General features: G+C 37.2%; 1 protein-coding gene across 1 annotated transcript; it reads right to left on the reverse strand.

Moving 5' to 3' along the window:
- Nucleotides 1-10,689: 10,689 nt before the first annotated feature.
- Nucleotides 10,690-50,494, reverse strand: LOC139123051 (QRFP-like peptide receptor). The gene is made up of 6 exons (XM_070689019.1): nt 50,392-50,494; nt 49,412-49,969; nt 22,577-22,978; nt 14,073-14,288; nt 12,971-13,212; nt 10,690-12,625 (listed from the first exon to the last, which is right to left on the reverse strand). Exons 2-5 carry the CDS (start codon nt 49,832-49,834, stop codon nt 13,006-13,008), a joined length of 1,248 nt encoding a protein of 415 aa, XP_070545120.1. The 5' UTR covers nt 49,835-49,969; nt 50,392-50,494; the 3' UTR covers nt 10,690-12,625; nt 12,971-13,005.
- Nucleotides 50,495-72,089: the final 21,595 nt, after the last annotated feature.

A 72,089-nucleotide genomic window follows, 5' to 3' on the forward strand; every position in this document is an offset into this window, starting at 1 on the left:
CTACTGAACAAAAATGACCAAAAGTATCACAGAAAGAAACCTTGCAAAAACAAAACCGTTAAGGAATGTCACCTTCGATAGTACCAAGGCCGTCCATTTATTCTGCTGAAATTTCGTCGCCATTAGGTCGAACCCTAATAAAGGCTTACAAGATTTCTTCGTGTTTGTTTAAAAGCCACGTTGGGCACTTAAATAACGGATTGGGATGTGATTTGATTAGGTGACTTGTTGCAATAGGTATCTAATCGGAGAAAACAGTATTGAGATCCACTGAAGTGTCGATCGATAGATATACACAGTGAATTTCTCTCACTACCTTTGCTCTGCACTGCTGGCTCTTCACCGTAGGAAATACAATAACGAGGAAAAACGCTACTAATAGCGGTTTATTTACGACTTTGAAAGCAAATAACCGAGAACGGAGACAACCACACATGTATAGCAATTTAATACCTCATTCTATTTTTCCCTTCAGAGACGGATTTCATTCAGGTTGCAATTTATCGATTCTAAATTAATAATACATCGTCATAAAGGCCGGAATCAATATTGAAATTCTAAAGGATTTAAACTCTTACTGCTTTCAGAAAGAAGTAATTATAACGTGTTTCATGAACACACTGTATTCTGCTTTCCATGGGTGTCATTACCCACTCTAATCACCATATAACATGGACGGGGTATGAAGAGTTAAACAGTGTGATGGTGAACGGGACGCTGTAATAGCAGGTGTAGGAGTGATTTCGATAACGAGGTACATACAATCTAGGAAAGATCGCTTTAGGTCATCTTTCCCACCATACAAGAATTTCAAAGGAAGCATTTCAGAGACCTGGTGATACGCCTGTTCGCGCTTATGATATACAATTTTAATACTTCCACAATGAATTGTAAGAAATTTCTATATCATGTCATCTCATTTTTCAAAAAATGTGACTATTAGGCCTACCACAAGACGTGTTACTTGGACTGCAACATTGATTTGCTGTGTTTCAAATTGTAAAGCTCCGTAAATTACCTGTATTCGACAAATTAGACAAGTCAGTGAATTTTATGAGAGCTTATGTCCTAATCACATATGTTCTCTGTACAAGTCAACATTTAGTAGGTCGTATCTACCATTCCAGTGCCCCCATGAATCGTCAGAGGCAATCAACTTTGATTCCGCTGATTCGATCACGCTGAGCACGACACACTTATCTGAATAAAAGTCTTCGGGCCGCGTAATTCTAGAATGCCGCCGCCTCTGAGTTGTAATGCTTTGATTTCCTTCGAGAGAAGTCTTCAAGTAGGCTCATTCTGGGCCACAAAGCACAAGGAAAAGCTCAAATCCTTGTGGGAAATTTGTAAGCGGTACATTAGCTTTGAATATAATATCTCCATCTGCATTGCCTTCGGCTGCTCAATAGCGTGTCCCAATTGTCGTGATTGCCAACCGTAGCTCATGCAAATCTTCCATGACCACCAACAAGGTTTGTATGTTATACCATAAAGCTCTTCGGGCTATTCTTAATCTTCAAAGACTTTCTATTTTCATCAAATACGCTAAGCCTTCCTTCCTCCAATTTTTCATTCTCATATGATGTTTTTTTTATATCATCTACTGACGCGATACTTCCATCAATAGACTATAAATCATGTTTGTTTGTTTGCTTGTTTTTGTTTATTTTGAAACCGAAGCACACATGCAAATTGAGGCAAATCCGTCACAAAATGAAACCTAAACAGTTGTGACATCAAGCTACATGGACTCACTAGTATAACCATCATGACTATATTCTTTGTAGACTGTCGAGGGTACTGTTCACAGTTTTAGAAAACGATTTCCATATCGTGCACATTTTCTTCAGTGGACTTTTTTACATGACTTTTCGTGATACAACATTGATTGTTGACTGAGTTTGAGAGAGAGTTTGAGAATTTGAGGAGAGAGAGAGAGAGAGAGAGAGAGAGAGAGAGAGAGAGAGAGAGAGAGAGAGAGATTTATGCTGCCAACGACGATAAAATATTTTATTGAATTGTACTTTGCTCGTAAATTTACACATCAATATCGCTTACGTAGAACTTTATATTTTAATACCATACAATGTTAAGCAAAGGAAATGGAAATTTCCAAAATAGAATGGGATATGTTCATGAGCTGTCTTTGTGAAGGATATCCATATGATAACAAACCGAAGGGACAATTATTTATATTACATGGGAAGTAGGAAGGTCTATAATTAAACCTCAATTTAACGATCGCATGCACAGATTCATACGCTTCTTCGGCAAATCAGATAAAGCTGCATTGCGTGTATGATGGATCTCGATATTAAGTATTTCAGTTTACGGTTACTGATCTCGTGTTATAGCCCGATGCAAGTAGACAGAGGGGATTAACTAGAGTGTGAAAGACAGGCGGATCTGATGATGAGAGCCTGGGGTGATTGAACGGCCACCACTCACTGAGCTACTTTCAGTTTAAACACGTGGAGACGTTTATATAGTTCTTGTCATCGCCAGGATGGAACTCAGAACATTAATATTATCATTCAACTTTTGAATCAATCGGTTAAAAATGACAGTGAAAACCTGCAATTAGAATTCATTCTTGTCAAGCAGCAAGGTGCCTAAGTGTTAAAAGATAGCTGTCAAATGTTTAGAAACTATATTTCCTAAATTCCTAGGAAAGAGGGTACCAGACTCGAATAGATGTGATATACCAGTTGCTATGCCTATCATTAGAAGGACTTTAATGTTCTAGTACTTACAACTAGCGCGTTTGGCGTCGGTTTTTTTGAGATCAAAGCGAGATTAGGCTGGAAGTTTCAAGGAAATTGCTTTCATTTCTACATGCCTGTATCATCTTATCACAAAGGGCGCCTAGCCTAAACCGAACGTTTTTACTGTTTGGCGAATTAGAACAATCGACTCAAGGACTTCTAGTACTGGTAAAGTTTGCCGTATTGTAATCTTTTAAATAAAAAAACACCAAAAATTCTATAATTTCACATTCGAAAGCATCACAATGGCATTTGAATCGTGCAGATGTCAGGCACACAGGCTTTGTAACTTTGACTTGAAGCAGTGAATTTCTGGAACATACAACGCTGAACGATAATGAAGCAAACGGTACAATTTCCTACATCCTTTGAATGAACTGATGCTAACATTATTTTGTCAATAATTTAGTGCTTTGGTATGAAATATCTAGGGTGTAAACTTTTTACCGCTCTTCCATAGCATTTGATGAATATTACTTTGTACGGAATGTCATAGAGTTCAGAATATTATCTGAAGCTTTATCGACAACTGTCTATTGTTGAAGATTTGTATAAGTTCCAAAAATTGAAACCTTTTCAAATCACCGTGTTTAGTTTGGCGAGAGAAATTGGTTGCACTATAGTCAGCGTTTCCCTTAGACTAATCGCATTATTTAGTTCGTCTCACCTAAATCAACTCACAGAGAGTGTATACGTCAGGTCGACAAGTCCATTAATACGAGAGATGGAATATTGAGGACTGGCGGCTGAGCGCATTGAGTGCATAATAAACATTTTATCAACCTGGCGCCATCGTCAACATGCAAGCTTGTTCTTCCTGCGAAACACCTGTCTCAACTACACGATCAAATGAGAACTATCTATATTTCAATAGACTGTAATAGTGCCACAGACTTACAGGTATTAAAACATGATGTATGATCGTAAAATTACGGCAGGTGCCTGCAATGGTACACTTTTGAACTTATGGTCTATATATTTATTTCACAAATATCCAAGGACGTCTTTAAAAGTGAGAAGTTGTCAAAATAAATATGAATAAGAGTAGAGTAAAGCTCCTGCGTAAAATAGTGTGGATAACATAAAGTATGTTTTTTATGTTATCAATATATAACATTGCAGCATACTTTGCGGTATTCTCATTACAGCATATGGAGTAGTATCCATGTTGTTACCATATGATATGCTGTAACATAGATAGCGTACAGAATACTCTAGTATGTATACCATAGAATATGTTAACATGGATGCAATATAGTATGCTGTTATATAGATACCCTAGTATCACATACATAAACCCTGGGCCAGTTATCCCTATAGCATGACGTCACACTATCGGTATATGACTACGATGAATCCATATTCCACATCCGATGTATATGGGGTCCTGACTACCTTTAAACAGCTCAGAACTGATTTTCAAATTCCTGAAATGCAAAAGTGGGATTCCTCGTGTAGAGGGATAGTGTAGCGGACGAGTGATTCCCCGTGTAGTGGTTGTCTACAGGTATAGACATCGCTAACGCCAAAGTGAAGTGACATTCTTTACAATTTTAAAGTTTGGTTCCTTTTAAAAACAATCGATGACTAAAATAACGTCAATCAGCTACAACTATTCTGCCGTTTTCCAATAAAGACCTGCTAATCTATTTTGAGTTTCGCTCATTTATATGCTGCTTTATCACCGTCAAATTCCGATCATATAAATTGGGCAAAATAAATATACCGCTATTACGCTTATATCGACCAATAAAAATACCATTGGAACGCTATTAAACACAAATTTTTCTTTAATCAAACCTTGAAGATCAACTTTTCAGTAAAGTTAAATGAGCAAAACCCGAAATAGATTAGCGTTTCTTAATACTGTGTTCTGTTTTGACAATACATGTTTGGTTAACGCTCCGGTTAAGGATCTGTTGCAAGATTATCATAAGATAAGAAAAGTTTTGGCCTTCTTTCACACTGCATTTGAATATCCCATATTTTAATCAGTTATAGACATTGCCTTTGGCACAGGGTATTGCAAGCGACATTCGTCTAAGTTTTATCATCTACATACGTCAGACATGTATTAAACTGTTTTTGTATCATACAAGCCTTACCTGTATCGAGGTAAGGATTTTACCAGTGGAGCTAAAAGATAGACCTTATGAGCTGCTAATGAATTGTTCAGTCAGGCAGATAATCCTCAGTATTGGTGATCAGTAGAAAAAACTAATGAAGAGGATTAGGACAGCAAATCAACAAGGACCAGACTATTTTCTTTGAAATACTATACAGAGATAGCGGGGGTAAAGAAATAGACACACGCGACTCAGGTAGCCTAAGGCGTGTATAATAAAACAATGGCATTTCTTGATCATTAGGTTATTGCTTGCAATACACTTTGATCAAGGCATACTGGGCTAAGGGCCGATGTAAACCGTTTACGAACAATATTAAGTCAGTCTTAAATTTATCTTTTCTCTGTATCTACTCTCATACCGGTCCATAAAGTCGGCTGGCCAAGGGCGAACCAGTCCAATGGCCGACAAAGTGCATTCACGGGTTTTAACCAGCGTCCACTCGGATGTGACCTAAATCCTTGAGTGTGAACATATAAACAGTTACTGAGGATTATAAAGCAGCCAAAGCGTGTATCGAATTCATTCAATCGACAGAAGCTTATGAACCCAGGTGTTCTGCTCATACACACTATTGTATCATCAATCATGTTTATTATCAGTAATTTTGACTTACCCATCATCCTATCAAAGCTGTAGACTGAAACTAAATATCACCCTGTACGTTCATGAAGGAAGCAAATCCTATGCACGTTTGGTAAAACAAAGTTTAGCGACAAGACCGTAGGAAACGCTTCATTCATCCTTTTAGCAAAGCCCCGGCCCGAGGACCGCAGAGCACTATCCACTACAAAAATCAGCGTACTATCGTCTCTTGAAACTTGCTTTTTCTGCAAAAATGGTAGATTGGCCAGTGCTAATGATGAAGAATAATCTCTTAATATTCACTATTCATGTGAATCTATTGATAAATCGAGTTCCCTCTTACCTATCGAACCATGGCCTAAGGCAATTGTGGCAGATATCATTTATCCATGTATCTGTGTGAAGCATGTTGTGTCCTTCTTTGAAATACCATATGTCACATTCGATTTAGACAAGGTGAATAGACACTAACAGAACCGTTCAAAACAAGGCTCGTGATTGTCAACCACTATAGGGAAAAAGTGCGTGACTAGAACGAGAAACTGACGCTTTCTCGCAATCGGTGAGAATCTGTTCTTATTCTCAACGCTGTCGGTGAGAAAATTTTAATCTCCACTGGAGATTGGTGAGAAATGCACTCCTTGGCGAGAATCAAGTGTGAGAACAAATTCTCACTGGTGAGCGAATGGAAATTCTCACTAAGTACAGCGAGAATTGAAATTCACTGGCGAGAATCATCAAGACTCTCCGTTCATTGGCGAGAATCATAAAGACTCCGAAAGGCGAGTCTTGATGATTCTTGCCAGTGAATTTCAATTCTCACTATACTTAGTGAGAATTTCCATTCTCACCGGTGAGAATTTGTTCTCACACTTGATTCTCGCCACGGAGTGCATTTCTCACCAATCTCCAGTGGAGATTAAAGTTTTCTCACCAACAGCGGTGTGAATAAGAACAGATTCTCACCGATTGCGAGAAAGCGTCAGTTTCTCGTTCTAGTCACGCACTTTTTCCCTATAGTGAACCTTAGTCTTAGCTCAGGATATCAGAACGCGTAGGTAATATGGCTTAGAATCTTTTGAGTATAATCTTTTGTGTGAGGGACTTTGTTTTGGATATCAATAATTTGCCATTCTCCGTTATTTAGATTTCCATAAGCTATCTAATCTTTAAATTTGGGTCAGTGCTTTGTCTATCTTGGTCGTGATTAATTACAAAATGTAGTTCAGACGCAGTTTTAATACACGACATTTAAAATGTAATGTCTGAGAAGGGGATCCCTTCCTTTACTCAACTGAGTAATGGGGGTCACTTTGTCACTTATGTCACATTAGTGTATGTAATTCTCTCTCTCTCTCTCTCTCTCTCTCTCTCTCTCTCTCTCTCTCTCTCTCTGGGAAACTTTCTTGGCATTTCCAGCACTAATGTCCATATTTTACAGGAGCTATTTTGTAAGAAAAGTTGGGCCTGGAACGACAGGTTACGTGGCAGCCTACGAAGCTAACAAGACACCTTCACGCTGACTTCAAACAGAATTCGATCGATGGTTTAAAGGCACATAAATAAATTGTCTTGGGAAACGATAATGGACAGATTAGCGAGTTGGGCGCTACTACCATTCAATTTGATGTTACGCCAAGAAATGCTGATTTCTGAAGTCTGGTAAATCATGGTTGTGTAATATTCAAATATGCATTCCTTGGAAGGTGAATTTAATAGCCAATTTATTACAATTGGAAATTTTCAATGAACAGGGATATTTGTGTCGGTGGATTGGATTGGATGGGATAGCAATGCTTGAAGCGTATAAGAGTTTACAGTCTTACGTGCTATCCTGAACTAAATAGAGAAACAATTACACATGTTTGCCCGAATGTTCATACTTTATTTTGAATGAATGTTAAAAAGGGATATTACATGCTACCTTTTCATGAGCTTAAAGAATCATCCAAGATAGTCAAACGTTGCTTCAAAAATGTGCAATATACATAATAACTGAAAATTCTCAATATCAAAGGAAAGATTAATGCTTGAAATTTAGGTTTTGGCAATCTACTTTTGTGAACATCGTCCAAAGTGGCTAAATTTACATTTAAGTGTGATTTAATTGTGCATGAGAAGCAATGTCCACTGGTATAAAAACTAAGACACGTATGGGTACTCTATAGTTACATCCTGTCTTTAGTGTAGTAACTCGTTATTTTCTTTTGGTATGTTATAAGTGCTTATAAAAAGCGATCGCGCAAATATGCGCCCACTATCGCGTCAAGTCTGTGATACCTTCGATTAAGCGACACTGGCGATTTCATGACTGGACAAAGTTGAAGGCCGCCCTCTCAGTCAACAGCATCGATGCTCAACACCAACATCAATCTTGCAAAATTCGTTCCTTAAGTAATAGTGTCTCTTAGAGAAGTTATTATCCTGACAGTAAATAGCCTTACCTCTTCCCGAAAATCGAGATATATTGGAACGCAAGTGATCTGCAGTTATCTTGAATGTACATTTCAAAATAGTAGATCAATTTGAGTGTATTGGTCTAGTGTTGGGCATGCTACGTCATCGGTCAATACACCATGAAAGTTGTTTTGAACATACATCGAATGAAAGTTTGGCCACGCCAATGAACAGGGCTTTCGTGAATCGCAAATGGAAGGAGTTTTTCTCTGTGGTTGCTTGATATCCCTGACAATCCACAGCCTGCACAGCATAAATGGTCATTTTCCCGAGCACAGCGCTGCCAGCGGTATAAGAGGGACACAGTAAGTGAGGCTACCCACAATTCTCCATGATCTGTACACACGGAGATCACTCACTGAACTGAAGCAAATTTCTTCTGTACATAGAACAACTCGTCCATATTTCAAAATTCTGGCAACATAGCTCTGATAATCAAAATTTTCTGATGTCTCATTGTGAATAATGAGAAGATCAACCCCCTTTTCCGCGGAGGAGATAGCAATTTTGTAATTTTGTCGACATAGATTTTTGACAGCCATACACAATATTTCCAAGGAAACTAAGGGAATAAGTTGCATTTGTGTTGGCAAAAGAAAGGGTATTGATTTGTTTAAATGTTTGTAATAAAGGAAATTTGCATGTCTAACAGGTGGCATTATGAGACCATCTTAGTTGCTGATAACTTTATCTTGACAAGTGTGCAATTTTTAGCACCTCCTAACATCGACTTCTCATTCAATTTACTTTTGAATTGTAAACATAATTAATAATTTTTGAACATAGTTTTAACAAATAATCCTGAACTTAAATTGTAAGTTAAAAATTGTTACGAAACTGATATAATTTAAAAGCTGTAGCAAAAAATGTCTGAGTGAACAAATCAAGGGGAATCGCGGGTAGCCTCACTTAATGTGTGCGATATGTAACCATCCTTAGATGCGATGTACACAGTCATGAACGCGGTTCTGTAAAATCTGGTACAGCTAGGAAAACAATACACTCGGTCGACAAAAAGCCATTTTTTTAATCTATGTCAGCAATAATACATCGATTCGTAAAGTCACAAATTCGAAATCGGACGTTAAGAAAACAACACATATTGAATCATCAAGATATTTAGCGTCGTTGCCACAAGAATGGTGCAAAGATTTTCTATAGAATATATATATATATATATATATATTATATATATATATATATAATATATATATATATGTATTGTAGACTTTTTGACTTTACGTTGGTGTTATCCGTTGTTTTTTATCATCTGATGAAATCATTATATATATATATATATATATATATATATATATATATATATATATATATATATAATGATTTCATACGATGATAAAAAACAACAGATAACACCAACGTAAAGTCAAAAAGTCTACAATATATATATATATATATATATATATATATATATATATATATATATATATATATATATATATATATATATATATATATATATATATATATATATATATATATATATATATATATATATATATATATGCATTTAAGGTCAAATCAGTCGACATGGTCCTCACTGTACTCAATCAGTTTTCACCCGGCAAGCCTTGAAGACAGCTTATTTCCTGGTAATCCTTCCCTGTGCTCTTTTACATGACCTCTTTGATTTTTTTCTAAACAGGTTTTGTACTTCAATCTAAGTTACTTTTCTGTGACTTACAGGTGCCTTTGAGAAAAAAAGTTTAATCAGTCGGCGTTTCAAAAAACATGTTGTGATGAATAATTTAGAAGTAATTACCCAGCTTTGAAACATTGCTCTCATTGCTGTAATTCCAAACTTTGTTGTTTTACATGCATGAAATATTAACAATTAGCTTCTTCCCCAAGGCGAATCTTAAACACATATATACCAATTGCCTAAAGTGACCCCATTAAAATAGCATAATGCTAGATTGTTGCTAACATACCTTTAAGGAGACACTCTCGAACTTTAATCTTTCATATTAGTAAACGAAATGAGTTAGTTCCCCTTGGTGGTTACTTGTTGTCGACAATGCACAAATGGTTGAACTTTTATTTTCATTTCCTTCACTATCAACTATGTCAAGCGTTTTTTCAACAAAATATTTCTAGTTGGCTCAGGAGACATAATACTGATGTTGCGATTAAATTACAAAAGACATCTCCAATTGTACTGGAAATAGTGACGTGTTTCGCAACCTGATCACAATACTTATGCATGTGATGTTTTCGTAAACGTGAGACACATAATATCTGTTACGTAATTTCCTCAAAAGGCAATTACATTAGATTGTTGAAGCTAACGATTACATATCAAACGTTCAAATACGATAAAATAGATTTTTTACAGCATGGAATGGATTCTCAATGTAACTCTGTTGATTCATTTTAAAATGAGATTAATTGGTTTCTTGTCGTCTTCTTACATGCTATTAAACTCTTTAAACTATGCTGATGAGCTCTGGGAATATCTTCGAAATGAATAGTTTCCCAGTAGTGTACGATATACAGTAGAGTTTAAATGAAAATAAATACGGTCACATGAGAAGCGGAATTTGCTTGAATTTCGCAGTCACGTACAATATCACATTAATATGATAAATACTTTGTTCAATACTTTTACAACTATATCAAACCATGTTTCAAGAAATGTTCTTTCTCTTCGCTGAATTTCATGACATATACTTAATGTATGAGCCTGACAACTGAAACATTGTCTGATATCATAAGTAATATATCACATGATAAAGACAAAAATACACAATCATTTATTTGGCTGAAATCACAATCTCTTACGACGGTTTGCTTAATGGGCAGGGTGCCCCTATTAAATGTTGTCTCCTGAATTCTGTTTCTAGCAAAAATGTTTACTTTACAGAAGAATGAATGGATAAAAAAGAACCGATGTCATTAAATAATGCTAATCAATTACAGACAGACGTTGTGTTTGTGTGAGAAATATCCCAAAGAAAGATTTGACAAGTTAACAATAAACTTCATCGTCAACATTTAAGTAAAGTCAAGGAAACTGATTTTCGAGTAACTATGCTGAAGCAAATAAAAGGAAAATATAATTTTATACATTGACAAAGGGGAGTAGAATCCTAAAAACTTACTTTAATTCACAGTCGCCATATTACGTGTAAATTGCTTGCGTGTTTAGTATTGCAGTTAATAATACTTGGAGGGTTTCATACTGGAAAGGATTACAAACCGTATCAAAAGGCAGTTGTCCGCATTTGACGGACTACGGTGATTGCTTATAATACGGAATTCAGAAGACACGTCCGCAGTAACGTGCCACATACAAACGTTTCATTTACAAGCAGCGACAAAGCTCGCTGGGAAGGGGACTTAACATGGCGATCGGTGATATTGACTGTTGTGTTCAGAGCATGATAACATGGTTGCCATGATATGACAGATACTTTAAAAAACGCCCCTTGACTTAAAGATAGAATGCGCCTCGGAGACAGATACCGGACTCTGAAACCTTTACAATTATTTTCTGATCTTTCACTTGTGTGCTCATTTTAAAGCTTGTAGAGTAAGAACCATTTCCACGGTCTAAGTTTTCTACTTTCCCTTGAGAGTTAACACAAGGATGGCGGCCATTTTGAATGTCAAATATTGGTATATATTACTTATTCAGTTCCGCAAGTGCAAGACTTTCCATGGTGATTTCTGTTTTTAATTGTTGATTTGTGAGATTATAAGTTTCATTGAAGAGAGTCTGAGAAAACGTTTAGGTAGTTCACTTTCAATACGCATAATGCTTTATCTGAAGTTTCATGCATTGCGGGGATTTCAGTCTGACGATCGCCATAACGTGAAAAACTTGGAATTCAAAGACTTTATCAGGAAGCTGTCTCAAAGCAATGTCGGTATACAAATGCCCTTGTCCCTGGAAAATACCTATTCGACTTAGGCTGCCCGTAAACACTCGCAGAATGTAAGAAAACATGAAACGTTATCATTAAGATTACTCTTAGCTTGGTATTAGTTATGTGGTTTAGCGTACCCTGATCTCTATACCAGCATTTACTATATATTATCGTTTAAAGAGAATTTGCTTCGAACAAACTTTTGCTTCAGGTCAGTATATTTTCCTCTGTTTTGCCTTATCCCTATCTTTATCAATGCCCTATAGTGATATTAGGCGTGCTTGAGGACAAATTTTACAAAGTTGCGAGCGTGTACAGTGATTCGATGTTGAAGGTTCAGTACTTAAACTTCCAAACGTGTAATTGTGGTTTGAAATCTATGGGAAAACGACCGCATATCTGAATATCATAAGTGAGCAATTTAAAATACGGATGTTCTAAATGTTATCTTAATCGTTACGTTAACAAAAGTATTAATATACTGAAAGGATAATGGTCATTCCGTTGACTGACGTTGACCGTTACAAAAATGTTCTAACTGAATTTGATAAATATAATGATCAAAGATCGTCTTGACACTGTTAATTTGGTGGTGCAAGGTAAATCGAGGCAAGCGGTGACATGATGTGTAGCCTGAGGTCGCGTTTCATCGATGCCATCGAACAGCTTACAGAGACCATCATGTCTGGTCGTCCGATTGAAAGGTTACACGAACTTTTCGAATCGTTCTGATTTTCATCCGTCACATTATCCTGGGATTTCCGTCAGTGACCTCTCCATAACATTGCTGATGCCTGTGATGTTTCTGAAAAGTTAAGTATTCCAGGTTTAGTTAACATTTTTTTAACCCTAGAGTGAAATATCTCCGTAGGAGTTCTTGTAAACAGCACAAAAATGTGGGTTTTTTTTGTATCAGAAATCCAAACGATTTATCTAGCTTCTCAAACAAAGAGCGATTTTAAATCTGATGAGCTTCTGATATTTAGCGTACGAAAAGTAGAAGCAATTAGAACGGGTAAGTGTTCAATGCATTCCTCACCGCTGTGTAGTTGACATTGAATGTCGTGTGCTTCAAATGAAAGAAAAATGTTCATGACAAACTCAACAGTAGCCGAGCAAGTATGAAAGAGGAAGGCATTCTCAAACTTACTGAATACCTCCATCGCTGATGACTTTTCCTATAGTCTACGTGGCGATAATCTTTGCACCTGGGTTATCCACTTGGTTGCGCGGGCGTGACAAATGTAACAAATAGTGTGTAGATTTGCCATTTGAATTGGAGTTTGACGTTGCTGTTAATAACGACCGTTTCCTTGACACCAAAGAGACACTTCCATGTTTCGGCAACCGTCTACAGACGACACAGCGAAGAAACAGTGCCTTCATATCAGCCTGAAGTAAATGTACAAATAAAGGAAATTGTTGTTGACGTTTGAGCGTTAGAGCAAAATATAGTTGACAGACAAAATAGCCTTTTCCGACAAAACGAGGTGTGTTATTTATAGAACTGTATGCACCCAACACCATCCTGTTACATTGTCATTTAAATGTATACACGTACTACCATGTTGTTTTCAACGTAAAACTGATAAATGTACTAGAAAAGTGAGCTTTGAAATCCTGGCTCGAACAATATCATTATCAGATTAAGCGTTTACGCGACACAAATTTTTATCATCTGGCGTTACTATATCACATATGACAGGGCGATACATCATACAAGATATATTATAGCAACACTTAACACCGAAATCGCACGAAAGTAAGTATACGAATAGCATAGTAGTGAAATCCGTGTTGCTTTACGTCCCTTTTAATCAAACTGTGTAAGAAAAGTCTAGAAATGTCAACATTTTGGGATATATAATATTAATGAATATATATATATATATATATATATATATATATATATATATATATATATATATATATATATATATATTCATTATCATGTAATCTCAATGTAACCACATGCAGACTTTTACAATAACAAATATCGATTTCACTGTCATTTTTACTTTGCTAAAAACAAGCACACTCGTTCGGGAGGGGACCTTCCCTCAAAACAAACCCAAGGTTGGAAAGGTAAATTACATTTAGATGCTCGATAGGCTGGCCTTGGATGTAATCGCGCATACTGTATAATTTCCATGTTCTCGTTGCAGGCGGTATCAGCAACGTTCAGTTACCTTGTGATGTTTAAGTTTATCTTTAAATTCAATGTTACAATGGTCCATTAATGTATTACTTGCCCTAAAGCCATCGTTTAGGAAACTGTAGATAATTGGATTCACAAAACTGTTGGACATCGCCAGCCACAAGACACAGGCATTGACTTTTCTAATCATATCCTGACGATCTGGGTGGTCGGATTGATACGATGAAAACTTGATAAACAAGTTGAAAACCTGGAGAGGTAACCAGCACAGGGTGAACATCAAAACAACCACCATTAACATCTTGATTACCTACAAGAGAATTCAAAGATAGAACCGATGTAACTGTAATTCAGTCTGCGCAGTGCAAGATTTGAATTTGTTATTTCGAAAAACCAATTGGTTCTGCATGTACTGATTAATTTAAGTCGGCGAACATATCCTAAAACTCAACCAATTTCACGGTAATGTTTGCCTTCACCCATCAAGGCAATTCTTTTCAAACAACTTCTACGCTTCCGTCCAATTCGGTTAATATTCCCATCGTGATTTGCATTTACTTCTACAATGTCCTTGGTTGGTTTAACTTATCACGTTTTATTCTGTTCCAAGAAATTCTGTTGGCATGTGAAGATCCACAAATCGCAATAGCTTAATGCTTCTTTTGCAACGTGACTTGTATTCTAGTGACACGAGAATAAAGGTATGGGCATATTAGCTAGTATTAAATGTTGATTGACAGCATGCAGTAAAGAAAATAAGTCTAATGCTTGCTACTAATTATACCCCAAAGAATGATTTCATTAAAGTAAGGATTCTGGAATTGACGTTTGCACCAATCTCAGACAGTAATATGAGTTTGCTGATCACCAAAGCAATACCAAAGATTTTCCTTACCAATTACTAACCCGATGAAAAATACTCAATCAAGAAAAAGATAACATAACTGTATAATTCACTCCTCAGTTATGTAAAAATTGACAATATCACTCGATGCTTGATCAATTAAAAGGCATACTCCATCAAAGCTCGACGAGAAAAACATGAGAGTACAGTCTTTCCCGAACATGGTCAGCATAATGTTCGTTCGTGATTCATTATTCCTTTAACTACTTGGTCAGAGACAACACTTTTCGGGATCAAATATATGATCTACATTCGATCATAAACAGCTGTACGTAATATTTTTGCTGTTAACTTGTATATATTACGTATCTTTAGAAACAAATAAAATACTTCAATTTATTATATTGTCAGTGACAAAAAGCCAGGCCACGAAATTTACCCTCCCGTGGCATGGGATGACAGCGTTCATCACAAGCACGTTCTCCTTTGGGTCCACTGGGAGTATTTTTCTAAATTCAAGTATCCGACTTTGGAATTCAGCATAAAGGAAGTGCCTATGAATCAATTAAAAATGATTATTTTACCGTATCTTCATTCCCTTAATGCTCAAACCATGACGTTCAAAATTTGGTTGATGACCAAAGAAAAAGCTTCGAGTAATAAATTGATTGACATTGAAGGCTTTTTACGAGCTCTTACAGCAGTTTGAGTTTACGGGTATCAGTATTTACACACTCGGCATTAACAGTGACTTACAAGAACGTATCTCCATGCAAAGATATGTACTTCGTAAACATTTACGATCAAGAAAGAAAATACGCATATCGGAAATAAATAGAAGAGATTGTTAACAAGTGGCGATTCCGATTCCCTGAATTTAATATTGAACAATTCCAATATTCAATTCTGATTTGCCATGTAAATAAAATCACTCATTTTCCTTCTGTGCGAAGATGTCGTGAACAGTATTGAAGTCAAGAAAGTCATTATTGTACATAATTGTCATTGACAATACGGCTGAGTCAGTTATCAATTGTAATGGAGAGGCAGGTGATGTATCTTAAGCTAGCGCTGGTCCTGAGATGTGGCTAATATCTTTCTGGAGATTCTTTATTGTTATATTGCACACTCATAATGATCTTCGTTTCATCGGAAGCATAGGAACCTCGACTTCTTACATTTATTTAGGCTAGTGGTTTTAATATTAAACGCGTATGTGAATTAAACATATAAATATTATATTAATATTTGTACAGAATGGGTTTAATGGCTTGTATGAGCTAACAACAGAAATGGGTCAAGTTCTATTCCGTGTTCTATCATGTCTGTAAAACATTGTGCAAACACTAAGATGGCTACTGGGCATTATCTCCCAATAATGCTAAAAGCCTCTGAAAGGCCATGGACGCTTAACGCCTCATCGATATTCTATGACAAAATGGCTGAACCGATCACCATTAGTACACGGTAAAGGCTTAAAAGATTTATTCACAGGCGTGTATCCTCTTTCGGTTCCCACCATTTAAGCATCATTCGGTTTCCAAGGCTTTTGAGGCAGCATTATCAGTCTATCGGCAGTGTAACAGCTTGAGCTTTTGATTGCAAAATGACATAATTTATATTTTTATACATATAAATAAAAGAAAACATACAGTCTAGGTAACGTCGTCCTCAAAGCCACTTTTCTCATTTGTGCATCTGATAGGTTAAGACTGACTGATATTTGAATAGATTTTAAGAAAACTTCTATAAACATACTCGGTGGAGATTATGTGAGCTTAAATTTGCGAATATTACGCTGATTATTTCTCAGTTGTCGTTTGTTGTTTTGACGCAGATGTACAAAAGCTCCGTTATCCGTGAGGATGTTAGGGAGATAAAACCTGGAAAACTATGGCAGAATTTACAAAAGATAATGGGTTTAACGCATAGTCTCAAAATGTGGAGAGAGTATTTTTGCGCAAAGCTCAAGAATACTCACTATTCAACTGCCCTTGTGGAGCAAAACTAATAAATGTCAAAAAAAAGAATGTATCCTCAAGACAACTCACATTCTATTAAAATTATGTCTATTGCGATCCATAGGCTTACTGTGATATCAGTCTAGGTACTTATTTCAAAGTGCGTATTATCTTGCCCCAAGCAATGTTTTCTGATTTAGAAGTTAGATAATTCTGAAGTTAAATTTCCTCCTGCGGGGAAAATGAAATCAGAACATTCCGTTTGATCATAGTCCTTGGATATGCAAGCGTGGGAATTGGATATTAATCAACTATTGTCATAAGCAACGACAGTACGATCCAAACATAATTTATTTCAATGTTCGTCTTTTTAAACTTCGGATTTGTTTTGTAAAACTCCACCAGGGGGCACAGAAGCGATGTTTATGTGAGAAGCTAGGACCAATTAGCGTCTCGTCCATGGTCAATGACCCAGAGTATACATTTGCAATAGTTTGGGGAATGGACCTTAATTTATGATCATCCAAAGCAGATGAACTGGATAGTACATTGGATGTCTTCCTTTCTCGCAAATCTTGAACAAATTTAGCTGCGCTGACATGTTCAAAACGTTTAACATTTGGGAATTAATTTCACTGTAATTGTATGTCACTGAATGTGCATTTTTTTTATTGTGAATACTGAACTATGTAAAATATCTAAGGTTTATATTTCAATCTTGACTAAGTTGTCACTCTTTGTATAGGAAGGAATACATCACATTTGATCAGATAATTGGCCAGCCAACACTACCTTGCTTAGGTCTTGGGTTTTGTGTAAAGCAAATGTGGAAAGAGTAAATGCAAATGTTAAATTGTCGTTTAATCTTGTTGTTTTAGCCTATGTTAACACCGTGTAAAGGAATAAAATACTCTTTGTCAGCTGACTAGCCATGCAAAAGCAAGCGCAGGTCAGGGAGTGCCAAGCACGGACATGACTGACAAAAGTGAAGGATTGTGTTTCAGTTTTGCTTTCCCTACTTCTCATGTTTGACAAAACGACAGAAAATGAAGTAATGCAATTTAATGACTATCGTACCACGTGTGTGCATTTGAATAAAAAATTATGTACAACCAAGAAATTAGTATCAAAGTATACGATGCTCAAAATATTATGGGCATAAATCCATATTTATGTAAATTGATGTTGAAATAACTAAAAGCAATTTCTAAATCAGGAAATTAATATCAAATTACACAAGATCAGCTTTTTTAAGTGAATTATACAAAAATAATGTATAGAACATAATGCATATAGCCAAAAATAATATAAAAACATGATCGTGTTCTCTTTTAAATGGCGCCATTAATGTACTAATGGTAGTTTACATTATAAATCTCAGAGTCTAGAATTGGTAATTATGGGGATATATACTAGTAAGAGGTTTTCCCCAAGAACATGTTATTGTTTTTAGCGTTAAAACTTCAAGATTTGTTATATACTAAGTATTATTGTGCCATTTTGTATGTCACCATAATGTAGGCCTACGTATGAATGTAGATGAATGAGAGTTCTGCACGTTAGGCCTAATGATCAAGAACGCCCTGCAAAATTTGTCAATGCGCTAATTTGTAAAGTTTAGAAACTATAATTAGAATGAACACGATTAGAACTAATTTGGGATAACTAGATGGTGAAGTAATGTCGATTACATCTACAAATGTTAACTAATATGTTTTTAGCTCACGTGTGTAAACACGTGGGCTAATGTCATAGCGATGTCTGTCTGTCTGTCCGTGTGTGTGTGTGTGTGTGTGTGTGTCTGTCTGTCTGTCTGTCTGTCTGTCTGTCTGTTTACACAATAACTCAAAAACGCCTGAACGGATTCAAGTCAGATTCGGTACACAGGTACCATATGCTACTTGCAAGAGCTGATTAGATTTTGGTTAGTGTGGCTTGCATATTAATGAAGTTATGCAATATCGTTTTTTTCCGTACAATGGTTTCCCTATGGAGACGGTAATGACAGTGTAGACATATATCAAGAAATACTGCACCAAATTTCATGAAACTTTTCACAGATGACAATCTAAGAACATTATGATGATACTGTGAGTGTCATGTCATATTATCTTCTCATTTGCATTTTCAATGAACATTTGTTATTAGTGAGATAACTCTGAACTTCCTGCACCAAACTATATATCTAATTATACATAGAAGCATTAGACAGTTTCAAGTTAATAAATAGCTCATTTGCATATTTTATGAAGGTTTGTAATTAGTCATATAACTCAGATATAACTTCACCAAATGTGATGAAATCTGCTGCAGATACTGATCCGACTGATATCTAACTGTAGTGTAAAGCATTATGTAGTGTGAAATTAATTAAGGGTTCATTTGCATATTTAATGAACTTTGTAATTAGGTATATAACTCTGAAATTACGGCACCCAAGTCAGTGAAATTAGGTACAGATATTGTTTTGATAAATATCTAATTGTACTGAGAAGCATTTGGCAGTGTCAAGTAAAAAAATAGGTCATTTGCATATTTTATGAAGTTTTGTAATTAGTGATATAACTCCAAAATAATTGCACCAAATATGATGAAATCTGCTGCAGATACTGATCCGACAGATATCTAATTGTGGTGTAGAGCACTTAGTTGTGTGAAGTTAATTAAGGGTTCATTTGCACATTTAATGAACTTTGTAATTAGTGATATTACTCCAAAATTACAGCGTTAAATTTGATGAAACTTGCTAGAGATGTTGATCTGATAAATATCCAATTGTACTGAGAAGCATTGAGCAGTGTCAAGTTAATAATCAGCTCATTTGCATATTTCATGAAGTCTTATAATTAGTCATATAACTCCGAAATAACTGCATCAAATGTGATGAAAACTGCTGCACATACTGATACGACAGATATCTAACTATTTTGTAAAGCATTTAGTAGTGTAAAGTTAATTAAGGGTTAATTTGCATATTTAATAAACTTTGTAATTAGGTATATAACTCTGAAATTTCGGCACCAAAATTTTGTGAAACGTTCTACAGATATTGATTTGATAAATATTTAATTGTGCTATGAATCATTGAACAGTATCAAGTTAATTTAGAGTTTATTTGCATATTTAATGAACTTTGTAATTAGTGACATTACTCTAAAATTACAGCATTAAATTAAATAAAAAGTGCTACAAATGTTGATCTGATGGATATCTAATTGTCCCATAAAGCATTGAGCAGTGTCCAGTTAATGAACAGCTCATTGCCATATTAAATAAAGTTTTGTAATTAGTGATTGAACTCTGAGAGTACTGTGCGAAGTTGAAAAAAACCTGCTACATATAGTGATAACATATATCTCATTGTTCTGTGAAGCGCACTACTATTAATGAACCTGTTGTAAAACACGTGAGCATATTCAGAACATATCTGGTTCTTTTTAAGTTACACACTTGTTTTATGAGTAATTTGCGATATCGCAACATTCAGCTATATTGTACCTAACATTTTTTAGAAATTCGCAGAATATGAAAATCCAATAATCCCAAATTAGTTCCAATCGTGTTAATGTCAACATATTGCACATATTCAACATTTCTGCTCAAGAACACCCATCCATTGGCAGAAAATGGGACAGGCTGTTCTTACACTCGGACGCTTCATACCCTCTCCACCACCGCCATTGGCTGATCTAGGCCTATAGTTTGCAAACATTGTTAGTGTGTCGCACGTTTGCAGCTACAGCAGCTACAACTCCAAAGATGGTTGAAACAGGTGTATCAACGATTACAAATAATGATAAAATAAAAAAACCCTAAACAGTACATTCTCATAGTCTACACAGATCAGCTGACAGCTGCTTATCGTGAAAACATTCAATTTGGCATTTTGAATCTTCCAATTTTGCCTTGAGGCAGCCCTATTGTCAATAAAATTCGGGTAAAATAAAATCATAAAATAATAAAAAATGCAAATAGTAATCTAGATAGGCATTTAGTATGGTAATGCATCCACTATTCACAGCAGAATCATCCGTAGAGCAGCAACTGCGGGATTTTACAGTGATTTATGGTCGCTATGTTTAAATATGGCCGAAACACCAGAACGAGGCTCTACCTGTGAGGGCTCTGTATCCAAATTGATATTAAAACAATAAAAAAATGCAAAATAGTTATCTTAATAGGCATTTATGGTGAAAATACGTTCACATTTCTCAACAGAATCATCCGTAGAGCAGCAACTATTGCATTTTATAGTGACTGATGGTCGCCATTTTTAAAATGGCCGCCACATCAGAACGAGGCTCAACCTGAGGTGGCTCTGTATTCAAATTGATTTATATTATGATAATCTACATTCATAGAAAATTTCATGCTTTTATCACGAAATGCACAATTGTTATGAAAATTTTGGTTATGCCGCGCCACTATTAGAAATGATACTTATTCCTGTAGCTTCTGAAAAAGGAAGACAATGTGCTTCTCAATCACGGGATGAGACATCACGGTTACGATTCAAATGAATCAGACAGGACGAACGAGACACAAACGTCGTGTCAGATGATTCACTATCACCCTTGTTATTTGGCAAGTGAGTAAAACGCTTGTCCAATTGCATGTGTGTCACGATGAGTGGAATACATGTACACCTTCTGCAAAATTAGCTTTCCGAAGGGCAGAATTACAACCAATCATCGAGGTCCATTTTACTCTGATATGAGAGGTTCGTTCACATTTTGTCCAATCCCCTCTAAAGTAATTGAATTTGTCTTGTATTTCGTTCTTCTACCCAGAGTCACGTTCATATTTCAATTTGAACGAGATGAGTATTTGGATTTTACTTAGCAATAAGATACTGCCGGCTGAAAATGTTGCCATGTTCAAAAGTTGTTAGAATCATAAGAAATATTATTAAGTTACTTAAAATAGATTTAAAACATATCTGGTAAGAAGAGTTTATAAAAGGAATTTTTTTTAGGAGTTAGGCTAAGGATTTAATTCTTTAGCGTGCTCAATTCAAAAAAATGTGGTAATTTTGTCAGAGAGAGAGAGAGAGAGAGAGAGAGAGAGAGTCGTCAGGGACAGTAATGCATTAAAATGATGTGCATTTGCTGGTATCCAACTGGATGGCAGTAGATTACTTGTAGGGTCTCATTTATGTCGGGTAGGAGACTTAATGGACTGAAAATGCGACACGAGTGGCCTCCCTGTCTCATACTACGTCATCGCGTAAAGAAAGAAATTATCACGGCTTGATTATAGCCTTGCTCATTCAACCCCTGGGCCAACTTCGCTGATAACGCTTGTTGACTTTTGCTGCCAAATAATTATACCGTGGCGTCATGTTAGCGAGCATGTGCTACGATCGATCGATCGAGAGTAGTGATTGCACACAACTGATACATTTCCCGTGCACTTAATGAAAATGCAGGTTGTATATAAATTCTGCCATGGCGTCATGTTAGCGAGCTTATGCAATGTTTTGAGAGAGAGAGAGAGAGAGAGAGAGAGAGAGACAGAGAGACAGAGAGAGAGCCATGAAGGAACAGTGATCACATAGGAATGATACATTTGTTATGCACTTGCAGGTAATATAGTGTAAATCAAAGTGTACATCTAACATACCGTCATATATGATAAAGCCTCAAGCATGTAGCATATCTTATTCTATGTAATAATTTCGCCCATGAAGTGCAGACAAATAATTAGTGGGAGGATTATAAATTTTGTCAGAAATATCCCTCCTACACCAAAGTAAAACATATAAATTCTTCAATAATTGTGAGCAAAACTTACTTTTTTCTTTGAGTTTGCACACGATTTGTCCCGTTGTTCGTCTGCGTTTCCAGGAAGTTTCCTACCCCAAAGTCTTCTGCCGATCCTAAGGTATGTGAAGAGCAAAGCCGTCAGTGGCAGAAAATAGGAAATGACGATCACGAACATTTCATGGACAGTGGCCGCTGTCTCGGACGGCCACCACTCACTGCAGAAGTAGATAGTTCCCTCTTTGTAATCGAACGGTTTCGTTCGTGCCACCATAGCCTGCACGATGGATAGCGACACTGACACAAACCATATCAATGCAATCAGTATTTTTCCTTTGGTCTTCGTTATTCGTATCTTCAAGGGATGCATGACGGCGAAATAACGGTCAACGCCGATAGCAGTCAGTGTGTATATGCTGACGAAGACCGACACCTGGTTGGTAAAACAAAAAAAAAGTTTGATTGTAAGAATATAACTGTTAACTGTACCTTAGACAATCTCTCATCATTCATTGACTCGCAAATAGTAATCATAATTGGGCACACATTGCATGATTGAGAATGAGTAACTAATTAGTCATGGCCTGAGGTAATAATGAGCTTCAAATGAGATTTGCTTTCCATCGCCCCCATAGCTCCAACTTCTATTAACGACTGTGATAAACACTTGGGAATACGGCGCCGGAGCCACTTTCCAGAGGCACAGCAATTACAATTATCCCGTTTTTTAATAAGTAAGAGCAGTTCCCTAAATGGTTTTGCTGACGACGAGCTCGGTATGAACACTAATTTCATTCAGGTTCTTCAATCTGCTGCAATTTATTTTTCATTGCTGATACGCTGCCCTCTTGTATGAACTTCTACTAAAATGTGAACATTCTGTCGAGTCAGTCCCTTTTATGATACCCTATCCCTATAAACAATCGCTTTCCCTCTCTAAACACGTTTTTCTAGTGTCAAGAAAATTTTCACGATTTCTTTCGCCGGCATACAGCTGACAGTATGAGCCCCCGTAGCCCCTAATATAACATAGAACGATGGTTAGATCAAGGGAAGTTCGGTGAGATGAATTTCAGGTATAGTGTCTATGGCCACGGAGTTGCACTCGTTTTTTTTGAGAGACAGGTCACGGTACTTGTAATTGCTTGTCCATATGGGAAAAATCACTTGGAAAAAACCACTAGAGATTCTTCGAGTGCTCGCTGCAAAAGTAAAGAGCGATGTAATACACATCATGTCGATAAATTGGTAGTGTCCGTGTAATGGTATACCTTCGGATGATTGTGTCCATGCATAAAACACGAAATATTTACACGAGATATAAACACCTTATGCAAACTATTTTGAATCTTAGTGTACGACTATTTTTATGTTAGATTCGTACTCGCAACTTCAATGTCATCAAGCATTGAAGTCGATAATCAAGTCCCTTGTTCCCCGTTTGATTTCATGGCCAAAGATGTCTGATATTTTGCTGTTAGTAAATCATCAAAATGCGACAAATTATGATTGGTTTCTAATATTGCTACTCTGACAATGGGCAGTCCAGTAAAGAGTATAGCCTGTGAGTCAATTCTCGCTGAATGCCAATTTTATATATAACAAGTAGGTATACCTGCTGAGTTGTCTTCTGAATGAGGAATGTCAGAGGCCTTATCCCTGATGAGCGTGACCTTTGGCAACATAATAGCATTAATGCCGGCAAATCTCCCCTTGTACCACTACGAGACTAGGTTATGCTATTGCAATTGAGGTTACCGTGTTGCAGTACTCCACTGCTATTACTTTTCTGTAATATTAGAGTATAATATTCCTTTGGGATCTCCTTTCCTTCAATACCCTTCCCTACCAGTTAATTTGGGTTACTGTCTATGAATAAAATTTATTCTCTCAACTTACAGCGATTCCGACTGTCGAAATGGATCGAAGAATGATTCAGCCATTACAAAGAGTTTGCGTCTTACTAGTATATAGTGCAGACTTATCTTTAAACTCGCGCATTCTGACCGTAGCAGTAATGATAAAATACCTTTCGAGCTTTCAGATCACAATTCGCAGTAGACATCATTTTGATCGCAAGTAGCAACTACTCCATTTTCCTTTATCCAAAAAAAAACGGTTTAGAATTCGTGATAGCCCTCAAACCTTCCCAAAGGAAAACGTTTTAAGAAAAGGAGCCTAGGCTTGCAAAACACAATTATGTTCACTCCATCGGTCTGTTGGTGATTTGAGAAATTCCGATATATATTAGATGTTATGAAACTCGGAAGCCACGCTCGCCTCTAGCGTTACGTTGCACCCTTACAAACAAATTGTATTACAATCTAAGTCGAAAAAGTATAAATTTATAATAGGAGGCATCTTAAATTTCGAAATACTCCTATGATCCATTGTGCAATCTGAAATATTAAAGCAGTAATTCATGCCGGTAAAACTCGCGATATAAATTGTCAAAATGGCTCCCTCTGTGTGCATTGTGCTCTCAATCGCTGAAACATTAATAATTCTTGTAAAATGGTTCACTGTATTAATTTTTGAGTGGTTTCAAAAGTATTCATTTAATGCCGTATTTCCATAAGTCATTTTTGATTTGTTAAAATTAATTTTACGATGTCAATTTTGGTTATTTATTGAGCCAGTTAATGTGTATTCATTAATTTGATTTAAATGTGACTTCGACCTGAAAAAAATAAACTTGGAATAAGTGAATGATATCGAAGTGCATATTACCATTATTTATGTGATCGCTGTTTGTTTTCTCTATGCATGTATGTGAACGGAATTGTGATTTTTACGACAGTACAATCAATTGCCCGTTTCGAAGCAACAATTCGTTTCTTTATTACATGCATTTCACGGCCTGACGTATGATCAGATGAATGCGACTATGCTGTGCAAACAGTTGGTAAAATGTATCTAGCCGGTGACTACTTTCCTCTTTTAATCTAAATTTGGACTCACTTCTATTGCTTAACTTCTACAAGTGTTTCGATTTTGTGGCAAATGTGGAGTTTGCCGTTTTAGGCATGTATCACTCAAAATTCAATGCCTCTTCTTTGTTTGTTTGTTTTTTTTTTAATCAGCTTACTTGGCGTCAGGTCTGTCGAAGCTCTCTATAAATATCAGTCACTGTAGGTTTATTGATACAGTAAAATAATCCATCTTTAATGACAAACCATACTTTTCTGAAGGTGAATAGGATTACAAAAAAGGCGACAAGGTAGTATGGAAGGCTTATTAAGTCACACAAATTGATGCCAATACGTTTGTCCAATTGCTGAACATAATAAAATCACTGTATGTAAATAGGTACGATATCGTTGATCGAAGTCCTGTTTCTTTCTACAGTACGTGCCAACTTTGAAGTACCAATAACTGGAAATTATCGTTTTTTGAAATAAGATTTCTTGCTCGTCAACTTTTTCAAACCATTTCATTGGTGAATCAGCGTCATGTGACTAACCATCAATAGTTGACGTTGTCGTATTCAAGCCCTTGAATGTGTTTCATTAGCACAACATGTATTCACTAGTATTTGTTGGTATGGAATACATCTGAACCAAGCTGAGCATAATTTTAGTCGTGTTTTCCTAATAAACGTTACAGATTTACCTCATTTTCACACACGCCCAAATAAGTCGCATACGGCTCATAGCAGAATGAAACTGTTTCACTTAGCTGCGCATAGTGGCTGCGTACACGGAGCGATACGTTAAAAGAGCTTAATGCAAGTTTAACAGTGGGGATATTGAGCGACAGGATAATAGCAGATAACCTGCGGTTGAAAACGGTAAAGACGATCCACGATTTTGCATCCGTACAGAAGAGGATACTATAAGAAGCAGACAACACTAGAAGCAACGAACTACACAAGCAAATCCGTCCACTTTGGTCTATGTATGTCACATTTCTTGTTCGTGTTCAAGGGCAAACCAGTCTTTTGCATACAATATATACATGGACAAATACAGTTTTCTTTGGTTTGATAATGTTATTATAGCGAAAACTTAACCTCTGGCTTCCGTAACACCTTTGCCCTTAAAATCACGTTAATGGTCTCTCTTTTCCTTTATTAAATATTTCTTTTATTAGTAGCGCGGCATAACCAAAATTTTCATAACAATTGTGCATTTAAAAGCATAATAGCATGAAATTTGCTATGAATGTAGATTATCAATTTGATTACCGAGCCTACTCAGGTTGAGCCTCGTTCTGATGTGGTGGCCATTTTAAAAATGGCGACCATTAATTAGTCACTGTAAAATCCAATAGTTGCTGCTCTACGGATGATTATGTGGAGAAATGTGGACGTATTTCCACCGTAAATGTCTATTAAGATTACTATTTGCATTTTTTATTGTTTTAATATCAATTTGGATACAGAGTCCTCACAGGTAGAGCCTCGTTCTGGTGTGGTGGCCATTTTTAAACATAGCGACCATAAATCACTGTAAAATCCCATAGTTCCTGCTCTACGGATGATTCTACGTTGAATAGTGGATGCATTACCATAATAAATGCCTATCTAGATTACTATTTGCATTTTTTATTTTACCAGAATATTATTGACAATAGGGCTGCCTCAAGGTAAGATTGGCAGATACAAAATTGCCAATTTGAATGTTTTTACGATAAGCAGCTGTCAGCTGATCTGTGTAGACTATGAGAATGTACTGTTTAGATTTTTTTATTTCATTATTATTTTGTAATCGTTGATACACCAGTTTAAACCATCTTTAGAGTTGTAACTGCTGTAGCTGCAAACGTGCGACACACTACCAATGTTTGCAAACTCTAGGCCTACATCGGCCCATGGCGGTGGTGGAGGTGGTGGTGGTACTATGAAGAACAGCCTGTCCCATGTTCTGCCAATCGATGGGTGTTCTTGAGTATAAATGTTTAATATGTGCGATGTTTTGACATTCTAATTATAGTTTCTAAACTTTACAAATTAGCGCATTGATAAGTTTTGCAGGGCATTCTTGATCATTAGGCCTACCGTGCAAAACTGTTCATTGACTTTAACCCAATCCTTCACTCTCATTCATCTACATTCATAGGTAGGCCTACATACAAAATAGCACAATAATACTTAGTGTATCACAAATGTTGAAGGTTTAATGCTAAAAACAATAACATTTTCTTTGGGAAAACCTCCTACTAGTATATATCCCCATAATTGTCAATTCTAGACTCTGAGATTTATCATGTAAACTACCATTAGTACATTAATGGCGCCATTTAAAAGAGAACACGATCATGTTTTTATATTATTTTTGGCTCTGTGCATTATGTTCTATACATTACTTTCTATAATTCGATAAACATGAAGCTGATCTTGTGTAATTTGATATTAATTTCCTGATTTAGAAATTGCTTTTAGTTATTTCAACATCAATTTACATAAATATGGATTTATGCCATACATTACTTTTTATAATCCATTTAATATAAAGCTGATCTTGTGTAATATGACATTAATTTCCCGATTTAGAAATCGGTTTTAGTTATTTCAACATCAATTTACATAAATATGGATTTATGCCCATAATATTTTGAACGTTGTATATTTTGATACTAATTTTCTTGGTTGTACATAATTTGTTATTCAAATGCACAAACATGGCACAATAGTCATTAAATTGTATTACTTCATTTTCTTCTTGTCAAACATGAGAAGTAGGGAAAGCAAAGCTGAAATACAATCCTACACTTTTGTCAGTCATGTCCGTGCTTGGCACTCCCGGACCTGCGCTTGCTTTTGCATGGCTAGTCAGCTGACAAAGAGTATTTTATTCCTTTACATGGTGTTAACATAGGCTAAAACAACAAGATTAAACGACAATTCAAAACATTTGCCAATTATCTTCTTGTTATCCCCTTTACATATACAGCCAAGACCTAAGTAAGGTAGTGTTGGCTGGCCAATTATCTGATCAAATGTGATGCATTCCTTCCTATGCAAAGAGTGTCAACCCAGTCAAGATTGAAACATAAACCTCAGATATTTTACGTAGTTCAGTATTCACAATTAAAAAAATTGCACATTCAGTGACATACAATTACAGTGAAATTTATTCTTAAAAGTTGAACGTTTTGAACATGTCAGCGCAGCTAAATTTGAACCACTTTATAAAGTGTAGAAACAATAATTAGATCAACTAAGTATCGGATACATGTTTTGTTAAACTTGAGTTAATTCTTAAAGATTAGAAACGATAATTAATCAACTTAATATTGCTATATCAAAGTCAAAAAGTACTTAATAAAGGCGAGTTTAAAACTATCATAAGAGCAGCTAAATATAGGGTATATCCATGTTGGTGTTAATGAAGAAAGCCAAGCTATATGACATATCTAGAAAAACGTATGCAAATTTATACATTGTAATCATCATGCGGTACTGCGAAGATTGTGGGAGTACCCAAGAGGTTTCCATATGCAACGGTGACTTAGATTTGTGTCTTGCTTGCAACAAAAAACGATTTCATGTTGATCGATGCTTGGATGCGGTGGTGTCACCAAACAATGGCGACGACGAATCGTGTGCTGATCCTTTGTTACCGAGTGGCTCGGACAGACATCGTGTGTTGCGGAGTTCCAGTTATCAACATGGTACTAACGAAAAGAATTACTATTCCGGTAATGTAATCATTAATGAATTGCTCTGCTTTATTGTCAACCAAATGGACATTTTGCCGTTTGATACTGTTGTGAAAATATGTGTGGATGCGTTCAATGACCAAGAAATCGAATCGGCGAAACATATATTGTTTGACGTTTGTGGAGAGACTGGCTCACATCTATTTAAGCGTCGTAAGGGCGTGAACAAATCACAGTCGAACGTGCAGGATATTTTGACTCTTCTCTATGAGATGGAAGTTGAAAGTATTCCATGCTTTGTCGCGAAAGATTTAAAGAAGCTACCCCCGCTAAACTTCAACCATATCAATGTGTCTTCATTGCTGTCACAAATGAACCAGGTGAAATACGACATTGATAGTCTTAAACACGGAGTTGACAATATGTCAACATTTTATTTGACCACTTCTGGGGACATTTGACAAATAAAAGAGAAAATACTTGATCTGCAACTTGAAAAGGACATGATTGTGAAATCAGTTCCAATATAAACGAAATCCGATCACAGTGAAGACTCTGACATGTCTGTACATTCGAAACTACACCTTGTTGATTCGGTCAGTGTCCGTGACTGTGTTCAGCCACTCGTCAACACAACGCGTACGTCTACAAATGTGTGCGTTAATGAAGAACCTGATTTGCAACTGAATGCAGAAGTACCATCTGCAGGTGGTCATAGTGTGATGACTGGTGAAAACGAAATACCAGATAATGATGCAGATGGTTTCACACTTGTTAACTATGGGCGCTACAGAAGGAGACACAGAAGCTATGCTGATGCAGTTGCCGACAGTCAGAAAAAAGACGCCAAGTTAACTAATGATCGTGTTGGAGACCGTCGCTCATCCGTTACTACGACCAAGGAGCTGATACGTCCAGCTGACAGCGGTCGCAGTAAGTTTATACTTGGCAAACACCAGCACATTGGACTTCAAACAGCCGCTACACAAAGAAAACGTGTCTTTGTGAGCAGATTGAGGCCAGAAACTGATACAGAGTATCTTGTGCAATACATACGAGAAACCATGCGTATTGATACCATTGACTGTGATAAGCTTAAAACGAAATATGATTCCTACGCTTCGTTTTGTACTGCTGTGAGACCGAATAATTTTTGCGTCATTGATGAACCCTGATGTTTGGCCCGAAGGTGTTCTAATTCGAAAATTTTAACAACCCCGAAAATTCTAGATGGATGAACTTCGTATTGTATCCTACAACTGTCGTTCTATCAAGAATTCGTTGCAAGCTGTAAGAGATTTGTACGAATGTCATGATATGTGCCTGTTACAAGAACACTGGCTTACTAAGGATGACTTTTCTTTTTTATCCTCCGTTCATGACGACTTTGATTACTTTGGTGAGTCCCCTGTTGACACAAGTGAGAACATCATTGGTCGACCGTTTGGGGGCGTTGCAATTTTATGGGATAAGTCTATTGGTCATGTAGTTAAAGTAAGATCATTTCATGATAATAGAATAATTGGTATTGAAATAGATAATGTCAATAGTAAATTGTTATTCTTTGTGTTTACATGCCCACTTGTAGTAGGGAAAACAATGATGATTTTGCAGAGTGTTTAGCAAAAGTTCACTCTATTGTTCAGTCTTCTGACAATTATAGTACAATGATAATTGGTGACTGGAATGCTGATTCAAATTCATCTTTTAGTAAGTTATTACAAAGTTTTTGTGATGAATATAACTACCGTATTTCTGACAGGGCTTTTTTACCTGAAATTTCATTCACGTATGTAAGTGATGCCCATGATACTACCTCTTGGTTACACCACTGTATTTTTTCGTATACGGCTCATAACTGTATCAAGTCTATGGATATTATGTATGATGTGATATCATCTGACCATCTTCCACTTATAGTGTTGTGTGCGATATTGGCTTCTCACCCTCATGTCAAAGTAATCATAGTGATGAAAGCGAAGCAGAATCTCGGGTGAATTGGGCTAGGATCAGCAAAAAGCAGCGTGATATTTACTTTAATATTACTGATAGGCTCCTATCTGATATCACCATTCCTACAGAGGCATTGTGCTGTAAAGATATTCATTGTAAAAATCCTATGTACGCTAAGAGTAGTTGTAGTTTCTATGACAATATTATCAACAGTCTTTTCGCTGCTGGCACTCATATTATGTCAAAAACTCACAGTAAGAATTGTAATATTATAGGATGGAATGACCATGTGAAAAAGGTCCATTCTATTGCGCGTGATTCTTTTAAGCTTTGGCGTGATTCTGGGAAGCCTAGGAGTTGTCCATTGTATGACCTTAAACGACGTACACATGCGCGCTTTAAGTATGCTTTGCGGCTGTGCCGCCGTAATGAGGATCAGATGAAAGCTGATGCCATGGTGACTAATCTCTCCTCTGATCGTTGTAAGAAATTTTGGAATTCTGTTAATAGTAAAAAAAAACACATGTCTAGACCAAATAATATTAATGGCTACTCAGGTGATGAAGACATTGTTGAAATGTGGCGTAACCATTATTGTGACATTTATAACTCTGTAAACAATACTAAGGATAATAAATTTTTATATGATGCTATTGACAATTGTACTTTGGGAGATAATTTTACTATCTTCCCTGGTGATATACGTGTTGCTATTGCCAGCCTCCAGGCTAACAAAAGTCCTGGTTCTGACTTTCTTTCATCCGAATACTTTATGTATGCCAGCAGTAAAGTTTCAATTTTGCTCAGTATGTGCTTTACGGCCATGTTTGTTCATGTAGTTTGCCTCGAAAGACTTTCGAACACTATTCTAGTTCCTATCACCAAAGATAAAAATGGTGACATAACTTACAAAAACAACTATCGTCCTATTGATCTTTGTACTGTTGCTTCTAAAATTCTCGAGTTAGTAATATTGCGTCATATTGAATCATATCTAGGGACGACAGACTATCAGTTTGGTTTCAAATCAGGTCACTCCACTGTTATGTGTGTTTTTATTTTGAAGGAAATAATTCATTATTACAGAAGTTATGGCAGCAATGTATTTATTACCCTCATGGATGCCTCTAAGGCTTTTGACAGAGTTAACCATTGGACACTTTTCAAAAAGTTAATTCAACGTAATATTCCTGTTTTCATATTTAGATTCCTTGTTTGTTGGTATAGAACACATGTCATTGGTATTCGTTGGGGTGCTCGTACATTGAATAGTTTTACTGTGACAAATGGTGTCAAGCAAGGTGGTATACTGTCACCTAAGCTTTTTAATATTTATATGGACGACTTGAGTGTACTCTTAACAAATTCGAATACAGGCTGCAATATCGGTGGTGTTTTTATAAATCACTCACTGTATGCAGATGATATCTGCTTAATTAGTCCTTCTGCAAAAGGTACACAGAAACTCATAGATGTTTGCACTTGCTATGGTGATATACATGACATCATTTGTAATAGCAAAAAGACTAACTGCATGTGTACTTTTCCTAATCACAGTAGGATGTGTAAAATTCCTTCTGCGTATCTCAACGGTGTTAAATTAGAAGTTGTTTCTAAGAAAAATTACCTTGGTTTTGTCTTATCTGATCGCTTTAGAGATGATGATGACATCGAGCGACAGACGATATATCTTTACATTTCAGCAAATATGTTGATGAGAAATTTCTGTAAGTGTACTTTTCATTTTTAATGTGTTCTATTTAAAAGCCTATTGTTACCAGCTATATGGAGGACCACTCCGGAGTAATTACTCTGTGGCTGTTATGAGTAAATTTAAAGTTGCATACGACAATGCTGCACGACTCTTATTGGGTTATGAAAAACGGAGTAGTGCGAGTTCAATGTTAGTATCAATAACTTTGACGCTCAAATGCGTAAGCAGATTTATGGTTTGAGACAGCGACTTTTGAACAGTAGTAATACAATTGTACGTATATGTGACTTATTGTACTTTAAATCTGATATAGTTAAGGTTTGGAATAAGCTTCTTTTTGTTTGACTGATTGTCTATCTCTTCAACCAATATGTTAGAGAACAATTAATTCTTCAAAGAGTCTGTAATAACCTTTCACAACATTTATATGGACTTTTAAGTCCGAAATAAAGTTTATAATAATAATAATAATATCAGTTTTTCATCGTGAACGCCCAGGTAAACTTGATGTAATGTATAATGTTTAGAAACGATTATTGGGTCAGCTAAACTGTTCCTAATTAGGTGCATATCGTATAAAGCAAGTTTTGAAGTTAAGCCATACAGACTTTACATACAGTGTAGCAAACAAAATCTAAAAAGACACAATTTGAACATTGCTCCTCATTCAGTTGGTTGTATAGCTCAGTATTTTGCATTCCTTTTTTATCTCCTTTACAGCGGGTAGAACACACACCATAATTTGGATTTCAGAAAGCTCCTCTGCCAAAAAATGTTTCATCAGATTGTCAGATAAGAAATGGTTTAGGTCAAATCTTCCAAAGCAAACTTGAAACAAAATATTTTATGCGATGTTGATAATACTGTTAGATCATCCGTGACTGTGATTTTGACTGACTACTTTCATAAAGACATGGTTAATAAAAATTACATGTTTCAAGAAATTTGCCATATCTGGGTACCCTTCCAAATATGAACCAAATGGCTCAATGGCTACTTAATCAATTTCTTTCAGTTAACATCTATTTCATATTTTTGACATACGTCTATTACAAACAAAACGGATTTAATACAAGCATTACAATATTGCCTTGTGTATTATGTATAGCAAAAAAAATTGTTAGAATATAAGAGTAGCCGTAATTTGCGACTTAATCTTTTGGGGTATTGGGTAAGCCTTGGTCCTATTTCATGAAAACTATAAAGGATATTGCATATTACAATATTTCATATTAAAGAAGTATAAATCGCCTTACTAATGACACCACACAAACCAGGTTATGTATAAGTTAGACTCGACAGATGACTTACAAGAAGACAGGTTTAATGAAAACGCATGCGAGTTGGCAATACTGAATTTGTGTTACCCTTCAAAATATGACAAGGTGAGCTATAGCATTCCAAATTTTTTTCTCTAAAAAGTCTAATCCATATTTTTAACATGTCCTTGTAACAAATAAAAAAGATTTCATACAAAGCATTGCATTTTGTGTTATGCCCGGGTAAAACAATTGTAGAATTTGAGATTAGTTATAATTTGCCCTATAAACTTTGAGGTACGGGGTAAGTTTCGATCCTATTTCATAAAAAAGTATAGACGATATTGTATATTATATAAATTGTTTTCGAGAGGAATAAATTGCCTTTCTAATGAAACCCAACAATTCAGGTTATTTTAAAAAAAACTTAGCAGGTAACTTACAAGTACTACTAGAAAAATGCACGTGGGTCGCAAAATGTTATTTTTTCTGTACCCTTCAAAACACGACTGTGAGAGTTATTGCATCCCTGTATTTCATTCTGTTAAAATCCTATTTTGTATTCTAGGGATCCAAAGGCTGCTATAAATATAGGTTTGTTATCCTAGATGTGCACGTAGACTCCCTCTCGCAAACGGCCTAATAATTCTTGACTGCTGACATAGTGTCATCCTTTGATAGGATCTAATACCGTGCATTATATGCATTCGAATTGTGTTTTTGTCTGTATGTACCCCCGTTTAAGAAGTCCATATCCAACCCAAAGTTTCCCAACGTATTCTGCAGTTGACACTTACTAGGTTAGAAATGCCTTGTCTGGCGGCCATTTTGAAAAATGGCTACCATGGCAACACTTTAGCAGATTTTCACTGGCTCGCTATCTGAATTTGTTCAACACATATTAAGACACATCTGAGCCAAATTTGGCGCTTTTATCAAAAAATGCACAATTGATTTGCCATGCTGCACCACTATATGTCATATGAGTGTCTTTCGTCTTGTTGCTAGTGAAGCAAAGACGACATGGATGCAGATATGACACAACCGTGCCGAAAGTTAATTCTCACGCCAATAATTTGAGAAATACCAGGGAAATCCTTGAATGTGGATATCTATATTCATTCCACCTTTCGTATAGATACTGAAATATTAGCTTAATTAAAGAGGCACTCCCACTTGGTATAATTTTTAAAACACATTTTTTCAATGCCAACGGTCGATATTTGACGTGGAGACTGCGCGCGGATCGCGAGATATCGATAAAAACATATCATTTCCGAAGCGTATTTTTCACATCCCGAAGTTTTACGATCGTTTCTGATTTTGACCCGAAATCCCCCGAAGATTTGTTGTTGTGCTGAGTGACGATATTCTAGGGAGTCTACAATAAGTTCGAACGACGCAATTAATTTACTTCTCACTGCAAATACTTTATATACAGCATTATGCCTTTACCTCAGGTAAGTTTTTTAAACTTCTCCTTTGTTTTTGTCGTTTTCATTATTCTAAATCAGTTGTATTATATTTTTAACCAATACCACATAAACATCATTTTTTACTTGTTAAATATTAGCCGCCTCCGATGACTACATTTTGTCGTCTGCCACACAGTACGTGTGGTTCGCCGCGCGCGCGGTATGAGTCTATGCATACCACGCGGCGGCCGTTATGTATCAACTTCACGTAACTGTGCTAGTCACCTACGCGAATTCTGGTGGAATCAGCAAAAATTGTTTTTCGTTTTTTGGCCAAGTAAGTAAGACTCAGCTTTCTCCCACGGGGCATGACCGATCACCGACGCGAGTGGTACTGTGGCGTTCAGCAGCGTTAGCGTAGACTCGTACTCCATAGCTTAGTTGACAATGGCCCCAGTGCTGAACGTTCGATGTTCGGAAGCTGAATTTAGTTGGGCCACCGGAATTTAAACTTTTACTTTTTTGAAGACATGTTTTTATCGATATCTCGCGATCCGCGCCCAGTCGCCACGTCAAATATCGACCGTTGGCATTAAAAAAATGTGCTTTAAAAATGTTACCAAGTGGGAGTGCCACTTTAAACAGGCATAATTCATAAAACTATACTTTTGCAGTAACAGAAGGGAGCCGTCATTATTCAAGACCTAGGTCGACAGAATGGGAAAAATGATTAGAAAAGAGTGTTTCACCAAAACTCATTAACACTGTGAGCGCTGTAATTTTTCCTGCCAAAATGTTAGTGCAAAATTTTACCAATTTTTTTTTGAATTTTTCTGTAATATTTTGATAATTTTTGACCAAATTGACATCATATTTCATTGGCTACAGTTTTGTCTCAAAATTTTGGGAAAAAATTGAGAAAAATTGACAGGGGTTTATTTTATGTAGGGGACAAAAATAGACTTTGGCACTCAAAGGGTTAACAAACAGAAAGGGGTTGAAAATTCACGCTCTAAAGGCAAAGGGCAAATTTGTCGAATTTTCGAGGCATTCGACCTTCCTACCCGAGTCATAAATATTGACGGATCCATTAGACGTATTATTTCTCCACATCACGATAAAATGTTTCTTCGTTTCAAACGCCACCCCATCTGACCTCTGGATCAACTTGGTTCTGAGGAGAGGGACAACAATTTTGTTGGTAGACAGCAAAAGTCTCCATGTCAACAGGTGATGCGCATACTACGTCACACCTTCATGCCATGTATGAATGTTTCGCGTCTACTTCTATACTTTTGCCTACGCAGACCGTGCTCTGATTGCTCTCAAATATTTGCTGGACCTTGTACAAAACCTCCCAGGAAATAAAAGAAACTATTCAAGGAGGATGACAGGAATCAACATTATCATACACTATTAGGCATCTAAAATATCCGTGCTTCCTAATTTTGTGCCATTTTGGCAAAATCATCGACGTAGAGCTGACATACTGTTAAAACCACTTTGTATGTTGACATTGTAGTTTTGGAACACAAAAGCCAACAACAATTATAACCGGGATATCGAGCATTATCATAAAATGTCATTCATTGAAAAGCCACAAGAAAGTTACAGTGTGGGAATAAGCTTATGATAAATATTCTTATTTTTCTAAATTCTGATACGTAGATTTTGTTGCTTTCATTAATGCAAGAATCCGATCGTTTTTAGGAATATTTTCTTTCATTTGGGGAGAAAACCCATATCAAAAACACAAGGGACTCATATTTCTAACATTTTCGTTATGCTTGCATTCATACTACTGTGTATCGATGAGTTATTAAGGTCAGAGAAATTCAATCTATCTTGGATATCAGAGAAATGCAATCCACCAGCCAAGATAAGTGAAAGAGATACAACAAGAATGTCATTCATGGCGTTTACACGACGTCAGAGAGAACCATTATGATGGAACGTGATGGAATGACTATACTTTTGGCACTGATGACGGTTAGATACTATTGGAATGGACCATTGCATGATTACATGAAAGTGTTGCGATTCCAAAGTACGAATTTAGGTCAGTATTCTAATCTAAGAGCGACGAAAAGTAGAGAAATGTTATTTGGAATCCTTAAAAATCACTAGATGCGCGACAACATAATTTTCAACAGTGAAGTAATATGTGCAAGATGATTTCAAATCATAAAGTATTAGTTTCTAATGGAGTAATCACAAACAAAAAAGCAGAATGCAGATACAGAATAATCAAAAAAAAATATATTGTTTCCAGAAAAGCCGCCATGATTGTACTAAAATTAGAATATATATATATATCCTAAACAAAGAATATGATGGCTTGCCCTAATACTGACACAATCACCACTGCTGTACTTGTTGATGTGTGATGAAATATGTCAATAAAGGTAAACTGATATCCGAGGTTATCCACTTTTTTGAAAAAAAAGTTTGGTCACATATGGTTCATATACATTAAAAAAACTTTTTAACGTCCTTATATGCCTAGACTTAGATATTTCCATACGAATGGAGTTACTGTCTCCAGAAATTAAAACTTCCATGAGGTAACGCATGCTACAAAAGAGTTACCCGTTGCACTTGCTGAGCTACGAGGTAAACACAGGATTCAAAATCATTTTACAGTTTTAGGCATGTAAAGTATACATAGTTAATAATATTTTGTCTTATTGGCAAAAATGTTGAGACAGCGGCTGCCATGTTATTATAATCTCTTTTGAGAGTGGGGATTTGGCCGAGCGGTTCTGTCTGTTGCCTCTCCGCTAGGCGACTGGATGCCATATGTCATTAGTTCGAACCCGATTGAAAACTAGCCGTATTTTCTACCCCAGGTTGATAGCTCTGCTGGTGGAAAGAATTGTCCCCAAGGCTGTCTTTCGCAGAGTTTAAGCGATGCATTCATTGCTTCGATAGAGTTTGTGTGTGATGTGTGATAGTGAGTGTACGAGCGTGAGCGCTTTAGAACTCTACAACGTGTGGATCGGTCGCATCCAGAAAAATGCAACAACTTAGCCTGGTTATTGAACCACTCTTTTCGAAATTGGGAATTTGGCCCAGCCGTTCTGTCTGTTGTCTCTCCGCTAGGTGACTGGATGTCGTATATTGTGAGTTCGAACCCGATTGAAAACTAGCCATATTTGCATGTTGCAAATGTAGTTTTAGAACACCCGAATACCGATGTCGCTTAAGTAGGATACCTGTACCTGTGCCATAGAATATCAATCAATTACAAAACGCCAAAAGACATAAGAGGAGTATGAGCATATTAGAAATAGTCTTTTTCTTGAATTTTGATACATTAATTCAATGACTGACATCGACGAACAAATCCGATCGGTTACAGAAATAGTATATGTCATTCGGTGAGAAAATTCCTCACCAACAATACAAATGACCCTCTGCACTAATTTTTGAACATTATACAAACATCCATAAAAATTTTGTCGATGTGTAATGAAAATCAGAGAAATCCAATGTACTCTGGAAATCGGAGAAATGCGATCCACCAGCCAAGATAAGTGAAAAGATACTGGCAGCAAGAATGCCATTCATTGCGTTTACGTGACGTCAGAGAACCATTATGATGAAACGTAATTGTTTGAGTGTATTTTTGGCATTTGTGACGGTGCATAATTAAGGGAAAGTCTGGAGATTCCTGAGCACGAATTTTCGGTCAGTATCCTATAAGAGCGACAAAAAGGAGGATATGTAATGGGAAATTGCAAATCGCTTGATCCGGGACAACATAATTTGCGTTGCTGAAAGTATATGTGCAAGATAATCTCGAATCATTAGTTTCTGATGGATTAATTGCAAATAAACGGCAGATGGCAGACACGCACTAGTGGAAAAAAAGCAAATAGGGTTCCTTAAAAAACAGTCACAATTGTACTAAAATTTAGAAGATATCCCTGCGGAACCGCAATGACCATGTTTCCATACGCATGTTTGTCGAGATGTTTGATATCATTTGTTTGAGCATATCCTAAGCAAAGTATATGATGGCTTCCTTAATACCACCACAATAATCATTGCTGTATTTGTTGATGTTGATGAGATACGTCAATGTCTAGGTAAACTGATATTGAAGGTCATACACTTTTTTGGATAATTTTTTTCCTATATGGCTTACGGTATATACAAAACAAATTCTTACATGTCCTTGTAAGCCTAGACTTAGATATTGCCATAATGAATGGGATTATTTCCACAAGACATCACGACTTCCATGAGGTGAATCAAGCCACAAATATAAGAGCTATATCGTGTATTTTTTAGATACGAGAAATTAAGGAAGCATTCCCCTAAACCAACTACCTTTTCCCAAAGGAATTTCTCATCAAAGATGACAAAGAAACCCCCATGTACTATATAAGCAGAGAATTTAAAATTTAGTATGATGGCAATAGTTTACTCGAAAGATAGGCTATATTTGGGGCAGAAAACCCCAATTTTGATATTGCTGAAAAATTAATTTAAGTCAAAATCTCAATACAATTTTCTGAAATTGAATATTTCACTTGAACAATAGTATATGTAGAAACGAAATGCCTTTTATTTTTAACTATCTATCTTCATTCTATAATTGCAGGTTTAAAAGACATGATAAACAAGATTAAAATGCCTCTTATACAAAATGTAAGAACTTTATTGCCAAAGAAAATATTTGTTTTATAGTATTTCAAGAACATATCGTGAATTTCAAAATTTCTGAAGATGTGATCCAGCCAGAGTGGAGTGAAATTCTTTGGAAATCATGAAATTGGGAGAAAAGAGAACCCCTGCAATCGGTTGAATTGCATGAATTTTCACACTTCTCACCCAACTTACGACTGCTAGACAAGATAAAATGTGACCCGACCAAAATTTTAATCTTGGGTTAATAAATTAGTTACAAGTGAATAAATGTTTCCAAAAAATACAATTTTGAGCTAAATACCCTGATAAGTGCAATGCCACCTTAAATGAAACTACTAGGAAGTAAACACAGTATTGAACATAATTTTGCAGTATTAGGCATCTAAAGTATCCATAATTACTAGTTATGTGTCATATTTTTAAATTCATTGATGGGGAGTGGCTGCCATGTTGTTTTTCACTCTGTATGTTGCAAATTTAATACCCGAAACCCCCCAAAACCCTTCACTATATCTGGACGTTTACCGTATATATCATTCATTTAAAAATAACAAGAGTGATACAATGATGGAATAAGCGTATGATAATTATCATTTTTTTCAGAATTACAATAACTTTATTCGATGAGTGACATCAATGATAAAATGAAATCGGTTATATGAATAATTTATTTCATTTTGGGAGAGAAGCGCGTATGAACACTACAGTGGACCTTGTGCACTTATATTTTGAACGTCTTTGTTAACGTTGTGCTTGCTTCCATACTAATTTATATCAATGTGTGATGAAGATCAGACTGAGACATTCAATCTACTCTGGATATCAGAGAAATGCGATCAACCAGCCAAGATGAGTGAAAGAGATATAGCAAGAATGTCATTGATGGCGTCAGAAAACCCTTACGATGGGACGTGTTGGGAGGAGTGTATTTGGGCGTGGACGTGGGTGGCGGTAGATACTCTTAGAGTTGGCCATTTCATAATTAAGGGAAAGTCTGGAGATTCCAGAGTACGAATTTTCGGTCAGTATCCAAAGGGATATGTTATAGGGAATCGTAGATAATCACCATATCCGGGACAGCATAATTTGCAACAGTGAAAGTATATGTGCAAGAAGATGTCGAATCATGAAGTTTAAGTTTCTAATGGAATAAACATAAATAAACGCAAGAATGCAGATACGGATTAATCGAAAAAACGAATAATGTTTCATGACAAACAGCAACAATTGAATTACAAGTGAAAGTGGCCAATCGTTTGAAGTCTTTAACTCTCTTTTCTTGATTAAGTTACGGCCATATATTTATCGTTTGTGCAATCAAATTTCTGAAAATTGGTACTCGATTAAACCAACAAAACTTCAAAGAAAGGCCAACTTAGTCAGCGTCAGACGGCATATGTAAATGAAAAGCAATCATCTGACCTTTCTGTTAAACTAATGTTTGTTCAAGCACAAAGTGAAAGTTTTCTGTGTTCAAACATTGTATGCAATAAATGGCTTAGACACATACTCTTTGATGCTGATTTGTTGATCATTAAGAAAGCGAACTGTGACTGGCACAGAAAATAAAAGAGGGAGGAAGAAATGAGGTTTCAAGTGTTGTTCCGCGCGTGTGCAAACCATCGTGTATTCTGATGAACACTTATTAACTCTGTTACTCGTGAAGTAAGAACGAGTTTTATCAAAAGGCTTCTCCAACAGTTACATTATTCACTAGGTTCATCATCACCATGTCGCAACCATGTAAGAAAAATTATTTCCCCTACCCGCTAAACACTATTTTCTATCTTATAGATACTCGTCACTGGCCTATGTCTAACAGTGTTTGTGCTTCTCCCTATTCAGAATTTAAACCCATGCTGACTGAACTCAATCTCTTGGGGATGAAAGGTCAGAGTTTTGTTTTTTGATATGTCACTTTAGATTTGGGTTGAAAATCACGCGTCGAAGTCAATGGCATTTCTCTCAAATGTCCAATTATAACACTTAGACTTACTGACGGGGAGCGGACAAGCCAAAAGGCGTCGGTCTCTAGATTCAAATTTCTGTGTCGCTCAAAACTGTATATTCTAACACTTAAAGTCAGCAGACTTTCAGCCGAGTTCCTGAGTTAGTCAATGACATGTTTCTTGACTCTAATAGTGTCATACAGGAAAAACTGAAACTGAATTGACTGAAAGACAAGATCTTGCAAACGAGACAACAATATATAAGAAATTTGTGGGCTGAGGAGCACGTGACTTTTAGCACAATTGTAGAATTAGAGCATGAACTTAACTCTGGTCCACTCCAAGGCCTATTTGCTGTAAGCAAGGCGGTACTGCTTGACTTTGAATAATTTTATTCAAAGAGGGAGCGAGTGGCATCGGAACTAGCCTTTAATGTTACGCAATTCAGCATCAAAAGTTGTGTACGGTAGACAAGATGTCTATCGGTGATGAAGATTAAACTCGTGGAGAATTGTAACCAACAATTTTAAGTTGTAAAAGTTGAAGCGAAATAGAAACGCTCAAGCATTATAAAAGCTTAGCAAAATTCATCTTCTTGGGGAGGTATTATTATAATGAACTCTACCACAGAATTTTTTGTAATTCTATATTGAAGATTGTGACGTTTTAAAATCTACTTGAAGGTTGCAACAATAATTATTGGTGACTTTCAGCTTGGCTTAGATTGGCAGTCATTCAGAAAACACTTACACACTATCTCATATAACAGGATTGGAACTAATTTGGGAAAATTGGATGAGAGTAATTATTACAAAAATGTAACGAAATCGAAATTTTTACAGCTCAAATTTTACAAAATGATAGAATAGTGTAAAAATTGAAATATTGTTCTCATCGAACAAAACAACGAAAACACAACGATTATTGCATTCCTCTTTCATCGGATTCATTTTCATGAAAAAAGTTCATTGTTGTGTAAATGTACTACAGAAATGGGACAAAATGCTTAAAATTTCTCTACTTAACGACTTTTGAGTCAGGGCACTTTTGAAATGCCCCTGACTTTTTCGTGAATTTAAGGCTTCATAAACATTAAATTGAGTCAGGGCACATTTTAAATGACCCTGACTGACTTAACTGTAAATCAATCGAAAATCTTCATTTTGGTCGAGGAAAAGTGACAAACTGAGATTATTACTAGTGTTTCAGTAATGAAGAAACTACAGACAAACTCTCATATTTTCATTCAAATATGAATATTGTTCAAATGTTTTGAACAATATTGCATTAGATACTATCATGCACTGATTCTTACTCATAACATTTCAACAGCATCGTAAATTTTGAATAAAATTTTAAAGATGGTAAGCAAATATGGTGTAATATTAGACAAATTTCTAAAATTCTTGAGAAATGTTGCCAATCCAATAATCCCAATTAGTTCCAACCGTGTTATATACAGTATATATATGTTATGATACTCATTATATAATACGAACTTGATGCGATACCTTTATTCTGACCTGTGAGTAAGATATGTGCAATTGTTAAACTATGTATGAAAGGCCTGTTTCAGTTAATCGTTTATGCCTGCTGCTAGCCTGAGACAAGGTGAAAGTTAAAACCCCCATCACCAGCATTAACATTAACTTTGGTCCATTTTTTTATTTGAAATGGCGTCTCATTTTATAAAAGAACATGGTAAATGATTCTGAATTGCACTGTATGCATGTCAAGCCCGGCTCACAATCGTGTAAAAATTACAATAAAACGATTGACAAATGAATTCCAGTTGGGACAGGAATTCAAGCTTTGTTGACAACGAAACACTGCTGCGCATGCTCGGCCGCATCTACGCAAGTTTGCCGTTTATGCACTGCATGAAACCGTGAATGCTTTTTTACATCCATGATACCTAAACTCGCCTACTATACGGAATACATTTTGCTCAATGAATTTACGAGAGAGAGAAACAATTACAAAAAAAACTCATCACTACACCGTCGTAATTGTTGAACTATTTTTTTCATCCGTTATGCAGTACTATGAAAATTCCGTCGAAAATCAATGATAGGACTCTGCTCCGTCTAATATCAAGATGTTTACTATAGTGCCTCTCCTCGGTTACGGTATACGCTGCGCTGTAAATAATAGGCAATACAGCCCATGAACATGATCGCAAATCTAAAAGAACATTTCTAAATAATATCGAACGCAACGAGTATCTGATCCTCACGAGTACTATTACTACCTCTTTACCGGCTAGCTGCGATCGAGCTCCGAGCATGTAGAAGTTCAAAAGTTGACAGCGTCCACTGCAGGATGACCGTGTTTTTGCCTTTCAAGTTTGGAAGGAAATTTACTGATGTATTCAAAAATAAGTATGCCTGTACATAAAATCTCCAAAAAAAATGATGCGTCGAAGGCCGAGCTTATGTAAATTTCTTTGAGTATAGCTTCAGTTTTGTTCCCAATTTTCGTCGAGCTATTAGCTGTGCCTAGACTGGCTCTGGGCCAAACTTAAATTACTTTGTTTTGATATTTATTAGCCTACAGGGTTGGGGGAAAGTCTAGGCCGTGTCATGCAATCTTCCATAATATTGATTTTACATCGGTACAGGGATTTCACACTATACCGCTCAACCTGATCCATCGGCCACTGCCGACTACTTTTTCTGATCTGTATGTAACGCACAGATTACTACAAAAGCGAATCACCGCCAAAGTTCTGTATCCTCTGAAACAGCATTTTTTGAACAGAGAAGTAAAAAATACTCTTATTCGCAGGTCATTCAGTAAGTTATAGCAAGACACGCATACCGTAGGCATCCTATTTTTATTGCGCGGGCACCGTTGCCCCGGAGATCTTTCAAGCCCAATGATGTCATCAGAATCAGCGTTCTTAGTCACCTGCACAACATAGACTTTGTTAACAAAGCCGGGCAGCATTTGAACTCGATATGGAATATTTAGTTTTAGTATGTCACTACAGCAGCAGAAACCCGGCTAACCATGTCTTCACTAAACATTTCACGATGAATGTACGGGAATAACGTGTGAAATAAGGAGAAAATTGTGACAAGATAGCATTACTTGGGCTTCAATGCTGCTTGCTGTTATTTAATTTAAACTTTAACAGGTCCAAGTCGTTGGAACGGCGATAAGCAATTATTTCTAGCCTCATTGTAAATGATGTGCCATGCTAGTATTATTATGGTCATCAGATCAGAGACGTAGGCCGGTTTTTGGCCACGTTGGTCCAATAAATTGAAGATGCTAACAAAGATATATTTTCTCTTTATACAATAGTGAACTTACTATTTTCTGATTGTACATTTTTTAAAGAATACGATGTGACTATCTGAATAGAGGAGTGATCACGGTAACCGCTGACACAGTCCCGATGGTAACTTGAAGTGTCTAAATTACCAGAAAATTTAATAAAGTCGAAGGAAACTGGATGAGGTAACATAAGCAATGTGATATTAAAATGACATAGCAAACTAGCATCCTATAGGCATGAAGGATAGCAAAATGAATCCATTATCGGATGTTCAGCTACACATTGTTCTCGTACCGTTTGTTTACGAAGGCCGTCCACACGTGTCATGCAAAACGTGAAAAGTTAATAAAAATGGCCGCCTGTAATTAGGGATTATTAGAAACTAAGGAGAAGTGCAGGTGTTACGTTAGAGCACTGTGTCCTTGCAGCAAGTCTCTACGAAAATCCATCATTCACTCAGGAATTTTGTATGGTTTAGAAAGCCATCCGGGTATGAAAAATCTCATCATAACGACATTTTAGCAAGTTAAGGTCATATTAGGAAGCTTGGGTAGCACGCTAAATATTGAAATCGCTAAAATGAAATCAGTTGATGTATGTTTAGGCTATCGTTCTAGACGCATGGACAGGCGGGAGGGAACTAATCAACGTAGCTCCTTCGGACTGCATACGCAGGTACTAAAAGCAGCATGGGTCTGCGGTGTCCATCAGGCAACTTTAAATAAACACATATTGATTTTCTATTTGCTTAATGGGCCAAGTGGGTTTATCAGAGTTAATCACTTATGCCTATATAGGCACATATATGCCATAGGACATGTGTCAATTTGTGTACAATCAGTTCGTGCATGTTTTCGTAATGACGAGAAGGTGGAAGCCTATCAATATGTCTCCCGCAGACTACGTCCAAGGGTACTGAAACGAAGCATGGATCTGTCTACCCGCGCAGCATGTAACAACTTTTCATTTTGTGTATGCTCAATGGTCCATCACAGGCTTATCTGTGTTAATCATGTCTTCATGCACCTTCCCAAGAGAAATATCAGATGACCTTTAGGCGTTCTAATTTGCTCGTCAAGTATTATATCTTAGGGGCAAGCTTTCGCAGACTCTGTTTAATTCACCAAAGTGCAAATTGCAATTACTTAACGCGAAGATTAAAATCTATAAAATTTTCGTGTGACAGATGATGAAGGATGCCATATAACATGTTGTATTTGATATCGAAACAATTGGGTAAGTTAAAACATTTCCGACATAACTGTTCAAAGACATGAGACTTTCACAGTGAGCATAGTTTTCATTCGACCTTCTCACAACAAGGGGTTAGTGCACCTATACTTTTTGCCTTCCATGCAATTGACATAGAGCTGATTTCAAGTTTCATAGATTCATAGATATGCGTAATTTATGGATAATTAAATGTACGATAGCCGTATATGAAGCGAGTGCTCCGATCCATTTATTATGCTTTATAATTTATTAGACTATCAAAATTAGAAGACGTCAAAAATTTTAATTTGTAAACATAATTGAACATTTAGTGTTTGATAACAATGCTTGCTAATCAGACCTACTGATTAGACCTACGTTGAATGATTTATTGGTCTATTTAAATGAACAAAGTGCAATATGTAAACATCATTGAAGACAGTGTGATTTGACAAAGCCGGCGAGGTTGCTTGGAGATCTTTAGTGACCATACGGGCAACTTCGCCTCGTTTTTATGTTTTACCAAGCTGAAAGAACGCAAGGCAGTCAGATATCTGGTTTAACTGTGATAAATGCTGATTGTGTAGCGTTTGCATTTCTTTGTACGCCTGTCAATATGAACTGGAGAGAATCAGGAAAAAAATTATTCTTTTTATGAAAATACGATAATGCTGTTGTCCATAAAAATCATAGGCGTTTATACTTTTGCGAGAATAAACAAATACAATATTACATCATCTAGGAGATATACGTCTACAAAATAATGTTTTACTTCTTCAAGTCATCTATTTTTTATTGCATGTCTAATTCAATTCTGTGGAAACGACCTGTCCGTCGGTTTATCTTGTGAAACTAAACAAGCTTTCTTTGCCTACTAATCAGCGCGTTGGTGTTTTAATGAAAGTCCTACAGATTGATGATGTGGAAGACACAAAATGCGCATGCTTGGCATTTTTGGAGGCTGTGTTAAACGGTGCATGAAAATGAATGCAGTCAAGCGCATAACATTAACTCTGTAGTAATGAAGTATTGTATTGAGAATGGCATTTGTTAAGAGTCAGTTAAAGAACGCTATGAATTTCGCCTTGATCATTCGTCTTCGTTCAGCAAGTATGGCTGAGGTTGTAGTATTTGCATGACGTCTAATAGGTTACTAGGCAGAACTGAACTTGCGGACGATTACAAATGTGATATACAAACAATACATTTGCAGCAAATTGTCGTATCGTAGTCTTCTTTTGGCTTGTAAAATAATCATGATTTTGCTTAAATCCAAAAATTCAAAGATCTCTACTGCGTGTATTCTTCTTTATCAAGTGTACCCTATTACATTCATATTAAAAAGAAATTTTAGTAATGACTGACTTATTATCCTGTTGCATTTGCAGGAAAGTACTCGATCTATAATTCTTTGCTTCTAAATTACATGGACTTCAAACGTGACTTTTTCATCTGATATACATATTAGCTCTGATATTGATTTATATGCCTTAGTAGCGTCCGTCGTAAATCTGTTACTTCGTGACATCGTGATCTGAGCCAAAAAGCTATTCTCAAGCCTGGGACATTTTACCAATGCTGATAAAAGTATCCTTCACGAGTGATCGTGCAGTTAATAACTGGTTATTGGAAACACTCTTTAAAGGCGCCCTTCTCAATCCCAGTTTCTCGCATTAGCGAATGTGTCAATAGCCCATTAACAGTTTGTCATTCTTTTGTTTTCCATTGAATATTTCATCAAGTAAATAAAATTTATATTAGATACATCTTATAATTGAAAGGGGCTTTAAGATTCGAGCACGATGGTATATCAAATGGATTTTCCATGGATATGTTACATACATACATACATCCATCCATCCATCCATCCATCCATCCATCCATCCATCCATCCATCCATCCATCCATCCATCCATCCATCCATCCATACATACATACATACATACATACATACATACATACATACATACATACATACATACATACATACATACATACATACATACATACATACATACATACATACATACATATAGTGACTGACTGACGAACTGATGTGATGTTAAAAGTCTGCCTTATGAACTCTACAGGGTATGGAATGGTTGCCCTTAATAATTGTAACTCAGTTCGGTTATTAAACCAGACTCTCTTAAGGTTCGGAATTTAGCAGAGCGGTATTGATTGTATCATCTTCGCTGGATAACAACATGTAGGTGCCATGTGTTGTCAGTTCGAATCCGATCGAGAATTTACTGAATTCATACCTACAAACATAAATGTACAGACATAGCGGGACAGACAGACAGAAAAAACAGACGGACAGACAGACAACGATTGGATCACAAATGCCACGATAATTCGGTTTAAAGGAATGTTAAGAACCTAATTAGAACATAGGGCGTTTAGATAGTTGCATTAAAAAAGATACGTCTGGTAACGGATAAGTGTAGACAGAATATACGTCATAAATATCTTTATTCCAGATACTGACGAACAGAATCGTCACAAGTTGACGTGTTTCGAGTCTAGACTTTCTAATTTCGGTGGGGAACAGAATGAGCGAACTATCTTTAAAAGCTTTTCAGACGAAGGGGATGACTACGTGGCTAGACGCTACGCGTACTGATGGCGCGTAATTACGTGCAACTAAACCTCTCTATTGTTAAAGTGTCCCCACGTACACTGTTTAAATGCTTTATCGATGGGAATAATGAAAACGCATACTCCAGGATAGTAAGCTTAAGGTTATGTGTTTGTCCATGTTGTGTGTGAATAACGAGCAAAGAAGTTATCGAGGCAAAGCCTCTAGTAGTGTTACTTACGTGCTGTAGAAATATGACCGTTGGGCACATCCCAGAGCTAAATATCCAATGACCATATATGATAGTAGGAAAAGTGAACGGCATGCAGAATATAGCCATTGTCAAATCAGCCAAGGCAAGGTTTATCAGAAATCTGTTTAAGACTGTTTTGGCTCGACCAAAGATAAGTACTATGATGACTCCGATGTTTCCAATGATCGAGAGTGCAATGTTGACACCGAATGCGCAAATCAAGGCTGTTCTCCAACCAAAAGTAAGCGCCATCTCCTCGTGTTCCATGTATTCTTCCGTCACATTGTTTGTGACCGTGTCAGGTTTGCCGACCAATCCAGATTTGTTCAGTAGTTTCAATCCAGCCAGTATCTCAGCTTCAACACTATCCCAGTACCCTTTTGGGAAGTCTGTTCCGTTGTGAACATCCATATTTTGGCGTATTCGTATCGGTGTAAATTGGAGTGAGTCTCGTAGTTCCGGTCGACACTTCGCTGAACACGAGTGTCTCCTTGAACGGCCAAGCCGATTGTGAATCGTGAAGCAGCTTGCTTACCAAACACAACCCTAAAATAAAACGCAAACGCGATCAAATCATGTTTTTTATTTATTTTTTATTTTATTACTCATCCAACATGCGAATCTAATTACACAATGAGGTACCCATAACCCACTACCCGATGTAGCAATGAGGAGTAAAGTGCCTTGCTCAGGGGCAAAACGCCATGCTGGATTCTCACATTCATCATCCTTTGACATTGAATCCGTTACTCTGGACCTACCGGGTCTCGAACTGAGTGAGTCCGGTACCCTAACCACTGCCCCACGATGCCTCCCATGCCTATATGAATGCAAATTCGATCACATCGTATCTTTAATACCGTCGACAGAACACTTCTATTTCTTCAGCGTTAAGTGTGAAGTCATCCTACAATCACATCAATACCATTTATACACAGTATACTAGTAGCTTTAAGAGTATACATTACCTGGCTGTCCGAGTTAATGGTGGTGAGAGGTAACGGCTTGCTTTCGAACTTTCGTCAGTGGCATATGTTTATACTTTGATGAAAGAGAGTCCGGTCGAAATATCTGTAGAGGTAAAAGCGTGAAGAATTGATTACCCAGAGTAACTCGAGTATCATGCGTGCCACGAATATCGGTGTAGATCTTGGCTGGCTGGGCAGAGTTTTTAGTGCACAAAGCAGATTTTCCCTTGCGCATGCGCATATTCAAATGTGTTCCCTTAAGGTAGAAAGTCGCCTGATCAGAAGCTAAGCAATTGTGACCTAAAATTTGCTGCGCTCCAAGCAAACTAAGGGTATGCCACTGCTACCCTCGATACCAGACGTATCATAGCAGTATCGTCAAACCTGAGTTGGCACCACTACATATGCCCTCAGAAGCTGGGCTGAGCTAGTTCATTGAACGTGGTTAGTCACTAAAGTTCTTACTCAGAAGTTAAAATCTGAGGGCGCTTTTTCACGTTCAAATTTAAAGATATGGTAATCCATCCCAGGGCCTGGGAGTGGCACATGTAAAACAGTGGTTATCTTTGCGTCAGAGGCGGAATAAACTATGAGTGTATCTATTTATCCAGGAAATCTTAATCCTGACGGCTATGTGTGTAAGGATATAGAGGCAGTCGACGTTAGGGACACAAAAGACACGAGGAGCAAACAGGCGGCGGTTTAGGACACGATCAATGTACTTCACCAATGTCTGTAACTCCGCGCTTTGAACATAGCTCGTAACAAGGAACAGCGGAAAACACGTGGAACGTGTAGACCTACCGTATAACAGCCACTCATTTAGTTTGTGCACAGTGAGGATTTTGCAGATCAACAACTTTGACGGAGAATGGACCGACCTTTTCTACCGTAATTTTTACCTCCTTCGATTCAGCACAAAATTTTCGTATGGACTATTGGTGCGGGGTTACAGTCGATAAGTGCATATGGATGTACAAAAATAGGCGGCTTCTATTTTTGTACATCCATATGCATGTTACGTGGTGGCAAGTCCTAGTCGTATTGACGACAGCTGCGTGCGTAAACAGTCACTGACTAAACTTTGCCCGCATTTACGCATTTCCCGTTTTTAATCTAAAGCCGTCCGTATACGCGTATGACGGTGACAAAAAGAATACACGGAATCTGGCGTACATCGTTACTGAATTACTTTGACAAAAAAAATGTGTTAAAACACCCAAATGCCGAATGGTGATCATACAGATCTTTGCAGGTTTCTGGACTGAACGACCCCAAAGCGACCGGATCTCAGTCAACTGTGCCGGGCCCGACGTCTACTCTATCAGCGTCAACTCAACCTTTCACTCTAGACAACTTTACCCAAAAACTGTGAATATACTAAATTTAAAGGGATAGTAGCTGTAACTTTTGAGAATATTTTCACTATTTTTGTTGCACGTCGCGAACTATTCACATGAATAAGCATTGTGAATCATGAAGAATCGCCTATTAATTGACCTTAATACGTAACGTGTATCAATTCCTCGTGATAAAGAATGTTGACGAAGTGAATTTCTTGACGGAGAGAAATTCAACGAAGTTGACACACGGAATGCACGTAATCGACTTTGTACAAATGTGCAAGAGAAGTACCGCACAGTTCAACTCTAGTTCGCGTCCACACCACAGCGCAAGCGACCAGTGGTGTCGACCGAACAATGTATCTGCCATTCACATTGACAGCTGCAGCTGGGAATATAACTGACAGTTTGGCAATATCCGATCTTTATCATGTCTAAACAAGTCCACATGTCCACCACTGTGTGGCTATGCGATGTTAGCCTTCACAGTCACAACCCTTGGACATTTCGAACGTGAGAGACCAAATTGAGTTGCGGGTAGCTCCGCGTAGCAGGGCTGTGTGTTACCGGCGTTATACGTCCTCCCACGAACACTTCCCTCTGATAGAGAGAGAAAAGTAGGCTTTGCATAAGTTTACAAGCGCGGCTGAGCACATCGTGTACCTAGGCGAGGTGGATGTGCTCGAAAACGAAGATCAGTGCAAGTTTTGGATTCAAAACGGCCGTTTTCGGCGGAGAAACTGTGGGCCGTATTTCCGAGGAGCTACCAGCGGTTCTGTCTAAGGCAGTCTGCAGGGCTGTGGTGGGAGGCCGTATAACGCCGGTAACACACTACGCAGAACTAAGTTGCGGGTAACTGGGTAAAATTTGGTCACTTAAGTAAATAAATTCTTCGCATGACTTATAGTTTGCAGTTATGTTGTGGTCTTTTTTTTATTTGCGAAATAATCTTACTTCTATAACCATGCATGTACACTTGTTTTGTATGTTGTCATATTCAGATATTGGTGATGCTCGCGACGGAAGTACATTTTTATAAGAATGCGTCGCCCCATAAAAACAAAAAAACAAAAAAAACACGCATTTAAAAATAGACTGAAATAGGCAATACTAACTATGGAAATGTCTTAAGTACGGAAGCGCCTTTCAGAGTGATTGTTTGGCCAAAATGCAAACACTCTTTCAGGAAATTAAGCAGATGCAACAGCCCGTACACATCGCGGACGGCTGTACTGGCTCTTGACTCAATGCAGGCGAATCGCTAGCGGTCACTGATGCAATATTTTTTTTATAATTGCATCAGTGACGGCTAGTGGTTCGCCTGCATTGAGTCAAGAGCCTGTGTACTGAACGATCATTGATGGTGACCCGGGCCCCGCGTCCGAGCTCGCGAACTGTCACTGCTCACTGTACTTGTAGTGGTCGCTGTAGCAGAAACAATGTGGCACGTTTAAATTTATTGGTTTGGTATTCAGGAAACGTAACAGGAGTTAGCAAATGTAATGACTCAACTACAAATACCCCAAAAATTTTGCTCAAAAAGTAATTCCTGCGGATCATGTAGGTCAACGTCAAACATACCTACACAACTAGTGTCAGTGGGCCTCGAGTGTAAGCCGTTCCCGATCCCGTTAACTTGAAGTACAGCATCGCATCGTCACCTTTACGTTGAACTAGTTGACTTGTTCGCCGATAAATGACAAAGCAAACTGACCGAATTATGCATGCACTAGTTTTAAACTTTGGTAAAGAATAGTTGGTGGAAAAATGCTCGACGTTTCAGGCTTTTTGACGCGGTGACCCTGGTTTCGGGCCCTGGCGCTAGCTCGCGCGATGCATCGACTGCCGATGCCGGGTCCGGCCACCGGGCCTAAATTACCTTTTTTTTACTCTGACCCTAATGCATCACCACTTGAAACGTAAAAAGCATTCTCATACTCAAGCAACAGAAAAAAAGAGTTTGAACAAATAACACTCCAGATTCAAACGAACAGTGGACGTACATCACAATCAAAACAGATAAACATGTGCGTAAGTTGGATATAAATACGATCGACGCTCTCGGTCTCCATTGTTACAGTGATCACGTTTAAAATCCCGCTCTCGCGTGGCTAGTGATATCATCACTCCTTGAGCTCCATACCACGTGATCGCCTAACACTTTGTAAACACAATCACCGTGAACTTCGCTTAGCGGCAGGCCAGCAAACAGTTTTATTACCGTTCGTTATTTACAATCGGGTGTTAGTTTCGACTTATTTCCTTCGGTCAATCGACAATTAGGGTGGCAAAGATATAATCTAGCTTGCTTTTTATTATGTAGTCGGGCAGAAAAAATGGTCAAAAGTTACAGCTACTATCCCTTTAACCTTGAAAAAAACTTAAACTGTGTATCGTTTGGAAAATATCTTACCGGGACAACGGGGCAAATCAACAGAAACAGTGAAATGATCATCAGTGTGTGCAAGGTCGCTGCATTATATGTCAGAGTAAAATTTCTAGCTTTGAAATTTCTAGACGGTACAAAAGACGGGGCAGAATGAGACAAGATTACAACCAGTGTGTTACCGTCGATGCCACAGCTGGCCTCCTCTATAACTTTCAGGGGCGTACATTGGTACATAACGTAATGTTGAACGTAGTTCTGCGTCCAATGATAAACACGATTTCCAATATATCATGGCTGTTGATTTGAGCTGCTGCCTCTGATCGAAAAATTTTCAAAACAAAGACATAATATCAATAATTTTGCGAGATTATAAGAGCCCGCTGTCTTCTCGCCAAATAGCTGCGATCGAGATTATTATGATAGTAGCAATTGACCGCCGAACACCTGCTTGCTCTTTTATACACAACGTGTAAATAAAAATGGGTTATTCCTGCTGAGAAATACGGCAGCAAATATTGCAATATGAATTTCTTACTATGGTCCTCGCAATGATTTTGCATCAGATTCTGTGTCTACATTTTATCATGGTCACTGGACCATTTCTGACGATTTTTACTATCAAAGAATCAGTTCACACTCATCGTGGGGACACATTCAATTTGCAAAGACGTTCAAAAATTTTCATCACAGGAAAGATTACCGTGATCTCCGTTTCAAAGATGTAGGAAATGTATAATGGGTAGTTTGTCTCGAAAAATCCCGAGCTGCAGCCTCTACATACAAAATGCTTTTTCTTCTGAACAACTTCCCGACAATTTTACAATCACACTCCGGTCATCACATGACCTTTGTAACCGTACATGTGTTGCCACCAGTGGAGAATCAAGAGACTTCAAATCAAAAGTCAAAAGTATAGAAAAAATATCGATATCCAAGCAATGTAAAACAGTGTAATTTTGATAGGGTCAATTTAAAAAACCCAGCAGGCCACTCGGAACAGTGGAAGATTATGATCTAACTTGTTCGAATACTACACTCACACGCGTAGGGTAAAAGTGGGAACTCAGATCGTTATATAGTACTGCTTCCGCCAAGCGAACCCGCTTAGCTAAAGACAGTAAAACGACCATAATTATTGGTGGTCTCTATAAATTTTGCCTACTATTCGTTAGTAGTTGTCAAATTTCTTGAGTTTGTCTGAAAACTATTTCAGTGAATGACGTAAGTTTCAAGACACCTGAGTGCGAACGCAATATCGATATTGGGATAGTAAAGTCAGTTACAGACAATCGAGGAAGAACAGAAGAGTCTATTAATCTGCGAATTAAATGAATCCTAGGTTACTATGAAAGAAAGAAAAGATAATGTTGTGCCCTGGTTGGGAAAGAAAAGTTGATAAAGATTTCAAACAAACGTTAGATAATATTTGAGCAATTTAGTGAAACACGAGCTCAGAAAAACGTATAGAGAAGAACGATATCACGGCGATCTTCAGGTCTTTCACTATGTTCCAATCTGAAAGGTCAACATTTGATGCTATAATCTATGGCAAGTGTCTCTTTTTGGACAACTCCGACAGAGATGAATCAATAGCGATTTAGTTTCGCTGTCCTGACTTGACCGGAAATAATGCAGCTCATGGGCACCTGTATAATCGTCCCATGAACGTATCCAATGGCCGGCCACTGCATCGGCCTTTGACCGTGCATCGCCAGCAAACAACGGTTTTGGACGTCACGAGGGCAATTTTTTGCACTCTGTCACGAGTTGTTGAGTGATTTAGGTACGCATAGATCGGAATCGAGTTTATTTCGGATGAAAGTAGTTAGAAAAGTATTTTTTTGTTCTCGGTCCAAAATGTCCTTTTGTCCATGGCAATCAGCAGAGCTGTGGTGGAGGCCGTATAACGCCGGGAAAACACAGCATCGTACGCCTAGGCCACAACATACTTCCAAAAGAGATCTATCGTAAAATATCGTACTCTGGGTCAACATACACATCACACATTCATAGACCTCGTACAGGTACACAGATCCATAAACAAACGGGGAGAGGCAATCTGCTTGAAACTATGAAACAGTCCGTCTGTGTCTGAACTCATCTGAGACTCGTTTTCAGTAACCGTTGGTTAAATATTTTGCTCAGTAGTAAGAATCGTTTATTCATAGTTGACATCGTAATCGATCCGATGTACACAACAAATGTTTGATCGGTTGCACCTTTGCGCGTCCCCTCCCGAGTCGTGATTGGCAGCTGTTTGATGCTTTCATCTATTGTTTGTAGGACGCTTCGAACACAGCATCGAATCAGTTTTGGCATCAAAAACCAACTTGAAATGGAAAAAATGAGAGAATTTCGCCAACAAGGTGATGCCATAAGTATTCACAAAACGTAATATGTTGGCACAGTGCTTTAATTTACACCGTGGTTCTTGAAAGATCCAGATTTTCGCGAGCATTCGTTGACGCTGCTATCATGTGCCACTCATGTTGGATTATGAATACCCAGGGAGATAGGGTGTATTTATAGGCTCCCCCTGCCTTTAATGCATGTGTGACTCGAGGCGTATAGATGCAAATCTTATTAAATATAATACATAATGTTGCTTTATGGTCTTTGTTTTTCTGATTGCACATTTCCTGATATCTGTAAACCAATCTTTGTCGATCACACAAGTCCTGTTTTCATTAAGTAAACTTCGAAGACAGTGGTTCTGATTGTGTGTTCATAGCACTTTAGATGTAAAATATCATAGGTCATTTACATATTACATTGTCTCCACCTAATCTGTCCATAGTAGTATAACATAAGTTGCGAAGCTCAATGGCATGTATTTTTTATAATAGTAATGTGTTGAGGAATTCGACAAAAGTAACGGTCATGGCGTCAGAAGAGAGGTGACAAGATTTCCCTGAAGACACTGTGATATTGGATAGCACTGTTAATGCAATTGATGTTCATATCCACACTGTGGCACATGGCCTTTTTGTTTACTTTGAAAGAAATCGCTCTTGATATGGCTTTTTCGAATTAAGTTTCGCTGATTTGTCGGGCAACTTGATAATACAAACATTCTGACAAAGAAACATGCATCCAAGACTTGCTTTCTTGTGTTCTCTTCTATTTAAAGAAATGCCTTACTTGAAAGGACACTAAATAAACAGGAGCGCAATTTAAGCTGCTTTTAAACTTCAACACACAAGAGTACAGATACACACTTCATTAGATGTAATGCTTTAATGTTGATCAACTTCCATTTCGATGCGATAGGTCTAAAACTGATACTGTTATTTTTCAGACAATAATGTTGAAGTCTTTCTCGGCAACCGTCTCCTGGCATCACTTCTTAATTCTCTTACCGGAGGTCAATATATCTTCTTTTCGCGAATTACATGTGGAATGAGTACCGGTGCTTTGTTCACAGCCTGCGCTGTGCTGTGCTATGCTGAGCGGGGCGGTGCGGTTTCATGCCATAGTGTTTGTAACATGCAATAACTAGGTAATGTAACTTTGACTTATGGTTTTGGATCACGAAAGGGTTTGATTTCTGTTAATTCAAAACTGAGCATCACATTTCAGTTCGTTTTATGTTAGTGTCAGTACAACCGCCCCTATTGTCCAATTAGCATTCTAATAACGTGGATTAGCTGTAATGGAGAATTATGGTGTCAAGTTTTGTCCTTGAACATTGATTCCTTGTGAATAGCTTTACTTGAGACTTATCTCATGGCGAGGTCTCATTAAATTTGGATAAGAGAGAAAGTGAAGGCATGTTTCTTGTATCTCACGTATTTTGGTGCAAATAACGGTAAGCTACTCGAAATTCTAATTAGAGCGACTTTTACCCTGTCGATTTGAGCACGTTCTTTATTATATCCACCTTCGTTTGATACCCTGGGGACTTACTGTAGATCCCCTCACTCTCAAGGAACACTACTGATTAATATCTCGACACCGGTGTCTACGTGACGCTCGTCAATGAATGAAATTGCTTTCCTCGCACCGATGTTGAAGCGTCCGTGAGGCATTAGAATCACTGCAATATCGGAGCTGGAAAGTAACAGGGACGTTTTATACAAAGTTGATGGTGTATTTTAGGCTGCACCGTCTCTCCACTTGGTCATCTCTCTGTACACCGAGCAATTACCCCATTTCCCTCTGGCTATTTAGTCTGATTAGGGGAGCCACCAAAAGTCAGTTGTAATGGATATCGTTGCAATCATATTCAACTATGTCCGTCGGAATAAACCGGACATAGTCGAGTTTGGAGTAGTGTACATAATTATATGTTCACTAGATAATTGGAATGGATTTGCACTCATAAATTACAAAGCTGTTTTATTATCGTATGCTCGTCAATACACACTTTTAGTGGAAACACAGAAAATAGCAGAAGATTCAGGCGACAGGCGAGATTCAGGCACATAACAGATTCTATTCGTTTCTCATTCCATTGCTGTACCACTAACAATGTTGTTTTTCACCCAAAAACTGCTGAATACGATTTTTCCCCCTATAACAGGTGAAAATGGGTTTCGACCCAAACGGAACTTTAGCACGGTAATTGATTGTTTGTGCAAAAGGTACACAAGTCGACAACAATGGCAAAGTAAATCTTAAAAGGTATGTTACGCAACATCTTCCAACTTAGGTAAAACGTTTAGCCTCTTGCCTGTATTTACAACAGGGGTTTTTATCAGGAACTTAATTCATTTTGTCGTTTTGTCCTTTTTTTATTTTGAAATCTCAAAGCAAAAACGTTTCTAATGTACTTTGTAACAGTGCAGTCAAAGTGCAGTGACTTAGTTAAACCGTTTACCTGAGAAAGACGAAATATATTGCTGTGGTCGTTGACCTTAAAACGATGATGTCTGTTACTGCCTACAGGCTTCTTCTACATATACTTCACCCGACTTTAGAATTTCAAAATAATACCTGCACAGAAAGTATAAATACACGCCTATGGTCTTAAGAGCTCCACATTGATTGTTGGAAAATTTTCAGCAGGGGCCAAGAAACAACATGTTTTCCCTTTAGTATCCATCATCGTTACTTCAAAAGGTCAGAGTTGTCACATATAGTTTGACCTTGCCTGTCTCTATGTCTTACCAATGCAAATGTTAAAAAACATTAATCACAATGAGTCAAAGACAAGGATGAGTCTTAGGTCTATCAATGATACATAGGAGTTAAGACGGAATCACCGTATATACCAACAGAATAAATGACAGGAAGCTCAAATGACTATCTCATGCCAAGAATTTGTTGGACTTCATGTTCACTTCATGAACAGTACTACTTCCAAAAAAGCATTGATTTATGCGCGAGTCAGGGAAATGTAAAACTTGTTGAATCAGAGCACACTTTGAAGAATAACAAGTAACAAGTACTCCTCGGCATTTAGCGGAGTGGCATCAGAAAAAGCATTATGTTCACGTGATCTTCGATCATTCTGTACTTATATGTTAGCAATATTGATTCAACAAGCAAGCATCATCATAGCCTGTAATAACCGTGTGTATGCATTTTTAAAAGATAAAAGAAAAATCGAAACCAACCTGTATCCTTTGGAAACGGGTAGCCAGTTCAACCAAGTGAACATCGTGAAGATTTTCGTAATGTTGAAAAAAAATGATAGTAGCAACATCCGTAGATTTTACTTTTGAATTGTTTTGGGAGCATATTCAATACACAGAACTATTAGAATCAGTTCGGTATCGGAAATGCCTAACGCAGAATGGCCTTTACATAGACGGGCATTTTTAATCGAACCGCACCAGCCTGCAGAGAGACACGGTGGACCTGACCTGCCGTACGGGTCTTATTGTGATGCATGATATCGCATAAAAGTTGAATGTGCCTCGCAGGACACACATTGGATCATCAAATTTTTGCAATATTTCGTCTGTCGACATTCTCTATGGACTCACTCTGAATTTGTCGATCAATCACTTTTTCAGCGAAAGTCGACGATGACCGTTTCCCGAATTGCAACACAGAAGATCGATGTCATTTTCTTATCAAGTGTTACAATGCACAAACATGTACTCAGGTGTCCATGAAAAATCTCAAATAAAAATTCGCAGCGTAAATATTACAGTGAAATGACAAAAATTAATGTACATATTACATATATTACTTTCAAGGCCTTATAACTTTAACGGAAGTGTAGGTCGGGTGACTCAATAGTGCCTATGGTCTGAATGAACTCCACTGCAGAGTTACCTTAACAGATGGGAATGCAATACAGGAAATGACTGCTAAAATGCCAAGAAGAAACGTTTATGAAAATAGCCTACATCCTAGTCATAACTATGTCAGTACAAATTGATATTCCAAATACAATTGATAAAATCTAGGTAAAAATACGAGACGACAGAGTCACAGGCAACTAAAGAAGGATATATGGATGTCCTGTCATTAAAGAAGAAGTGATGTCAGTTGTTTTGAAAAGAGTGAGCGTTTACTGTCCAACACGTGGCACCCGTTATACACCTTTCTTAGTGTCTTAGTATGAATGGGTGCACTTGTAGGATAAATACAGTCTGTGTATGTTTTATATTCACCAGCCCATGATAGTGCAAAAAACGCGCTTAAAAAGCGACACGCCATATTTGGATGATCCTCTCTGAATAGTTTTCGACCCAGAATACAGTGTTCTCTACGTCTGCTTTCTACATAAGTACACTCATGCTCAATATCCATGCGTGACCAAGTTCTTGCATGACGTCAGAAAAATAGGTTTCAACAAAGCATATTTGAAATCAAGAGAGAAGGACGTTCAAATGGACGAAGTTGAAAGAATAACATTATTCCAAGGAAAGGCTGATGTATAGGTTGGGATGGTGGATTGGCAGAAACCCCATTTATGTTGATTACTGCTACATTTCCTCCGTAAGAATTGTTGTTCTTATTGTCCGGTCATGACTGCAGGGTCACCATTTTTGTTTATGGAGACCTGCAGGCTGTAGTCAAGGCAAACAGACCTGCGCGATGGGCTCGCACGAGTCCTGACTAGTTGACATATATGCATTCCCTACATTACGTAGAAACGGAGAACAGATTAGTTTACCGATGGCATCATTTCGCAATGGACAATGAACAAGTGAGGCCAACAGGTAGTATGAAATATATTTAAAAATATGGCGATTAATGAACTTGCGGTTTATTCGTCATAACAATGCTAGCCATAAATAGACATCTAATGTTCTTTCTTCGATCAACGATGATGGAGAAAGGCAGATTTTTTAATACACACACTGCATCATCTTACAATTCGCGATGTGGCCAATGTGATAAATTGGCAAGAAAAAAACGATCTAGTTATTTTCAAAATGAACATGTTTGACTGTAAGAGGATTACAGAACTATAGCGAGAAATGCTCAACTCGCATGAATTAACCGGAGTAGTCTGCAGCTTGCACTTTTAACATGACCAGCATTTGTAGCGTGTGATCGTGCTCTTATTGTTTTATCATAACATAATTGCGTTCATCGGAAACAAATATTTGAGATAGCAACAATCACTCGCTGGCTTTGCCTTCACAATAACGGTTACGAAAGACTACAAAAACCCATAGTACTACATCGGCAAACTCTGAAATTAAACAATGTGCAAACTTACAGGTATTCACATAATTAGAGATTTATTCTAGGGGGAAATGCAAGGGATATTGACAATCAAAAGGAATACGTGAATCTGCATATAGAAACAAATTCAGGTTATGGTTGCTTTTCGATAAGCGTTTAAGTGAAGTGTCTAAGATTTCTTTTACGATAGTACAATGATTAAAAATAGATTCCCAAGATGTCTGCAGTGATGTCTCCTGGTATGCATATGAACATCATTTTTTGTCGATAAGCACCTTTTGATAAAGTCAACATGTAAAAGCAATCGTAAATTTCACAGGCCTGGATGCCCGCATCAGCTTTTACGATGGTAATCACGTGATTCATGTGAGTTTACGCTTTTACGTTGATTTCGTTCCCACCTTCAGTCTCAACAGTCCTTTCGAAGCGTCAAAGAGAGTAAGCGGCAGTGACAAGGACTATAGAAAACATTAATTGGCAGCTTATCTTCCGGAGAATTTACGAATGTGATTCGCTCCGATGATGCCAGATAATCAAGCATCTCTTGCCATATGTGACGATTTGCATCAGTGACTGTGTAATAGAATATTGAAGCTAGTTCGTGTATACCTGCAGTTATATACAAAGAAATTGTATATTTTTCTCAAAATTGACAATAATGAATTAAACTAGTTTGGAACTGAAGCGTGATTTTTAATAATTACTTCGACTCTGACCAGCGCTAGCATAAGAACACTTTACAAACAGATAACGGGCGACTGCAACTCCTAATCTTCCTTTTGAAAGTTTTTTTTTTATTCCAAATGTGAGATCGGCTTCCAATTTAACGACGCAAACGTCAGCTATGCAGGGACTAGCTGATATTATCTAGTACACTAACAGGGAAACCCTTTGAAGCAAGTGCTTTGTAGACGTTATCTAGTACACCGTATGGATGGACTTTTTGAGCAAGTAATGTGCTATCTAACCGTCCCTATGTTGTTATTAAAGAACAATGCCTTCTCTCACTGAGACCAAACGATCACGTATGGTAGTTGTTGGCCTGTGGATATTATCCAGATGCAAACAGTACAGTCACATTGCATAAATGGACACAATTATTATCAGGATCGCAAGAAGAAAACGATACTTTGCGCTTGATACGCTAGTGCGACAAGTAAGATCAACCACGTGAAACCATTTTTAATCATTGAGAAAATACTGGAATAACTGGACTGTTCACGATGGCAAATGAGTTTTTAAGATTTTGGAGGCAAGCATTATTTAAAAAAAGTAACTAATCTGTCAGTACGGCCCTTATTTAAATACACGAAATGAATTTATTACACAGTGCGCTAGTCCACAGTGTTTGTGAACTCATTTTGAAACCCTGCCGAGGAAGTAAATTGCAACATTGCGTCGGCTGCTGGCGGTGGGCTTCTGCCGCGAGGATAGGTGAGCCTATGCATTCAAACGAGCATGGTTTTGCTACATGCTTAAAGATCGGCCAAAGTTATCAGATATTTCATGAGATATTTCAATGTACAGTCCAAACACTTTCGAGCATTAATGTTCAATATGAACAAAACACAGATATCGTAACGGTAGCTGCAAGCACATGCAGCATAGAGGCTTATATAAGGTGTACATGATTTTGTACTGTCAGTGTAATGGTAAATCATGGTTTATAACGTCAATACTGTCCGATGCACATCCCTATTTTCAGGGAATAAATATTAGGAAGGAAACTTGCCAAACAATATTTTATACCTATATATGACGAAATCATACAACACCAGCTATCCATACTGTTACGGGCCTGCTAGACTTTTGTCCCGCGTCTTTAATTTAAAGTAATATCCGGTCTAATGTAATTAAAGTGAATCACTGTAACAGTTGCAAGATAATCTGAATTGAATCATGTACCATGGGTAACCTTCATTTCCCTTAAGTTGGATTGGAAATCATTATTTAAATTACCACGTGAGATAAAAACTGTCTGGCTTGCAGGTTCGAAGTATGATTTACTGATGTGAAATATCCCAAGTCTAACAATAAAAGCTATTAAACAAGCCGAAGCCAAACCTGCGGCGATGCTAATCATTCCCCTGTCAATGCTTATTTATACCTGCGACCGGATTCGGACGGGAGGTCAATGGAAACGCTTAGGGAAAACTAAAAGAGCAACATTTTTGCCAAGAAAATGAAAGAGGAGATAATTTATTTCTTTATTTCTTACGACCTTGTAAATTTAATAATAATTTAAGGAACTGTATGCTCAGCCTCTGGAAGTTCATATCACGGCAAGGAAATGAAGTCAAAGAATTTTGTAAAACATTCACTGTGTAATGAAAATGAAAGAACTCAATCACTTGCTGAAACACAACTGTGCGGAGATTCATACCCGTGTAATGGATTACTCCGGTTTATGTGCACCAATTCCATAGTCCATGCGTACAGTCGGACGCATTAAGTTTTACAAACTTTGCCATAATAAATCTGAAATGAAAATTCTTTGCTTAATAACAAAATTGTACGCGCACAATTTGACTGCTTGATGGTACTTCTAAAATTGCAACCCATAGAACAACATAAGTTAATGCTTGAGGCGTATTCTCAAGTTTTCGAATGATCAGCAAATTGTAGCGATCTTTCACTCGGACAACTGAGGTCCCATTTGTTGTTAGAAATTACACGAGGAAACTGATAAAACAATTATATAGGTACTTACATAGTCAAGTAATTTGTGAATACATTAACATTTATTATTATTATTATTATTATTATTATTATTATTATTATTATTATTATTATTACAAGTTAAGGGGCTATAAGTATTATGTAGAATTCTAATAACAGTTCATTGAAGCTGTAGGAATTCTGAAAAAGAGGTGTTGTTTATTTTAATTTTGTCAATAGGGGTGATTTGTAATTGTCGTACGTGCAGCGCCGAATTATGCGTCATACTGTACGGGGAGAGGGTCTTGACGTTCTTGCAAGCGACCGGTCGGATTTCAGCCTGATCCGGGTACTTTATAGAACTCCACACATCCATTAATAAAAACCAGATATGAACTGAATATGCTCACCTGTTTTACAACAGATTCATTAATAGTAGTACGCTTCACAGAACTATGAGATATATGTTATCACTATACGTAGCAGGTTTTTTTAAACTTCGCACAGTACTCTCAGAGTTTAATCACTAATTACAAAACTTTATTTAATATGCGAATGAGCTGTCAATTAACTTGACACCGCTCAATGCTTTATGGGACAATTAGATATCCATTAGATCAACATTTGTAGCACATTTTATTTAATTTAATGCTGTAATTTTAGAGTAATGTCACTTATTGCAAAGTTCATCAAATATGCAAATAAACTCTACATTAACTTGACACTGTTCAATGATTCATAGCACAATTAAATATTTATCAAGTCAATATCTGTAGCACGTTTCACCAAATTTTAGTGCCTAAATTTCAGAGTTATATACCTAATTACAAAGTTTATTAAATATGCAAATGAACCCTTAATTAACTTTATACTACTAAATGCTTTACAACACAGTTAGATATCTGTCGTACCAGTATGTGCAGCAGTGTTCTCATGATGCAGTTATTTCGGAGTTATATGACAAATTTAAGACTTCATGGAATATGCAAATGAGCTAATTATTAACCTGACACTGCTCAATGCTTCTCAGCACAATTTGATATTTATCAGATCAACATCTGTAGCAAGTTTCATCAAATTTAATGCTTTAATTTTGGAGTGAAATCACTAATTACAAAGTTCATTAAATTTGCAAATGAACTCTTAATTAACTTCACACAACTAAATGCTCTACACCACAATTAGATATCTGTCGGATCAGTATCTGCAGCAGATTTCAGCACATTTGGTGCAGTTATTTTGGAGTTATATCACTAATTACTAAACTTCATAAAATATGCAAATGACCTATTTGTTAACTTGACACTGTCAAATGCTTCTCAGTACAATTAGATATTTATCAAAACAATATCTGTACCCAATTTCACTGACTTGGGTGCCGTAATTTCAGAGTTATATACCTAATTACAAAGTTCATTAAATATGCAAATGAACCCTTAATTAATTTCACACTACTAAATGCTTTACACTACAGTTAGATATCAGTCAGATCAGTATCTGCAGCAGATTTCATCACATTTGGTGAAGTTATATCGGAGTTATATGACTAATTACAAACCTTCATAAATATGCAAATGAGCTATTTATTAACTTGACACTGCCTAATGCTTCTAACTGTAATTAGATATATATTAGATCAATATTTATTGCAAGTATCATCAAGTTTGGTGCAGGAATTTTAGAGTTATCTCACTAATAACAAAAGTTCATTAAATATGCAAATGAGAAGATAATTGACATGACACTTACAGTATCATCATAATGTTCTTAGATTGTCATCTGTGAAAAGTTTCATGAAATTTTGTGCAGTATTTCTTGATATATGTCTACACTGTCATTACCGTCTCCATAGGGAAACCATTGTATGGAAAAAAAACGATATTGCATAACTTCATTAATATGCAAGCAACACTAACCAAAATCTAATCAGTTCTTGCAAGTAGCATATGGTACCTGTGTACCAAATCTGACTTGAATCCTTTCAGGCGTTTTTGAATTATCGTGTAAACAGACACACAGACACACAGACACACAGACACACACACACACACACACACACACACACACACACACGGACAGACAGACAGACATCGCTATGACAATAGCCCACGTGTTTACACACGTGAGCTAAAAATGACGAGTAGCATAGCCAAATAAAATAAAAAATAAAAAAATTAAAAACATAGCGTGTATACTACAGGTCTACCAGCTAGTATATATTCTCTCCGCCCAGTTAGATAAGTGTTTCTTTTTACGTCACTAACCTTATGAATATTCATATACTTACAAAAACTGACAGACTGGTATCTGTGTCTTGCAGCGCGTGTTCACATGCACAGCGTCGCCTTCGAATGCAGGCCCACCGTGGGCACGCACAAAACTAGTCTGGTTCCCTGCCCCCTTTCTACGAAAAGGGTCAGGTATGCGCCATTCTATTCACGGCACTGATTGGACGACACAATGGAACATGTCGATTTGCTAAGGGGAGCACCTGCGTCTGCTGCGTCCGCTGCAGTGTTATATGTTATTTCAAATTTCAAAAACAAACAAAAAAATAATTCGATTCTGTCATTCGGATGACGTACATGTACGCTCTTTCACAAATATATCACCTTGTACGACGTTTTGCATAATGAAACATTGATTTTTGAAGACTTGTGTAATGTTCATGTAACTGCTCCTCCTACTTTATTGCTGAGTTACTGTCAAGGGCGCAATCATTTCGAACATTCCAGCCTGACATCACGCGTCCATGCGCATCCGCCATTTTGCCCAAAGTCTGGGCAAAATGGCTGCCGCATACCTGACCCTTTTCGTGAGTGTAGCGCAGCCAGCGGTAGAAAGAGGGCAGGGAACCAGACTAGCACAAAACAAGGCAGAACGCTAGCGACTGTGGAGAGTCTATGCCAGTGCAACTGACAATATGAGCATGCGCAGATGATTCTACGTGCGCGTGAAAGTGCAGCCTGGACTTCTTCGTCTCGTGAGTGTCGTTGAGCTTTAAAATTATGTGCAAGTTGACAGAAATTTGAATTACTGCAGAGAATACTTTTCAGGACAACACATGTGAGTCTCTGAGGTAAAAAGTAGGACCTTTAGGAAATTCTTTCAGAAAGTTCACGCCGCCTGTGGCCATTTTTTGGAGTACCAGCTTATACGTATCTGGAGCGTTTACAGTATTTCTACTGTACTGTGTACATATTGCCTGATAATATGCGATGGAATTTTGCGTTTCACGTCGTTCAATCATTCAGATGGAAACGCCACCCTTCTCCGAACTTTGAAAAAAACAGAGTGACAGACTTTGGAATGCTAACTCTTCTATAACAATGGCGTAATTTAATGAGAAAAAATTTGTATTCGAGCACGGCTTCAGTTTTTGATTCGAGAACTCTCATCATGGCCGATTCACTGACACATCAATACCGAGAGGGAGAGTCAAACTTTTCCTATGCAGGGCTCGAAATTAACTTTTTACCCTGGTAGTCCACTTGGGCTACCATTTTCTGAAGTTGGTATCCCAGTGCCCAGTGTCAATGGCTTGTAGTCCATGGATAGTTTAGTTTAGGGATACTGTACACGATCGAGTATAGACCCCGGTTCAGCAACACAAAACACCGGTAAAACTAGGGGCTTCTACTTGAGAAAACGCATGTTATGTGTCAGGAACGCTTAATTTATGCTAATTTATATAAATTTGTAACACTTTCTATCATTTTCAAAATCGGCTTATACACCCAAAGAAATTGTAACTTTAGTAAAGAAAAACAGAAAAAAATATTCGCATGATCTTTATGAACTGGCATGCCTTGTTACACCCGAGTCTCTCTAAACAGACCGTAGTACATTGATACTGATCGACAACCATAGATAAAAGACAGCAACACTCAGCTACGAATTCCAAGCTTAACTGACACAGTGTTTTATATCGCTGTTTCAAATCAAACATTATACAATCTCTCGATACAGAAATGACAGTTTTGTGAAATTTCAACATCAAAACCCTAAAACTAGACACAAGAATGTCTTGTATGCTGCCGATCAACAGCATAGTGTGAAGTGGCATGCAAAGACTACACGGAAAAGCAACTCAACATTCTAGTATCAAACGCTATGCATCTTGTGAAAACGACAACACAGTAGTGAAAATTGCAATAGTCACCAGAAAAAACTTCACAGATGAAAGGATAATTGCTTCAAACAAATGAAACTGCATGTTGACTGCGTTTAGCTCGTCGTAAAGTGACGGACATCGCATGCCTAGTATTTCATGTGCCAGGCTTTGGTAGTCCCTGTGGCCTACCATTTCATGGACGTTGGTAGCCCCAGGGAAAAGTTGGTAGTCTGTGGACGCGGTTCTACCGCTAATTTCGAGCCCTGCTATGTCCATGTAGCACTTGTGCAAAAATAAGCGAATCCACAGGCCTTTGGCGAATCGATAATGCGTTTTTTACCAAGCTGAAAGGTGGAAAGATTAATTATTTTTGTCGCATGTCAATAGTTTGATATGACTATCGCCTTTTAAAATAATACTGGCTATTCCATTGTGCTGTAGGCCCCAGGTTGATACACGTGTAGAGATTTCTTTAGAAACTATTCTATAGCTACATTTCTTTATCACTTTTTGCGGTTTTGCAGTTTCCTGGTTATTTTGTTAGCTGATTAGCTGGAACACGCCAAAACGACTTGTCTTTGCGGTTTTCTATAACTTAAGTGAGTTGGCACACGCCAAAACGATTAGTCTATTACGCTCGTATTTCTGGGCACGTTTAGTCTCACTATTGACATCCGGTTGGTTATATTTAGGGTAAATTGTTGCAATAAGTGTTTCCTACGACGTTTGCACAAGTGAGAAATAGGGCAAAATTCATTGAGAATTGATATTAGTTTAATTTTATTTACAAGTAGGGCAGTATTAAACACGAAATATTTAACTTGCAATATTTCCCCCTTGTCTTGGCCTACTCGGTTTAAAAAAGTGTTTAAGGCACCATGTTCAAATTTAGCCGTTGCTACTATGGAAAGGGGAGATCTAGCTTATCATATAGCTTATGGGGTCACGCAAGGTCACACAAAAAATAATGTTTCAATAGAGCCGTGTTGATCTTGACTAAATCTTGTGAATATTGTTGAGGGTAGCACACTGTAGATCAACTTTTTTAGTATGACATTAGCTTTCGGAGACAACAGTCTCCTTCATCAGATGTACTTGCAGAATGGACAAAGAAGCAAAAGGCCAAATGCAACGTGGGTAATGGACAATGCCTAAAGGAGGTGTCAATGTGAAACAAAGAGTTTGTATTTGAGCAAAGGTTTAAAAACACTGTTGAATGAGGACAATGGTTGGAACAAGCTGGGGCAAAATACAGCCAACATAGTTATTTGTAATGTGTTAAAAATCCGTAATCTCGATTGAGTCCTTCTACACAGTCGAAATATTGTATGATTTTGAGTTCTTCAGTCTCTCTGCGGATGGTGCTTTTACTACAAATCTTTCATTTGGCCTTTTGCTTCTTTGTCCATTCTGCAAGTACATCTGATGAAGGAGACTGTTGTCTCCGAAAGCTAATGTCATACTAAAAAAATAGATCCACAGTGTGCTACCCTCAACAATATTCACAAAAAATAATGCATTACTACATGGTCATAATTTTACTTTAGTTACAATCAGAAATAATTGTTCTTCATTATTCTTCCAGGAATGAGGCAAAGAAATCAAAATAAATTATTTTAAAATGAATATTAATACGTCGTTAATTATAATCCATAAAATAAATAAGTACCAGTGAATCATGTTTTAAATAAAAAAAACTGTGCGCTACTGTTACTGCTTGTGATAAATAATGGTACATTGGGTGCTAAGGGGAATTGGGTTCATGAAATTAATTTGAGATACTAGTAGAATTAATTTTAACACAATTAAATTTGAAGGTACAAGCTTAATTTAATGAATGCATGATAAGTTAGTACTATGAGGTTATTACGAAAATACCGCAAAGACTGCACGAGGACATTGGCGCAGCGTATCGCCCGACGCGAAGCGGAGGGTGATGCGCGGCGCCAATGTCCGAGTGCATCCTTTGCGGTATTTTCGTAATATCCTTATTATTATACATCTTACATTCCTGATCGGGGCATGAAAATGTCGGAGTAGTGTCCGTTTTCGTGCAATGTCAACAATTTTTCTCCCGATTTTATCGCGCCAGTGTGGAACGCTACCTCGGACGCGCTTCTGCAAGTTTTGGAGTGTGTGCACTACACACCACAGGGACGCGTTATTTGTGTCACGCGCATGCTGCAACCTCTTGCGAATTTGGGTACTATGAATAGTTGTACACACACTCTTACTAATAAGAAATCCAAGGGTGGACACCGAACTAGACCGTTTGGGAAAATCTACATTGTAACGGCTTATATGCCAACAAAACCAATAGTTATGGCCATTTCTTACGTCAAATAAATAATTTTTCCGGTAACATTACCAAATAGTGCGTTTGTCATTTGAAACTGAGTGTAATTTCGCTGCTTGAACGAAGGGAAAACTGCTCTGTATGCAAATTACAGGTCGCGATGTCACAAGAGATTTATCGAGTGCTTATTTGCTATGATTGCCTATGACGTAAGTATGTGCAAATACAAACATTGCAAACGACGTCCCAGTGTTTCAACCCGAAAGTATGGATCTCGCACAGTTTTTGACTGTTTCATGGCATGAAAGTAAGACATATGCGTACAACTAATTAAACCCAGTGCCTGTCTAACAATATGTGAAGTGTGGAATATTTTTGGGTCATTTTTTTCATATTTCAGTGATTTTTACTAAGGTTCGAGCGCGAGTCCTACATGGTAACGTACAGACCGTACGCGTTCCGATGAACCACGCGCCACCTGTCCAATGACAGTTTCAGTTTTAAATGATTGACGTACAGAGCAGTTTTCTTTCAGGTGTCCGGTTTGTGTCCACCCTTGGTGTTTTATATAAGAACAGTAGCAAAGCACTTAATCTTGAAAATACTATTTTTATAATCAGACGGAAATATAAATATTCATTAATAATTGATATGTTATTGTGAACAAGCAAACACGGAAAACAAATGTTGTAAAAGATCGAGTCATAATGTTCGAAAATGGGTACTCATAGTACCAACATTCGTCATTCGAAAGATAACGCGTCCCTGTGCTTGAAACCGTACGTGTTACGGAACGGGCGTTCCGTACGGCTTTTTTAGCGCACGCTAAATTCTATTGTTCTCGATGGTAGATGTATAATAATATACTATATAACACTTATTTGGGATGACTGCGTGAAACAAAATTCAAAATGCTTGAAAAATTATTTCTAGTCTATATAAAATTAATTCTAACACACTTAAATTAACGGAAAGCATAATTTTGACCAGAATGGCTCCAGTATACATTATCTTTATTATTCTTCCTAGCTGGAGGCAAAGAAATTACAATTATTATTATTATAGAGCAAATATTAGAAGTTGTTACTTAGAAATTAATAAAATAAATAAAAAACTGAATTATCTTTTAAATAAAAAAAATGCTTACAAAATGATTACCATGGCAACATAAAACAAAAATGAACATGGAGTTCATGCTGTGATAAATACACTTAGGAGAGCATTTGCACAGTAACTGGGATTACTTTTAATGGAATCTGGAAAAAAATTGAAATTTTAAAACGCTAATAGGTTACTATGAAAACACAG

Source organism: Ptychodera flava, chromosome 22 (assembly GCF_041260155.1).
Source record: "Ptychodera flava strain L36383 chromosome 22, AS_Pfla_20210202, whole genome shotgun sequence".
Classification (NCBI taxonomy): domain Eukaryota; kingdom Metazoa; phylum Hemichordata; class Enteropneusta; family Ptychoderidae; genus Ptychodera; species Ptychodera flava.

Coding starts and splice junctions, on each gene's coding strand:
- LOC139123051 (XM_070689019.1), bottom strand. CDS start 49,834: ATGGATGTTCACAACGGAACAGACTTCCCAAAAGGGTACTGGGATAGT. Junction 22,979..49,411: donor CGGTCATATTTCTACAGCAC/GTAAGTAACACT, acceptor TTTACCAACCAG/GTGTCGGTCTTCGTCAGCAT. Junction 14,289..22,576: donor GTGCAAACTCAAAGAAAAAA/GTAAGTTTTGCT, acceptor ATTCTCTTGTAG/GTAATCAAGATGTTAATGGT.